The sequence below is a fragment of the Cetorhinus maximus genome, chromosome 29 (genome assembly GCF_964194155.1).
Source record: "Cetorhinus maximus chromosome 29, sCetMax3.hap1.1, whole genome shotgun sequence".
NCBI lineage: Eukaryota > Metazoa > Chordata > Chondrichthyes > Lamniformes > Cetorhinidae > Cetorhinus > Cetorhinus maximus.
In genome coordinates, this window is record NC_135907.1 from 18,688,919 (window position 1) to 18,760,238 (window position 71,320).

At 46.0% G+C, this 71,320-nt stretch overlaps 3 protein-coding genes across 4 annotated transcripts in view; 2 read left to right on the top strand and 1 right to left on the bottom strand.

Annotated features, from left to right (window-relative positions):
- Positions 1–10,380: 10,380 nt before the first annotated feature.
- Positions 10,381–20,799, top strand: LOC144669338 (Golgi-associated RAB2 interactor protein 6-like). The gene is made up of 4 exons (XM_078531700.1): positions 10,381–10,542; positions 12,662–12,849; positions 18,852–19,149; positions 20,740–20,799. Exons 1-4 carry the CDS (start codon positions 10,381–10,383, stop codon positions 20,797–20,799), a joined length of 708 nt encoding a protein of 235 aa, XP_078387826.1.
- A 489-nt stretch (positions 20,800–21,288) lies between these two features.
- Positions 21,289–31,160, top strand: LOC144669339 (uncharacterized). The gene is made up of 3 exons (XM_078531702.1): positions 21,289–21,524; positions 27,620–27,645; positions 30,491–31,160. The coding sequence occupies exons 1-3, from the start codon at positions 21,289–21,291 to the stop codon at positions 31,099–31,101; spliced, it is 873 nt and encodes a 290-aa protein (XP_078387828.1). The 3' UTR covers positions 31,102–31,160.
- Positions 31,161–57,699: 26,539 nt separating this feature from the next.
- The window catches only part of LOC144669369 (serine/arginine-rich splicing factor 3-like), a 388,848-nt gene continuing 375,227 nt past the window's right edge, over positions 57,700–71,320 (bottom strand). For both annotated transcript variants that reach the window (XM_078531750.1, XM_078531749.1), the window contains exons 4-5: positions 64,389–64,481; positions 57,700–61,572 (exon numbers count right to left, since the gene is read on the bottom strand). In XM_078531750.1, coding sequence (XP_078387876.1) covers positions 61,545–61,572; positions 64,389–64,481 — 121 coding nt within the window. In that variant the 3' untranslated portion in view covers positions 57,700–61,544. The remainder of the gene's footprint in view (positions 61,573–64,388; positions 64,482–71,320) is intronic.

The following is a 71,320-nucleotide window of genomic DNA, read 5'->3' on the forward strand; positions in this document are numbered from 1 at the left end:
AGAATGAGAGGGCACAGGTTTAAGGTAATTGGCGAAGGAAGCAATGGAGACACGAGGAGAGACTTTTTTCACGCAGCGAGTGGGGTTAGGATCTGGAATGCGCTGCCTGAGAATGCGGCGGAGGGAGGTTCAATCGAGGCATTCAAGAGGGAATTGGGTTATTATCTGGAAAGGAAGAATGTACCAGGCTATGGGGAGAAGACAGGGGATTGATACTCGGTGAATTATTCATTCAGAGAGTCAGTGCAGACATTGCCTCCTTCTGCACTGTAATAAATCTGTGATTCTACGATTCCATAGGGTCTTGAGTCCCATATTCTCACCACTGTCTAGTAAAGAAGTTTCTCCCTAGCTAATGACTTCACCTCTCTCCCTGGCAATGACCAGACTGTTTGCAACCTCAGTGTTGCATTTGACATTGAGCTGAGATTCCGACCACACACCTCCATGTTCCACCTCCGAAACATTGCCTGATCCCGGCCCTGCATCAGCTCAGCTTCTGCTGAAACCCTCATCCAGCCTTCTGGTACCTCTAGTCTTGACTATTGCCCCTGTCTAACCCCCTCCTCCCATATTCCACGTTCCATAAGCTTGAGCTCATCCAAAGCTTTGCTGCCCTTATCCTAACTCATTCCAAATTCCATTCACCTGTCACTCCCTGTGCTGGCTGACTCACACTGGCTCCCAGTCAACCAAGGCCAGCATTTATTGCCCATCCCTAACTGCCCTTGAGAAGGTGGTGGTGAGTGCCTTCTTGAACCGCTGCCGTCCACCTGGTGCAGGTACAGTGCAGAGGGGAAGGGAGCTATATAAATGCGATATAAGTGCAAGTTGTTATTCTTAAAAGTTACGATTGAATCTGTTTCCACCACCCTTCCAGGCAGCACCTTCCGGGTCATAACTGCTTAAAAAAAATCTCCTCATCTCCCCTGTTTCCTTTGCCTCTTACACCTGTGCCATAGAACCACCATAGAACCATAGAAAAGTTACAGCACGGAAGGAGGCCATTCGGCCCATCTTGTCCATGCTAGCCCGAGGACACCCAGGTGCCCTTTCTAATCCCACCTTCCTGCACCCGGCCCATAGCCCTGCAGCTTACAGCACTTAAGGTGCAGATCCAGGTACTTCTTAAAAGAGTTTAAAGTTTCTGCCTCTACCACCAACTTGGGCAGCGAATTCCAGACACCCACTACCCTCTGTGTAAAAAAAGTTCTTCCTCATGTCCCCCCTACACCTTCTGCCACTTATCTTGAATCTATGTCCCCTGGTTCTAGAATTCTCCACCAAGGGAAACAATTTTATCCTGTCCACTCTATCTATTCCCCTCATAATTTTGTACACCTCAATCAAGTCACCTCTCAGCCTTCTTTGTTCTAAGGAAAATAACCCCAACCTATCCAATCTTTCCTCATAGCTACACTTTTCTAACCCTGGCAATATTCTTGTAAACCTCCTCTGCACTCTCTCCCAGAGCTATTACATCCTTCCTGTAATGCCCTTGACCACTACCATCCAGAACGACAAGGGCAGCAAATGGATGGGAACACCCACCACCTGGAAGTTCCCCTCCAAGCCACTCACCATCCTGACTTGGAAATATATCCCCGTTCCTTCACTCTCACTGGGTCAAAATCCTGGAACTCCCTCCCTAACAGCACTGTGGGTGTACCTACACCACATGGGCTGCAGCGGTTCAAGAAGGCAGCTCACCACCACCTTCTCAATGGGCAATTAGGGATGGGCAATAAATGGTGGCCTGGCCAGCGAAGCCCACATCCCGTGAATGAATAGAAAAAGGATAATGAGCCAGCTGCTAACAGGAATAGCTTAATTATTCTATTAAATCCCATCCTGATTTCAGACACCTCTACTTTCTGTTTTATTCTTCCATGGGATCTGGGTATCACTGCCAAGGCCAGTATTTGCTGCCCATCCCATGAACTGAGTGGCCATCTCAGAGTCAACCACAGTCATACAGAGGCCAGGCCAGGTAAGGACAGCAGATTTCCTTCTCTAAAGGACATTAGTGAACCAGAAGGGTTTTAACGACCATTAATGGAAGCTTCATAGTCACCATTACCGGGACTTGCTTTCAGCTCCAGACTTCTATTAATTAATTGAATCGATTTGGCACCAGCCACTGTGGAAAGATTTGAAAACACATCCCTAGGGAATTAGTCAGGGCCTCTGGTTTACCAATGCAGTGACTTTAACATTATGCCACCACTTCCCCACACAGTTCCCCCGCCCAACCTATTAAATCCCTCCTAACTTTCTCTACCCTAAGGCGAACAATTCCATTTTCTCGGTTCTCTTCCCATAACCAGGAGCCCCCTCATTCCTGAATCTCTCGCTTAGAATCCAGCTTTGGCACAGCAGCCACAGGTGGGGCAACTGGAATCGGGAATGCACAAGAGGCCAGAGTTAGAGGAGCGCAGATATCTCCAGAGCTAGAATCTTGGCTGTCCGTTCTATATATAAATAACTTGTGTCAGTTCCAGCCCATCACAGGTTCAGTTGAGGCATTCCAAAGGGCGTTGGATGATTATTTGAATAGAAACAATGTGTAAGGGTACGGGGAGAATGGCACTGAGCCATAATGCTCATTTGGAGAGCCGGTGCAGATACGATGGGCCGAATGGCCTCCTTCTGCGCCATAACAGTTCTGTGATTCTGTAACTCACTTCCAGATACCTCTAATCTGTATTTAAACTATCCAAATCCCTCAATGAGTGTCCAACCTGGATAAGGTCTTATGATTTGTTGAGTGTTAGCTGATCAGCCCCGAATGCATGAGTTGGTGAACAGCGTCCTCTCCTGGAGAGTTTGGAAAGCACTCAATGTCACTTATATTAAAACACAGCGTGGCTGCTGCCCCGATACCCACAATCATATAGAGGTGAAGAGGAACAAGTCGAGGATTTTAACTAGTCTTGTGCCTTGGCCCCTGAACTGCAGAACCCAAGTTGGGGGATGTATATTGCAGATGTCCAAAGGAAAACTGGAAATTCATATGAAATTATGAAAACAGTGGAAGTGCATTTCTGTTCCTCGGGTGGAGTCTATTAACACCTAATGCAAACTGTTAACCAGCTCAACTTCTCCTGAGATTCAGTGGGTTTAATTTTCAAATTCGCCATTTGACTCCGTGATTGCCCATCAAGCAGTTTTAGTGACCTGCGTACAGGCATGCTCAATCCCTTTACTTTCTTTACAACTCCTGGTCTCTTACCATTAAGGACATTGTCAAATGCAAACTGGATATCTTCACATATAACCCCTTCTGCCAAAGTTTGGCTCACTCACTTAGTCTGTCTATGTCCCTCTATATACCCTTATTCATGCCTTCGTTACCTCTAAGCTCAACGACTTAAACGCACTCCTGGTCTCCCACATTCTACCCTCCGTAAACCTGAGGTCACCAAAAAACTCTGCTGCCTCTGTCCTAACTTACACCAAGTCCCATTCCCCTGTCCCTCCTGTGTGCTCACTGACCTACATTGGCTCCTGGTCAAGCAACTTCTTGATTTTAAAATTCTCATCCTTGTGTTCAAATCCCTGTATGGCCTCACCCCCTCCCCAGCTCTGTAATCTCCTCCAGCTCCACCACTCTGGAGATATCTGCGCTTCTCTAATTCTGGCCTCTTGTGCATTCCCGATTATAGTTGCTCCACCTTTGGCTGCTGTGCCTTCAGCTGCCAAGACCCAAAGCTCTGGAATTCCCTCCTGCCTCTCTACCCCACTTTCCTTATTTAAGACACTCTTTAAAACCTTCCTCTTTGGCCAAACCTTTGGTCATCTGTTTGTTTGGCTCAGTGCCATACTTCACTTTATAGGAAGAGGAGTAGGTCGTTCAGCCCTCCGAGCCTATTCCACCATGCAGTATGATCATGGCTGATCCTCTATCTCAACGCCACAATCCTGTTCTCACCCCATACCCCTTGACGCCTTTAGAATCTAGAAATCTATCTATTCCCTTCTTAAATATATTCAGTGACTTGGCCTCCATAGCTTTCTGTGGTAGAGAATTCCACAGGTTCACCATCCTCTGGGTGAAGATGTTTCTCCTCATCTCAGTCGTAAATGGCCTACCCTGCATCCTGACACTGTGAGACCTTGTGGCCCCTTTTATAATGTATCACAAAACATTTCATTGTGTTAAGGGCACTATATAAATACAAGCTGTTGCTGTTATTGTAACTTCCTCCTCTAATCCACACAATTTGCTGTTCCTCCAGACCTACAGTCATCTGCAAACTTGGATATATGACTTCCTAATTCTTCAACCAAGACGTTATCAGGTATGTGGAAACTGAGGTCCTTGTACAGGTCCCTGGAAAGCACCACTTGTCAGAACCTGCCAATCAGAGTATATCCCTCTTTCTCCTTACTTGCTGTCACCTATCTCCCAACCAATTAACCAGCCCATGCGTCAAGGTTACCTCCAATTCCAGGCCCTTTAATTTTTACTGAAGCTTATCCTTCTGGCTACAGGCTTGTAGAGTTTCATAGTTACTTTGATAGTGTCCACAACAAATAGGAATATCGGAACAGGAGGGGGCCATTCAGCCCTTCAAGCCTGTTCCACTGCCTTTCAATCAGAACATGGCTAATCTGTGACCTATCTCCATATGTCCATAAGACCTTAAGACATAGGAGTAGAAATTAGGCCATTCAGCTCATCGAGTCTGGAATCATGGCCGATAAGTTTCTCAACCCCATTCGCCTACCTTCTTCCCGTATGTCCCATATCACTTAACACCTTTTGGTAAACAGGAGATCAACCAATCTCTGATTTAAGATTAATGATCTCGCATCATTTGCCTCTTGCTGAATAGAGTTCCAAACTTCAACTGCCCCCTGAGTGAAGAAACGTTTCCTAATTGCTCTCTTGTGTTGTGATGGGAATGGGGGCGGGGGGGGGGTATTTGGAGGGTGGGGGTGGGGTGTGCAGGGGTTGATGTAGGGAGGAAAGGCAGAAGGCCATGGGGAGAGCCGGGTTATCCACTCACAGCCCAACAGCAACAGTTTGCATTTAGATAGGGCCTTTAACATAGCTGAAACGTCCAAAACCAGGACATGATCATACAAACATTTGCCTCCGAGCCACATTGGGAGGTAGCAGGGCAGGTCTCCGAACTCTTGGTCAAAGAGATAGGTTTTAAGTGGGGAGGGGGGTGGGGGGGTGGTGAGGTGGTGGAGAGGCAGTGACTCTCCCTGTCACAAGGGCCGCCTGGCCGAACATAGGAGAGAAACACAAGCGACGCCTTCCATAGCCAAATGGCCTGCTAATACTGGCGGCAGTGGGGGGAGGATGGGGAGTGGAGTGGTTGGGACTATTGCACACTCGGTACCATACCGCACTGAGGGAATGTACCCATCAGAGAAGAGAGATTGTGTGGGGAGGAGAAAGTGGGGGGGGGGCTTGGGGGGTGAAGAGAGAGAAAAATAACCAGCAAAACATCAGACACAAATTTCACTTTATGACTGTCCCTGATGACATCACCCCTTCCTAATTAGCATATCATTAAATATGCAGAAATTAGGTGCTTTGATGAGCCATTGTGCAGCTGAGTTTGGGAAAAGAATGGAGAAATTTTGAAAAAGAAATGGAATATACATAGATATTGGGGAATGCATGCCCCAAAGTAATGATACTGGTGGCCATATAAATGCAATCACCCCCCACCCCCCCTCCTCCTACTTTAAATGTCTCATATTTTTATTAATAATTAAACAAAAATGACTCAATAATGACTTAAGGGGACATGATGAGGGGGATGAGCTGAGCTCCTGGCTTAAGGAGGGGGTAAGGATAGGGGGAAGAGTTTGCAAAGAGTTAACTCCAACTCAGATAGAAAAAGTTGCTGATTTTGAATGTAACGAAAAGAAGGAGCTGGCTGACGTCACAACCCGATGACGACAGAGCGTTGGAATTACGTCACTGTGGGGGGGTTCCCCGTTGACGTTGAACTTGGGGCCAAACTTGGTGATTTAACTTGAATTGAACTTTTTTTTTTAACAACCCCCCACCCACCCCCTCGCCCAGCCCAGCCCAGCCCCCCTCCTGACTGCGTGTTCATGGTTCGCTACGGAGTTGTTAAAGGCACAGGCAAGGCAGCAATTGGCGCAACCTAACGCTTCATGTGCCAGCCGGAGCGGTTCCTTTAAGAGCGTGAGTGTCCCCCTCCTCCCCCCCCACCCCCACCACAACTCTGCCTTTCGCCCACGCCCCGAATTTGGTGTGGGGCCTGTCGGTGCATTTTGTGTTTGATTTGCATGTTCACTCTTTTTGGTTTTTGTCTTGTGCGTTCGTTTCTTTTCTCGACGCGCGTCCGGTGTTTTCCTGTGTTTGCGGCGGCCCCTTTAAGAAGGGGAATTCCCCCCTCCCCCCTCCCTCCCAGGCGGAACCTCCTGCGCTAAACGCTGAGTCTTCCGTCGAACTTACGCCCTGATTGCGCCGAATCCATTCCCTGCCTCCCCCCCTCCTCTCCCCTACCCCTCCTCTCCCCTACCCCAGCGGATTGCTTAATGAGCTTTTGGTGCTTTGTGTACACACTCAGGAAAATCCAGTTTAAAGGTGTCAAGAAACCAATACAACTGACGCCAGTACAACTGGAGTTCCATTTTCCAGGATACAAGACTGTTTGGACCTGTTATAATTCATTTCAGATTTTACTGCTTAGAGGGCATTGTGATTGGCCTTGGGCTCAGAGGGAGAGATACTTGGGGAGGGTGGTGTTACAAGGGAGGGCATCAATCAAGGTTACCCACCCCTGATTTGCCCTCTGGTGCTCCCTTGTTGCAAAGTGTGGCAGTGGAGCAGGCTGGTTGCGATGCCTTGTGTGGTGGAATAGCCCTCACCGAGCCTGCGCTGTCTTAAATTCAGACGCGGAGTAGGGCTGCTTGGCCAACCAGGGAGCGCTGGCGCCTGTTTCCTCCTGAGGCAAGAGTCCGCGCCGTCCGGGACGGGTAAGGGATGGGAAAATGTTGGCGAGGCTAAAATTTGGGCATCAAATCAGTGAGACAACCAAAAGGATCATACGAAATAGGGGCAGGAGTAGGCCATTCGGCCCCTCGAGCCTGCTCCGCCATTCAATAAGATCGTGGCTGATCTGGTTGTGTTTCGAGTTCCACATTCCCATCTACCCCAGGATAACCTTTGGTTCTCTTGCCAAATGAGAATCTATCTACCTCTGCCTTAAAAATATTCAGCGACCCCCACCTCCACTGCCTTCAGAGGCAGAGAGTTCCAAAGTCGCACAACCCTCCGAGAGGAAAAATTTCCCCTCATCGCTGTCCTATTAGGGCGACCCCTAATTTTAAATCGGTGCCCCCTAGTTCTGGACTCACCCACGAGAGGATCTGTATTGTCAGGTGTGTATCGAATCATGGACCAAATTTATTAATCATGTACAGGACGCCATTGGTCTGCAACCCACCACCTGCTGCCCTGTATGTACTGATCCCTGCTCGTCTCTGGGTCTGTGGGTGTTAGATATCCTCCAGTAACCTTGCCTATAAGACCCTGAGACGTCTTGACAGGGTGGATGTGGAGAAGGTGTTTCCTCTTGTGGGAGAATCTAGAACTAGTTTCAAAATAAGGGGTCGCCCATTTAAAACAGATGAGGCAGAATGTTTTCTCTCAGAGGGTCGTGAGTCTTTGGAACTCTCTTCCTGAAAAGGTGGTGGAAGCAGAGACTTTGAATATTTTTAAGGCAGAGGTGGATAGATTCTTGGTAAGCAAGGGGGTGAAAGGTTATCGGGGGGTAGGCGGGATGCAGATTTCAGGTTCCTATCAGATCAGCCATGATCTTATTAAATGGCAGAGCAGGCTCGAGGGGCCAAGTGCCCTACTCCTGCTCCTTGTTCATATCTTCATATGTACGTTCATATGTTCACACTCTTCTTCAATGTGCCTCGACAGACTATTCCACTTGGTAGGGCGTTGCAGTGCAATCCATCCCTCATGGGCCCTTGCCCTTGCCCACTTCCAAAATAGCCAGGGTGACTGTGGTCATTGGAGTGTGACCTAACCCTGGCTGTTTCTATATTTTTTTAAACGTTCCTCTGTTAGACATGAGGAGAAGCTTTTGCGGGGTTAAGATCCGGAATGCACTGCCTAATTGGGTGGTGGATTCAATAGTGGCTTTCAAAAGGGAATTGGATAAATACCGGAAGGAGAAAAAAAAAATTGCAGGAATATAGGAAGAAGGCAGGACGAACTGGTCTGCTCCTCGAGAGAGATGGGCCGAGTGGCCCCCAGTTCTGTACTTTCTATTGTGCCAATGCCCCACAGCAATTAAGAATCGACCACATTGCTGTGGGCCTGGAGTCACATGTAGACCAGACTAGGAAAGGATGGTGGATTTCCTTCCCTAAGGTAAGGGAACCAGGTGGGTTCCCTTATGATAGTTGATGATAGTTTTGTGGTCACCAAACTAGCTTTCAATTCCAGACTTTATTCATTCAATTTAAATTACACCAGCAACTATGGAGGATTTGAACTCTGAGGCCTTTGGATTACTAGTCCAGTGACATCGCCACTATGCCATGCCTCTCCTTTTTGCAGCAATTTTTGTTGTGGATCTGCTATTGCCATTTACACCTCCTCTTATGTTCCTTTCCTTTTCCCATTACCATCTCCTTTTGTGCCCGTACCCTTTTGTCATTTAATCTCTCCTGCCTTTCACCCCATCACAGACCTTCTCTTTCATTCTTCCCTCCCATCCCTCTTTTTTGCCTGCCTCTGTACTTGCTTAAAACCTGTTACATCTCTAACATTTTTCCAGTTCCTATGAAACATCATTGACCTGAAACATTAACTCTCTTCCTCTGCCCACAGACGCTGCCTTGGCCTGCCGAGAATTTCCAGCATTTTCTGTTTTTATTTCAGGTTTTCCAGCATCCGCAATAGTTTGCTTTAGTGTTTTGCCGTAGATTTTTTGACTAGATGGTATGTGCAACTCCTCCTGGATTTCCTTCATTCCCTATGGGAACATCCCTCTGTGTCCCAATGGAGAAACCATTGTCTCGGGGTGGTATTCCCTATCTGAAACAGAACAGTTGGGTTTAGACGATAGACTTGGTGCAGCCCACCTCGGAGAAAGCACTGTAAAGGTCAAATGTCAGTTGTGGCTCAGTAGCGCTCCTGACTCTGACTTGTAAGGTTCTGTGTTCAAGTCCCAGTCCCACTTTGACCATCAAAACAAAATTGTACACTCCAGCTCAATACAGAGGGAGTGCTGTACTGTCAGAGGTGCTGTTTTTCTAATGAGATGTTAAACTTTCGGGTGGATGTGAAAGATTCCATGGCACCATTTTGAAGAAGAACAGGAGAGTGTCTCCCCAGTGTCCTGGCCAATACTCGCCCTTCAATCAACATCAAGGGGAACAAATTATCTGGCCGTTATCACATTGCCGTTTGTGGGAGCTTGCTGTGTGCAAATTGGCTGCTGTGTTTCCAACATTATAATAGTGACTCCTCCTCCTCCAGATACCATGCTGTAAGAGGGCATTGGCGACCATGGACTTCCATTGGATTGGTCCATGATTGTACTTGGCAAAGTATTGCAAGGGGTTTGCCATTGCCTTCTGCAGTATGGCTGACCAGGGAACTCTCCCGCTCTTACCGCCTGCCATCAGGTATATTGGAAGGATTTACAGGTTGATAATCAACCTGTTTGGCCACATTATGAATGCACCTTCCTTGGCCATTAAGTTCTGGGGTGGGACTCGAACCCCAGAGCTACTGGCTCAGAGGCAGGGACACCACCCACTGCGCCACAAGACCTCCCTCCATAACACTGACTACACTTAAAAAAAAAATGTTCTTCATTGACTGTAAAGTGTTTTGAGAAGTCCAGTGGTTGTGAATGACGCTATAAAAAAAGCGAGTTTTTCTTTTTCTCCTTTTTTGCACAGAATCCTAAAGAAGACAATCCCCACATCCCTGAATAAGTGATTTAGGAATCTCATGTGTGAGGCTTCCCAGAGCAGAACGCAACAGTGGGTTGACATATGTCTTAAAGACCTGACTGTCCAAGTTACTCTGAGCCGTGCCAGAAGCAAAAGATGCCAGAGTTCTGGAATAAAGAGAATAAATGCTGGAAATACTCAATGGATCAGGCAGCAACTGTGGCGAGAGAAACACAGAATTGGTTTTTCAGTGAAGGCAAAAGGCCATCGACCCTAAACGTGAATTTGGTTTCACTCTCTCCACAGATGCTGCCAGACCTGCTGAGCGTTTCCAGCGGTTTCCACAGCTGTTTTCCTTTTCTTTTTTATTTTTGGTTTTGGTTTTGTTTCAAGTTATCATCTTATAGGGAAAATATTCAACCCTTTTCATTTTCGCCGTTTGTTTAGGGGTAGGGAAGCAAAATGGTCTCACCGGATACTGAAGCATCGAAACTGTGCAGCCCCACCTCCAAGCAGAACATCTGCACTGATGCTCCCTCGCCAGGGGCACTCCAGCAGCATCTCTTCTACGGTGAATACGATCCCTTCAAATACGCGCCCATCTTCGAGAGTGACTTCGTTCAGGTAAAAAGCAGTTAGACGCCAAACACTAGCCATGTAGAGGCGTTTACATAGGATTTACAGCACAGGAACAGGCCATTTGGCCCAACTGGTCCATGCTCCACCTTAACCTCTTTATCTTATCCTACCAACATGCCCTTCCGTTCCTTCCTCCCTCATGCGCTTATAACTTTGCTTAAACTATCTCTGTTTCCTAACAAGATATGTGTATGTGGGTGTGTTAAGAAAAAGGTATATATTTAATATTTGAGTTTGATTTGTATTTGTGTGTTAAGAAGTTGAGTTTTAGTTTCACTTTTAAAGGTGCCTGCATTTTAATGAGATTTTTACAACTCTTGAAGGGGAATTAAAGCAAACAAGAGTAGAAAGAAACTGTGCTATAACCTCTCAGTTCTGGTATCATCCTTGCAAATCCTTTTCTGTACCCTCCCCAGTGCCTGTATGTCCTCGACCAAGTTGCTTTGATTGAAGAGCACGCAAACAAGAGGAGGTTGTGTACTCCCTGAGCCAAGCTCTGTAACCCTTAATACTCCTAATACCTAACAAAAATCTATCAACCTCAGTTTTGAAATTTTCAGTTGACCCCGTGCCTCAATAGCTTTTTGGGGGCGGGGGGGAGGTGGCGAGAGTTCCAGATTTCCACTAGCCTTTGTGTGAAGAAGCGCTTACTGACATCACCCCTGAACGACCTGGCCCTAATTTTAATGTTAAGTCCACTTGTCCTGGTCTCCCTGCCCCAATCTCCCGGAGAAATGACTTCTCACACTCAAATCCTTTAATCACCTTTAAAACCTCAGTGAGTTCACTCCTTAATATCGCTGAAAAGAGAGACAGGCTATTGAAGCTTTTCATCTTCCACTCATCAGGACAAATGCGAGAATGCCAAATTTCAAACGATCACAACAATTTATACCACAGGAGAAAAAGATGCCGATTGGTTGGCAAGTTGACTGTGATTGGCCGAGGCGTTGCCATGGGGAAAGCAACGGGGAACTATAAGCTCCCCAGGCTGCCGGGTAATTCAAAAAAAAGGTGTAAGGCTTGATCAAATTCCTTTTGTTTGCAGAGAATGGGTCCCTGGGTATGAATGTGTTTTGCTTCTAGCAAGCATAAATAAGCCACATTACACACTTGACTGATTATCTTAAGTTGTTGATAGTGTAGCTACTAGCACACTCAGCCAACTGGCTGTTTGTACCAATCTGATCCACCCTGCCCCTTTGCCCATCACCCCCCTTTACATGCATGCTGTGGCCTGGAGCTATGGATAACGATGGAGGGGCTCCATTTTCTTCCCATCACATAACTGACCAGGAATCTCTCCCACTCTTACCACCTGCCATTGGCATGTGTTGGAAGGATTTGCAGGTTGAGGCTCAAACCTGTTAGGCCACATTATGAACGCACCTTCCTTGGCCATCGAGTGGTCCTGAAGTGGGACTTGAACCCGGAGCTTCTGGCCCAGAGGCAGTGACACGACCCCTTGTGCCACAAGAACTTCAAACATTCCATTAGCCTTCAAAATATTTTTTTGTGCCTACCCACTAGTATTTAGCAATCTCTGCACCTGAACCTTTAAATCCTTCTGCGTCTCCACTGTTCTTGCTTTCTCACCATTTAGAAAGTACTGAGTGACATCACACTTCCCTACACTGAACATCTGCCACAGTTTTGCCCATTGGCTTAAACTATCAAACATGCGTCATCTGTTGTGAAGCATTTTGGGATGTGCTGAGCTCATGAAAGGCTCGATATCCCCCCCGCCTTGCCCTAAACCTTGTCTTGTGGTGCAGGTTGCACAGCAACAACTTGCATTTATATAGCGCCTTTAACATAAAATGGCCCAAGGCGCCTCACATTATAAATCCAAACATAACACCGAGCCTCAGGGGGGGAGACATGAAGTCAGATGACCAAATGCTTGATCAAGGAGATAAATTTTTTAGGAGTTGCTTAAAGGAGGAAGGAGAGGTAGAGAAGGGGAGAGGTTTGGGGAGGGTATTCCAGAGCTGGTGGCTGAGGTGGCTGAAGGCGTGGCCACCAATGGTTAAAATTGGGGAGACCTACTCACTATAATACTGAGCTTTGAGTTCCCGGGTTCACTGGCCGCTCTTTCTTGCAGGTTACGAAGAAGGGGGAAGTCCTGAACATCCATAACCAGGTAACCGTGGTGACTGTGGGTGTGACCTCCACAAGCCCGAACTTTAACCTCCCTAATGTCATGCTGCTGGCTCGGCCCATCAACAGTTTGAGGGAGATGATGTGTAACTGCACGCTTTCAGATGACAAATGCCCGATGGAGCTCACCAGGTAAGAAAACTGGTTAGTATTTCCTGGCGGATGTCTTTGTTTGAGGAATTGCGGTGACGGGCACTGGCCAGCAGCTAAGGGCAGCGCCAAGGTTAGCGAAAATGGTAAATTAAAAGTGGTAAATTAAGAAATACTAATTAGAGCTGTATAAAATAATGAGGGGGCCTGGACAGAGTAAATTGGGACGACCAATTTATCTGAGCAGAGGGGTCAAAAAAACCAGGGGGCCATAGATTTCAAGGGCAAATAGTTGTTTGGTAGTACAGAACTTGAGAATTTCTGAAAAAAGACACTTTGTCGAAGTTTTTCATTTTGGACTCATCAGGACAATCGCAAGAGTACCAATGTCGGACAATGTTGCTTCCTCTGATATTGATATTCTTGCAATTATCCTGATGATCGCAAGATGAAAACTTCAACAAAGTGTCTTTTCTCAGCAATACTCAAGACTTAAAGTATTGGTAGAAGGATGAGAGAGGAGTTGAGGAAATACTTTATCATCCAAAAGGTGATAAGGACCTGGGACCCACTGCCTGAAAAGGCGGCTGGGGCAGTCACACTTAAAAAGTCGATTTTAAAGAGGAGTGGCCTACAGAACTACTGACCAATTGCAGCTAGATAGATAGTTCATTGAAAATTCATCATGGTGGCCGGTGCCGAATTGCGATGTTAATACAGATAAAACAAATCATCATCATTTATAACATTGGGCGGGATCTTCCTCTCCCGCCGAAGTGAACAGAGATTTGAAAAGCTCGCTGCATCCGCAATGGAGTGGGAGTCGGGGGGTGGGGTGTGGAAAACGCTGGCCGTTGTTATAGACCATCGTTAAAATTTAAATTAAGTATAAAGTAATAGGAGGATCACACAATTATCAACATTTCAGAATACAACTAATGCTGCAAAACGCAGGTCTCCTTAATTTATAAAATAAAAATGAAAGGCCTACTTCACTCTGCGTTTTGTATTAAAGTCCATAGATCACATGTTGTCAGATTGAGTTCATTAAATTCTCGATCTTTTGCATATTATTTATGAGTTTTATAAAGTAGGGGATTGGGCTGTCTCATAGTCTATTAATTCTATATCTTACGTACTGAATGGTGCCTTATCTCCTTGACTCCATCGCATATTGACTTTTGTGTGATTGTGGCAAGAGAGAGTGGCAATGATAGAATCATAGAATGGTTACAGCACAGGCCATTTGGCCCATCGTGCCTGTGCTGTTTCTCTGAAGGAGCAATTCACCAAGTACCGTGCCTTTGCCCTGTAACCCGGCAATTGCTTTTCTTTTCCGATAATGATCCCATTCCCTTTTGAATGCCTCAGTTGACCCTGCCTCCACCACACTATCAGGCAGTGTATTCCAGATCCTAACCACTTGCTATGTAAGAAGTTTTTTCTCATCTTGCGATTGCCTTTTTTGCCAATTAAGTTCAATCTATCCCCTCTGGTTTTTGATCCTTCCGCCAATGGGAACATTTTCTCTCTCTTTTCCCTGTCCAGACCCCCCCTCATGATTTTGAATACCTTTATCAAATCTCCTCTCAACCTTCTCCAAGAAGAACAGCCCCAACCTCTCCAACCTTTCTGCATAACTGAAGCTCCTCATCCCCAGGAATATTCTCATGAATCTTTTCGGCACTCGTTCTAAAGTCTTCACACCCTCCCTAAAGTGCGTTACCCAGAACTGGACACGGTACTCCAGCTGAGGCCAAGTTAGTGTTCGGAGGTGGGATTCAAGAGTTCTGAGGCCAAGTGCAAACAGAGCTTGTCTCACCTTTCAGCAAGGGAACACACATTCATTGTCTGGATTAGACGGAGTCGCTCTTCGGCAACTAGCCCAGACAAGATGGGCCAAATAGCCTCCTTCTGGGTCATAAAATTTCCTACGATTTCCACACACTGTCGCGAGAACATATGAAGAAAAACTAAGGTCCATCTAGTTTGCCTTTCCGCGGTGCAACAGTAATCGATAAAAGCAAAATACTGCGGATGCTGGAAATCTGAAATAGAAACAGAAAATGCTGGAAAAACTCAGCAGGTTTGGCGGCGTCTGTGGAGAGAGAAACAGAGTTAACGTTTCGAGTCCATATGACTCACACGGACTTGAAATGTTAACTCAAGTTTCCGGCTCCACAGATGCTGCCGGACCTGCTGAGTTTTTCCAGCATTTTCTGTTTTTATAACAGTAATAGAATCGCTGACTAATCGTTCACAGTTCTCAACATGGGGAAGTGGTGGCATAGTGGTATTGTCACTGGAGTGATGTTCCAGTGTAATGCTCTGGGGATCTGGGTTCGAATCCCACCAGGGCAGTTGGTGAAATATGAACTCCATAAAAATCTGGAATTAAAGGTCTGATGATGACCATGAAACCATTGCCTTTTGTTGTTAAAAACCCATCTGGTTCACTAATACCCTTTAGGGAAGGAAATCTGCTGTCCTCACCTGGTCTGGCCTACATGTGACTTCAGACCCACAGTGGTTGACTCTTAAATGCCCCCTGAACAAGGGCAATTAGGGATGGGCACTAAATGCTGGCCTAGCCAGCGAAGCCCACATCCCATGAATGAATGTCTTCAAAAAAAACCTCTATCTATTAATCCAGCCAATGAGGTGAGGAAATCCGAAAATTCACTGTTAAAATGGATGTACTGGTCATTCGTATTATTTGATGTTGGTGGGATCTTGCTGTGCACAGAGTGTCCGCTGTGTCTGCCCACAAGGCAAGTCACCCCTGAAGGTGCAAACATGAGCCTTTTCCGCCCAGCATAGAGACAGAAAGTGCTGGAAGTGCTCAGCTGGCCGGGCAGCATCTGTGGAGAGAGAGAGAGAAACAGAGTTAGCGTTTCAGGGTCGATGACCTTTCTGCAGGGCTGGAAAAAGTTAGAGATGTGACGGGGGTTTGAACAAGTCCGGAGGCAGGGGAAGGGGGTGGGAAAAGGGGGGAGATGACAAGTGGGAAGGTCTGATGGCCTGTGCTCGGATGAAAGGCAGGAGAGATGAAAGGGCTAATGGGCACGTTAGGTGTAAATGGGGAAAGCAGAATTGAAAACTTGGCACATCGCTAACTTTCTCCAGTTCTGGTGAAAGTTCATTGAGCAGAAACGGCTCTTCTTTGATTCGTTCGTGGGATCCGGGCGGTGCTGGCTAGAGCGGCATTTATTGCCCATCCCTAATTGCCCTCCTCTCTCCACAGATGCCGCCCGACTCGCTGAATATTTCTAGCTTTCAGGTTTCCAATACCCTCCGTATTTTTCGCTTTGCTGGACTCTGGCTGCACAGGGACCAGGAGCAACACACAAATTAGCCACTGGGTGGCAGTAACTGACTGCAGTCAGATCCATGGCTTCAGAAACTGTAAAATGTCCAGGGAGCTGGGGAGGGGGGACAGATAACAGCAGAACAGAATGGGACTCGGGGGGGGGTTACTTTTTCTTTGCGTTGCTAACTCAGCTTCCTGAATTTAACAACACAACTTCTTCAGCTCATCCAAAACTTTCCTGCCCTAACTCTCCACAAAGCCCCCCTGTTCACCCATCACCCCTGTGCTCGCTGACTTGATTTGGCTCCCAGACCAGCAACGCCTCAGTTTTAAAATCGCTGCCCTCGTGTTTACATCCCCTCCGTGTTCACGACCCCCCCCCTCTATCTCCGTCATCGCTTCCAGCCCTACAAACATTCGCAAACTTTGCGTTCCTTCCATTCCGGCCTCTAAATAAGATGACAAGGAGCTCGAGTAGGCCATTCGGCCCCTAGAGCCTGCTCTGCCAGGCAGTAGGATCCTGGCTGACCTGCTGGTGGCTTCAACTCCCCTTTCCTGTCTGCCTCTGCATAACCCAATCAAAAATCTGTCTAACTCGGCCTTGAATATATTCAGTGACCCAGCCTCCAGCGCTGTCTGTGAAAGAGAATTCCACAGACTAATGACCCTCTGAGAGAAGAAATACCTCCTTGTCTCCATCTTCAGCAGGACACCCCTTTATTTTTAAACTGCTCCCTGTAGTTCAGGATTCCCACTTCTTTCACTTCTCCGTTGGCGGCCGCGCCTTCAGCTGCCAAGGCCCCGGGCTCTGGGATCCCCTCCTTAAGCCTCTCCACCCCTTCACCTCCATCTTTTAAAGAGTCTCCTTGTAATCTATCTCTTTGGCCCAGCTTTTGGTCACCTGTCCTAATACCTCCTCACGTGGCTCCCCGTCAGATTTTGCCTGGTAACGATCCTGTGGAGCCCCTTGGGAGGCTTTTCTATATTACAGAGGATGTGTAAATGAAAATTATTGGTCGTAGCATCGCACACAGAGACAGGGCGGAGGAAGTGAGCGACTACTTTAAGGAACTGTGCTGAGGGGAGGGGGATTTTGTGGCGCAGTGAGTAGCATCTCTACCTCTAGACCAGAAACTCTGGGTTCAAGCCCCACTCCAGGACTCAATGACCATGGAAGGTGTGTTCATAATGTGGCCAGACAGGCTGATTATCAGCCTGTAAATCCTTCCAATACTCCTGATGGCAGGCAGTAAGAGTGGGAGAGTTTCCTGGTCAGCCATGGAGCAGAAGGCAATGGCAAACCACTGCAGTATTTTGCCAAGTGTAATCATGGACCAATCCAATGGAAGCCCATGGTCACCAATGCCCTCTTAGGGCATGGTACCTGGAGGAGGTTGAGGCTAGAAGATCTGTATAGTCAAATTACAGCCAATCCTTAACATGTCTGTATGACCCTCAACTTGCTTTATTTTTTAAACATTCTCATGATCTATGCTTAACTCTCAAGTTAGTGCATTTGTTGCCCATTCACTAACTTCCCTGGAGATTTGGTACAGATGCATTACTGCTAGGCTCCCTCAGAGGACAATTAAGAGAGAGCCACATTGCTCTATAGACCAGACTGGGTAAGGGCGGCAGATTTCCTTCCTTAAAGGTTGTGTTTTTATTACAATATAACAGCTCACTGCAAAGACTTGGGCCCAAGGTCCAGGCTGATACTCCAGTGGTGCAGTACTGTGGGATGTGCTGCACTGTTGGAGGTGCTGTTTTTTGGATGAGACATCAAACCAAGGCCTTGTTTGCCCTCTCGGATAGATCTACAAGATCCAGTGGTATGGCCTCGATGAAGAGCAGGGGAGTTCTCCCCGGTGTCCTGACCAATACTTATCCCTCAGTCAACATCACCAAAACAAACGTTTTTTAAAAAATGTATTCCCTCACGGGATGTGGGAGGTCACTGGCTTGGCTAGTATTCATTGCCCATCCTGAATTGCCCTTGAGGAGGTGACCTGCGTGAACCATTGCAGTCCACGTACACCCACAGCGCTGTTAGGAAGGGAGTTATCTGGTCATTGTGGCATTAGCATTTGTGGGATCTTGCTGTGCTCCCTACCAACAGTGACTTAGCATTTCATTGCTCCTAAAGGGCTTTAGGAAATCCTGAGGTTGTGAAAGGTGCTACGTAAATGCAAGTCTGCTTGCTTTCTCTCTCTCTCTCTCTCCCCCTCGACTCAGTTCCTCTTGCTCTCAGTGGTGTGAGTTTGAGTGTGTGCGCAGCTTGGCATCCAGTCCGCCTTTGTGTGAATTTTTTAATATATATTCTTGGCATGTGGGCGTTGTTGGCTAGGCCAGCATTTATTGCACTCCTCCTCCTCCTCCTCCTCCCTAATTACATTTTTAAGAGTCAACCACATGGCTGTGGGCCTGGAGTCACATGTAGGCCAGAGCCGGGTGAGGAGGGCAGATCTCCTTCCCTAAAGGGGCATTGGTGAACCGGATGGGTTTTTAACAACAATCGACAATGGTTTCGTCAGACTTTTAATTCTAGGTTTTTTTTTGTTGAATTCAAATGTCACCATCGGCCGTGGTGGGATTTGATCCTGGGTCCTCAGCGCGTTACCCTGGGGTCTCTGGGATACCAGTCAGTGAGAACACCGTCTCCCCTTTAATTGCTGACACTGACCCTATCTCCTTGCTTGGTTTTGTTTTCTTCCCTCTTTGGATTCTGGGACAGGCTCTTTCCCCTGAGTTTTGTCAACATCTCGATCCACGACGTGTACAACCGGCGCCTGCGGCTGAAGCTGGCCAACGGCCGGGCCTTCTACCTGCAGCTCTACGTGCACCCGGACTGCGAGAACGAGGTGTTTGAGCGCTGGATGAAGCTGGTGACTCTCCTGCACACCACCCCGGAGGACGTGTACGGCTACGAGGCTGTGACGCCCGAGATCGAGTGTATCCTGGAGCAGGGCAGCCTGGAGACCTCGGTCACCTCCCTCTCCGACTGGCAACTGGAGCCACCCGAGATGTCGCCGGTACGAGGGGCTCTGGCTGGGGCAAACCGGGCTGGTGGGGTGGGAGGGGGGGAGGTGGGTGGGTGGGTGGGTGGGTGGGGGGGAGGTGGGTGAGTTGGTGGGAGGGGGGGAGGTGGGTGGGTGGGGGGGTGGGTGGGTGGGAGGGGGGGAGGTGGGTGGGTGGGTGGGTGGGTGGGGGGGAGGTGGGTGAGTGGGTGGGAGGGGGGGAGGTGGGTGGGTGGGGGGGTGGGTGGGTGGGAGGGGGGGAGGTGGGTGGGTGGGTGGGTTGCCCATCAGTGCCTTGACCACAGAGGGTATCGGAAACAGAGACGGTTACCAGCGGGTGACCATTGAACAGGGAGTTCCGTTTCGATGCTCCCTTTCCCCATCTCAGTTGGAGGCACTCGCTTTTCCTGGGCCCCATTCCATCGGCCCCTTCCCATTGCTCATTCCCCTCATCTAATCCATTCCACATCCCTCGGGGCCAATCTGCTCCACCCCCACTCGAATCAACTCTTTCCGCCTCCTCTGCTCCCTACACTACTCCACACTTCCTCCCTTTCCCTCTCCTCCTTTTCCATTCCCTCCCCTCTCTTCCTCTTCTCTCCCTTTCCCTCCCCTCCCCTCCTACCCTCTCATTCTCCCCTCCCCTCCTACCCTCCCTCTCTCCCCTTCCCTCCTACCCTCCCTCTCTCCCCTCCCCCTACCTTCCCTCTCTCCCCTCCCCTCCTACCCTCCCTCTCTCCCCTCCCCTACCTTTCCTCTCTCCCATTCCCTCCTATCGTCCCTCTCTAACCTTCCTTCCTACCCTCCCTCTCTCTCTTCCCCTCCTACCTCCTGCTCTCTCTTCCCCTCCTACGCACCCCTTCTTCCCTCCCCTCCTACCTGCCCTCTCTCCCCTTGCTCCTACCCACCCTCTCTTCCCTACCCTCCTACCCTCTCTCTCTCCTCCCTCCACTCCTACCAACCTTCTCTCCCGTCCCGTCCTACCCACCTTTTTCCCCTCCACTCCTATCTTCCCTCCCCTTTCTCTCTCCCCTCCCCCAGCCTCCCTCTCTCCCCTTCCCTCCTATCATCCTTCTCTCCCCTTCCCTCCTATTGTCCCTCTCTACCCTTCCCTCCTCCCCTCCCTCTCTCTCTTCCCCCCACCACCCTGCTCTCTCTTCCCCCCTACCCTCTCTCTTCCCCCCTACCCTCTCTCTCCTCCCTCCCCTCCTACCCGCCTTCTCTCCCATCCCCTCCTACCCACCCTGTCTACCCTCTGCTCTTACCTTCCCTCTCTTCCCTCCCCTTCTTCCATCCCTCTCTTCCCTTCCCTCCTACCATCCCTCTCTCTTTTGTCCTCCTACCCATTCTCTCCCTACTGCTCCTACCTTCCCCCACTTCTACTCTCCCCCTCTCCCCTCCCCTTAAATAATCCCAAAGCCACAATGAGGGAGTGCTGCACTGTTGGAGGTGCTGCCCTTCAGATTAAACCAAGGCCCTGTCTGCTCATTGCGGTTTGTGGGAGCTTGCTGTGCGCCAATTGGCTGTTATGTTTCCGACAATACAATTTCAAAAATGTACTTCATTGGTGGTATTGTGACACCTCCCTTGAATTGCTCTTGAAAGACGCCCCTCTTTAATCCCCTTTCCTATCTGTCGGAGGACAATCCCAGCTTCTCCGGCTAACGGGAGCCCCTCATCCCTGTGAAAAATCGGGGAAATCCCCATTTGACGCCAAAGTTTTAGTTTTGGTTTTCCGTTTTTTGGGTGCACCTTTTTTTTCTTGAGTCATGTTGGGTGTGCACTGCCCGAAGGCAACTCTTTGGCTTATTGTCCACTGATGCCTCACCCTGGGCTATTTCCCTTGGCAGCTTTTTGGTTTGGTGGTGGTTTATCATCACCTTCAGGGAGGGGGCGGGGGGTGCAGGCTGAGGAGGCAGGTCCCTAGTCAACCTCGGCCGGAACGGGAATGGAACCTGCGCTCTTGGCGTTATTCTGACTCCCATGCCTAGCCGACTGAACGAGGTGGTAGACCCTTCCTCCCCCCCAGCCCAACTCTTCCTGTTGAGTAACACGGGAATATCTTTTGCTTTATGTCCCTTGATAGCCGAAGAATAATTGGCCCCTCTCTCCCTTTTCTCTTTTGCGTCCCTCTTCCCACCCCCGGTCCAGGGCATGAGGGAATATTATGAGGCCAGTCGAGCAAGCAGCAAGAAGAGCAAGGAGAGCAAGAAGAGCAAAAAGAGCGACAAGAGCAGCAAGACTGACAAGACTGACAAGACTGACAAGACTGACAAGACTGACAAGACCGACTGCAGCGAGAGGACCCAGAGCAAGAGGGACGATAGTGACGAGAGCAGGAGCATTCCCGACTTTGACCAAGACCAAGAGCCCTGGCCGCCTGTCGAACCGTGGGTATTCCTGACCAACATCCAGAGGGTTCGGGATGGCCCAGTGAGGCCGGCGGGGTGGGGGGAGGGGCGGGTAGAGGTGGGGGTGGGGGTGGGGCACCCTCGCTTCTGAGGGACGGGGTGGGGGTGGGTGTGGGGCACCCTCGTTTCTGAGGGACGGGGTGGGGGTGGGGCACCCTCGTTTCTGAGGGACGGGGTGGGGGTGGGGGTGGGGGTGGGGCACTCTCGTTTCTGAGGGACGGGGTGGGGGTGGGGGTGGGGGGCACTCTCGCTTCTGAGGGACGGAGGGTGGGGTTTGGGCACTCTTGCTTCTGAGGGATGGGGTGGGGGTGGGGCACTCTCGTTTCTGAGGGACGGGGTGGGGGTGGGGGGCACTCTCATTTGTGAGTCCAAAGGTCATTGGCTCAACTCCCACTCCAGAGACTTGAGCACAAAAATCCAGCCTGAGGCTCCTGTTGTGCTACTGAGGGGGTGCAGCACTGCCAATGGTGTTGTCTTTCTGATGAGACATTAAACCGAGTCCCCCCCGCCCTCAGGTGGATGTAAAAGGTCCACGGCCGCTAACTGGAAGAGGAGCTAAGGAGCTATCCTCGGTGACCGGGTCAATATTTATCCACAGCCCGACAGGCGATCTGGTTATGCCCCATGTCACTGTTGATGGAAGTTTCCTGTGCGCCATGTTTCCCTACATTACAACAGTGATCAAAGTTCAAAAAAGCACTTTGGGGACATCCTGAGGTTGTAGAAGGTGCTATCTAAATATAAACTTCATTTTTTCTTCCTTTCTGTTTAAACAGCAATTTGTTGGGGAAGGGGTGTGAGATGGGGAAGGGTCTTGGCAGAAAGGGGTGGGTGTTCTAAGGGTTCTAGTGTCCATTGAGTGCCCGTTCTTTGCTTTCTCTTTGCCAGAAAACACAGTTTGAACTATCGACGCTGATTCCCAGCGTCTGTGAAGCCCGTTAGAATCAGGAATAGACCATTCGGCCCATCGAGCTTGTTCGCAATTCACTTAGATCATGACTGATCTGTTTCTTAACTCCACCGACCAGGCCTGGTTCCATAACCCTTAATACCCTTGCCTAACAAACATCTAACCTTCTGAAAGATTTGAAATTAAGAACCCTTGTGGGCACTGTGAAGAGGTCACTTCTACCTATTCAGATGACCAGCCCAGTTACTGTTTGATCTGTGGAGCCTGTGATTGAGCCCTGTCCAGACAGTCCTGTATCTGACAGACATCCAAAAAGAAAATTGGTGTGAATCATGTGCAGGATGACAGATCTGAGGGCCAGGACATATTGCCAGATTCCAGTGTTGACTTTGATAAACAGAGATAGTGGATGTGTTGGCTATGATTTTCCAAAATTCATTAGATCCAGGAATGGTCCCATTAGATTGGAAGTTGGCAAATATAACACTTTAATCCAAGAAAGGACGGAGAGAGAAAACAGGGAACTACAGGCCAGTTAGCCTGTCATTGGGAAAGTGCTGAAACCTATAGTTAAGGAAGCCTTGCCAATGCATTTAGAAAAGCACATTTAGAACAAATCAGCAAGGTTTTACAAAAGGGAAATCCCATTTGACAAATTTATTAGAGTTTTTTGAGGGTAGATAAAGGGGAACCAGTAGATGTAATGTATTTGCATTTTCAGAAAGCACTTGATAAGGTGCTAGACAAAAGGTTAATGCACAAGTTCAGGGATTCATGGAGTTTGGGGTCATATTCTAAACATGGGTAGAGAATCAGTCAATGAACAGGAAGCAGAGAGTGGATATAAACGGGACATTTTCAAGCTGGCAGACAGTGAATCGCGGAGTGCTGCAGGGACCTCAGCTATTTACAACCTATATTAATGATTTAGGCAAAGAGACAGAGAGTAATGTATCCAAGTTTGCTGACAATACATAGCTGGGTGGGAATGGAAGATGCAGAGAGGCTGCAAAGAGAGATGGACAGGTTAATTGAGTGGGCAACAAGGCAGTATATGTGGGGAAGTCAGAAGTTCTGGTCCTATATCCCTACATTAGAGGCAGTACAGGAAAGGTTCACTAGATTGGTACCTGGGATGAGGGTCTGAACAATTTTTTTAATTCTGTCATGGTCAGGCTGCCCATCCCTAATTGCCCTTAAACTGCTAGGTCATTTCAGAGGGCAGACAAGAGTCAACCACATTGCTTTGAGTCTGGACTCACACATAGGGCCAGACTGGGTAAGGATACCCAGACTGGGTAAGGATACCCAGACTGGGTAAGGATACCCAGACTGGGTAAGGATACCCAGACTGGGTAAGGATACCCAGACTGGGTAAGGATACCCAGACTGGGTAAGGATACCCAGACTGGGTAAGGATACCCAGACTGGGTAAGGATACCCAGACTGGGTAAGGATACCCAGACTGGGTAAGGATACCCAGACTGGGTAAGGATACCCAGACTGGGTAAGGATACCCAGACTGGGTAAGGATACCCAGACTGGGTAAGGATACCCAGACTGGGTAAGGATACCCAGACTGGGTAAGGATACCCAGACTGGGTAAGGATACCCAGACTGGGTAAGGATACCCAGACTGGGTAAGCAGATTTTCCTTCCCTATTAGGGCATTAGTGAGCCAGATGGGTTTTTAATGACAATTATCATGGCCAACATTAGTGAGGCTAGCTTCATATTCCAGATTTATTAACTGAATTTGAATTCCACAAACTGCTGCCAAGGTGGGATTTGAACCCAGGTCCCCAGGACATTAGCTGGAGCCTCTGGATTACTAGTCTAGTGACATTACCACTAAACCACCATCTCCCCCCAGCTGCACCTACATTCTCTGGAGTTTAGAAGAATGAGCAGCGATCTCGTTCAAACATTCAAGATTCTGAAAGGGCTCAATATGGTAGATGTTGAGAGATTGTTTCTCCTCGTTGGGGGATATAAAACACGGGGGCAAAGTCTCAGGACAAGGGACTGATCATTTAGGGGCTGAGATGAGGAGAAATTACTTCACTCAAAGGGTTGTGAATCTTTGGAATTCTCTACCCCAGAGGGTTGTGGATGCTGCATTGTTGAATACATTTAAGGCTGCGATAGACAGATTTTTGGTCTGTCAGGGGATTAAGGGATATGGGGAGTGGGCAGGCAAATGGAGTTGAAGCCAAGATCAGCAATGATCGTATTGAATGGTGGAGCAGGTTCGACGGGACTTATGGTCTACTCTTGTTCTTATTTCTTATGCTCTTAAGCACAAAAGCAGAGAAATTATGCTGAACCTTTAGAAGGCTCTCGTTAGGCCACAGCTAACGTATTGCATACAGCTCTGGCCAACACACTTCAGGAAGGATGGGAATGTCCTTGAGAGGGTGCAGAGGAGATTTTTACCAGATTGGTTCCAGGAATGAGGGATTTCAGCTACCAGGTTAGGTTGGAAGAGCTGAGGATTGTTCCCCTTGGAGCAAAGGAGATTGAGGGGAGATTTCACAAAATCAAAGAATTGTTATGGTGTAGAAGGAGGCCAATCGGCCTATTGTGTCTGAACCAGCTGTCCGAGTGAACGTTATGACTTAGCTCCATTCTCCTGCCTTTTCCCCATAACCCTGCACATTGTTTCTATTTAAGTAATCATGTAATGCCCTCTCGAATGCCTCGATTGAATCTGCCTCCATCAAACTCCCAGGCAGTGCGTTCCAGACCCGAATCACTCGCTGTGCGAAGATGTTTTTTCTCACATCACATTTGCTTCTTTTGCAAATCACTTTAAATCTGTGCCCTTTCATTCTCAATCCTTTTACGAGCGGGAATAGTTTCTCCCTATCTACCCTGTCCAGTCCCTTCATCATTTTGAACACCTCTATCAAATCTCCTCTTAGCCTTCTCCTCTCGAAGGAGAACAGTCCCAACCTCTCCAATCTATCTTCATAACTGAAGTTTCTCACCCCTGGAACCATTCTTGTAAACCTCTTATGCACTCTCTTCAGTATGTTCACCTCTTTCCTGCAATGTGGTGCCCAGAACTGTACACAATATTCCAGCTGAGGTTGAACCTTATATATTATCCGCATAACCTCCTTGCTCTTGTACTTTGATTATTATTATTATTATTACTATTTGATCGAGGTGTGCAAGATTATGAGAGGTTTGGATAAGGTAGACAAAGAAAAGCTGTTCCTACTAGCTGATGGGACAAGGATGAGGGACACAGATTTAATGGTTTGGGCAAACTTACAGGGGAGGAAGAACATTATTACCCAGCGAGTGGTAATGACCTGGAACTCGCTGCCTGTGGGGGATCAGGGGGTGGTGGTGGAAGCAGAGATGATCAATGATTTCGAAAGGAAATCGGATGGGGACTTGATGAAAGTCAACTTAGAGCAGGGGAATGGGACTGACTGGATTGCTTTACGGAAAGATGGCATGGACTCAATGGACTAAATGGCCTCCATCTGTGCCGTGATGACTCTATGACTCTAAGTACATCCAAGGCACCTATATCTGGAGGTGCAGACTGAAGATACCCCTACAATATTCCAACAACGTACCTCTGTCCCAACCTCAGAAGAATACCCCTTACTGTTGTTGCAGAGGTACTTTTCCATGGACTTATTCACACTACAGCCTTTCCATGTGAGATTATCAGCTTAAAAGAAAGAATTACATTTATATAGCACCTCTCACAACTTGAGAATGTCCCAAAAGTGCTTTACTACTAATGCGGTACTATTTGAACAGTGTTGTGAGTAGGAAAGGCGGCAGCCAATTTGCACATAGCAAGCTTCTGCAAACAGCTGCATGATATTGAACAAATTATTTGTATTAGGGGTTGGTTGATTCACATGAATTGTCTTCTTCAGTTCAAGTCTAATCCACAGTGCCACAACCAGTAGGGCAAGGAGGCAGATCCCAAATCCACCCCTTGGGGAATCAAGCCACATGCTGTTGGCATAATCTGATCCAGACCAGCTGACCAAGGAGTCTGGGTTGCTGTGGCAATATGCACTTTGCATGTTGTAGTCTGGAACTTATGGATAGTGATGGTAGAGGCTCCAACATTCTTTCCATCACATGGCTGACCAGGAATCTGTCCCACTCTTACTGCCTGCCATTGGCACGTGTTGGAAGGATTTGCAGGTTGATAATCAACCTGTTTGGCCACATTATGAACACTCTGTTGGCCATCAAGTCCTGGGGTGGGTCAGAGGCAGGGACATTACCCACTGCACCACAAGACCTCCTACCATATGAAAATTGAGGGATAAATATTGGGTTGTGCCCAGTTAGGGGCTGTGGATCCAGGCCTGCGAGGAGTGAAATTGAGGCTGGCCAAATTGCCGTCACCCAGAAGCCCTACGGTTAGCAGATAGAGTTAATGCTCATCCCACTAGTCTGGGACGTTCCCGAGATTTAACTGAGTTGTTCAAAATTATGACCGGGGTTTTGATACATTAAATAAGGAGAAACTGCTTTCATTGGGGGGAGGGTCGGGAACCAAAGGACAGAGATTTAAAATAATTGGCAGAAGAACCAGAGGGGAAATGGGGGAGAAATTATTTCACACACACAGAGATGCTGTGATCTGGAATGCACTGCTTAAAGGGATGGTAGAAGCAGATCCAGTAATAACTTTCCAAAGAGAATTGGGTAAATATTTGAAAAGGAAAAAAAAAGTTGCAGGGCTGTGGGGAAAGAGCAGGGGGGAGGGGGGGAGCGGAACTACTGGATCGCTCTTCCAAAGGGCTAGTCCGGGCACAATGGGCCGAATGGCTCCTTCCGTGCTACAAGATTCTGTGAACACATTGCCAGTGAACATTTGAGCAGCAATCGTGCTATCGCCATGGAGAAGTCACATACCTGGCTGCTGGCTCCTCCCTTTAATCTCAATCATCACGTCCTCCCCTTCAACCTTGTCATAGAGTTATACAGCACAGCAACAGGCCCTTCGGCCTATTGTGTCCGTGCCGGCCATCAAGCACCTATCCATTCTAATCCCCATTTCCCTGCACTTGGCCCCATAGCCCCGCCCTTCAGCCATATAGTGATTCATATGGATCGATCGGTTAGAGTTTGTTGCAATGTTGCTGCTTTCTCTCAAATTTTATGGTTTCTCCCACAGGCCAAAGAAAGAGAAGAAAACTCGAGGTATGGCATTTGATTGACAGGTTCACAATGAGGTCGTCACAATGGGTAAAATAGAAATGGTTATCAGAGAGGACAGGAGGGATGTTGCGGGGGGTGGGGGGGCGGGGGGGCGGGGATCGGGGGGTAGGGGGTGTGCTGGTGTTTTGGTGGGGGAAAGGCCTGGATTCTCCCAGTGTTGCCCCTCCAGGTGTAAGGGGGCAGGATATTTCGGGTGGCAGGGTTTCCCTCCGAAGAGCTGGTGGGGTTCCGGCTGCCCCACAGCCATTTAAAGCTTGGCGGCCTGTTTATTGGCTAAGGGTGAGCCTTCCACCCCCAACCCCTTCTGGGGAGGAAGTCAGCCAATCGGGTGGCCTGTCAGCTCTCTAGCCCCATCGGCGCCAGGTGGCCGCTGCTGGGACTACAGCCATTCCCTAAGGAAGGGGAGCTCATGGAGGCCGGACCGGAGGTAGGTTTAGGGTATCGGCAGGGCCTGGCTGGCGGGGCTGCATCGAAGGGTTGGGGGCTGGGGGTTTCAGAGGTTAGTGGGAGGTTAAAGGGGGAGTATGACCTGGAGGAGGGGGAGGGGGGGTAGTGGAGTAGGGTGGGGGGATTCTCCAATGGGAATGGGCACAGGGGACCCCAGGGGAGGTGCGCTCCTTGCTCCCTGCACCACCCCCACCGCACATCCCCCCCCCCACCTCATTGCCTGGCACCAGCTCTTGCAGCTAAAGCTGCTCAACTACCCACGTGGCGCAGTCTACCCCTGCTGTGGGTAAAATATGGGAGTGGGGGGATGAGGCACTTAAGTGGCCATTAATTAGCCACCTAAGAGCCTCAATTGGCCCAAGTGCAGTTGGGCTGCTTGATGCTTACACCACCCCCTCCCACCATAAAATGGGAGTTAGGTCGGGGACAGGCAGGTAGACAGTAGGCTTCAAGCCCACTGGCGGGGGATTTTAAAATCCTGCCCTATACCTCAGAGCTGGCCACAGTGATTTACCAGCTAAAGGCATAGCTGGGAATAGAGTTAACCCCCAAAGAACCATGCACTGAGGTCCCATTTCACTCCCAGCTAGCTGAACTAAGCCAAGTGACTAGCGTTGCCCCCAAGAGTTCCTCATCCAGGGCAGAGGGGGGAGGAAAGAAGGTCCATCAGATTTCTGCTTGTGATCACACCAAAGACAACTTGCATTTATATAGCACTTTTACAGTTGTGAATTGTTCCAAGGAGTTCCAAGGGAGTGTTTTCAGATAACATCTGACACTGAGACACTTGAGGAAATATTAGAGCAGGTGACCAAACAGTTGGTCAAAGAGGTTGGTTTTGAGGGCCTAAAAGAGATGAGAGAGATGGAGAGGCTTCACATGGAATTCTCAGAGCTTAAAGCCCCGATGGTACAGCCTCCAATGGTGGAGCAGTGAAAACCGGGGACACTCAAGAGGCCAGAATTAGATGGGAGCAGATAGCTCAGAGAGTTGTGGAGCTGGAGGAGATTACAGAGATTGGGAGGGGCGAGGCCAAGGAGGGAGCTGAAAACAGGGATGAGAATTTCAAAGTCAAAGTGTTGCTGGGCTGGGAGCCAGTGGAGGCCGGCCAGCACAGGGGTGATGGGTGAACGGGACTTGGTGCGTAAAAACACAGGCAGCAGAGTTTTGTACAACCTCCTGTTTACGAAGGGTAGAATGTGGGAGGTCAGCCAAGGAGTGCGTTGGAATAGTCAAGTCCAGAGGTAACTAAGGCGTGAATGGGGCCTTTAGCAGCAGATCAGCTGAGGCAGGAGTGGAGTGGGCGATGTCACGGAGGTAAAAATGGGCGGTCTTGTTGATGGAGCAGATATGTGGGGTTTGAAGCTCAACATGGGGCCAAATATGAGACCAAGGTTGTGACCAGTCTGGTTCAGTTCAGGCAATTGCCAGAGAGAAAGGTGGAGTTGTTGATGAAGGAGTTAAGTTTGTAACAGTTTGTGATTCCGAACTTTCCAATATTTAGTTGGAGGAAATTTCTGCTCATTCAGCATTGGATGTCAGATAAGCAGGCTGACAAGTTATAGACTGTAGAGGGGTCTAGTGGAGCCTCAAGACTATGGGAATTTCCTGCCCAGTACTAATTTCCTCCTCCAATCTAGAGGCTACTGTTCCATCACTCACCTACCTTCCATTTTCTGCTTCATCAAATTGGATTATGATCTTGAACCTAGATTCCGTAATTATAAAAATAATCATGCAAAGGAGAGTCTTTCACCTTGTCAGTCTAAACTGAATTTGCTTCAAAGATTCAGAGCTGAAATAAGAGGTTGTTAACTAACTGTGCATCCACACCCACAACTCCCCACCCCCAGTCCCCATAGAATATAATTACTAATATTAGATTTGATTGAGGTATTCAAGATCATGAGGGGTCTGGACTGAGTAGATAGGGAGAAACTGTTCCCATTGGTGGAAGGATCGAGAACGAGAGGGCACAGATTTAAGGTAATTGGCAAAAGAAGCAACATGAGGAGAAACTTTTTCACGCAGTGAGTGGTTAGGATCTGGGATGCGCTGCCTGAGAGGGGGGTGGAGGCAGGTTCAATCGAGGTGTTCAAGAGGGAATTAGATTATTCCCTGAAAAGGAAGAATGTGCAGGGTTACAGGGAGAGGGCCGGGGAGTGGCACTAGGTGCATTGCTCATTCAGAGAGACAGTGCAAAAACGATGGGCCAAATAGCCTCCTTCTGTGCTGTAACCATTCTGTGATTATTAATTAGAATATAATTACTAAATAACCCCCATTAACGTCATCCATCTGAACAGAATGTGCAAAGACTGAGCTAAAGGTCTCCTAAGTTCGTTGGGTTGCTGAACGATATTTTTGCTTTTATTGGCAGGGAAGTCAATAGGTTTCAACTTCTTTAACAAGGGATCGAAAGAGAAACTGGCAGACAAGGAACAGGAACCTTCAAAAGCCAAGTCAGCACCTCCCCGTCCTCCTCCCCCAGTCCAAACCCAGGAGAAAGATTCAAAGATGAGGATTGAGAAAGAGGAAAAGGATGGCAAGAAGCAAAATGATGATGCAAAGCCAAAACCGAAAGACAAATCCAGGGGCAAGGAAGGCAAAGGGGATAAGGAGAAAAAGAAACAGAAGGAGAAGGAGGATAAGGAGAAGGAGAAAGTGGAGAGGCAACAGGAGAAAGAGAGGCAGCGGAAGGAGAAGGCGGAGAAGAAGCAGCAGCAGAAGGAAGGCAGGCAGAAGAAAGGGAAGGACGACAGTAGGGGGAAGGAGAAAGAGAAGCAGCAGCAGGATAAGGAGGCTAAGCAGCGGGAAAAAGAGGAGAAGAAACGACGAGATAGTGAGGACAGGAAGCAGAAGGGAAAGGACGACATTAGAGGAAAGGAGAAAGAAAAGAGGCAACGGGTCAATGAAGACAAGAAACAGAAAGATAAGAAGAAACAAACCAAACCATCTGCTTCCAGGTCCAAAGATAAAGTAGATGGATGAGATATGGATGGCACAGTTCGGGAGTTGAGAACAAGGATAGAGAAAAGACTGGAAGATGATAAGGGCTAACTAATGGAAGAGGGGAACCCACAACGCAGGAGCACGACAGGTGTCTAAATGTATTAGCATGGATCTAAGGTGCCCATGTGAACTGGGAATAAAATACTTCCTTGCAGTTTATTTTGGTTTTGACAAAGGCTAAAGGCCAAACTCCCCAAATGGTTCCTTGTGACTTAAGTTCAAAGTTCACCCATTCTGCGGGTACAAAGTTCTATATTAGTTCCCCCTGTGGGTTGACTGTATGACCTGAGGGTGTGTGAACAGTTTTCTCTGCAGCTTTCCAATATCTCTGCTCCTCTGACACGTTTTCCCCTCGTGTGGTCAAATTGTTTTGTTATGTCACTTCCTGTTTTGGGAGCAATTGGTCAAAAACTTTAGATTAAAAAATATCTTTCAAATCCTACTTTTTATTTCATTCTTATGTGCAATTTAATCAATCAACTATATTCAAGGAGAAACAGAGGCAATGTTTAGTAAAACAATCTGGACTCCTCATACCCTGCTGGGCAGTTAGGCAACTCTTTTCCAAAACATTTCAGAATCCTTCTAATATTCCACATGGCTTGTCTTCCCTTTTCCCACCCCCCACCCCCAAAATTCTCCCTTCGCTTTCTGGAAAGTATTGAGTCCCGCTGGAGTCCATGTGTACACCAGCACCTCTAGTGCTGTCTTGCAGATGAGATATCAAGCCGAGGCCTCCTCTGCCCTCTCAACTGGGCATGAAAGATCCCGCGGCCGCTATTTCGAAGAAGAGCAAGAGGGGCGTCCTCCCTGGTACCTTGGTCGTTGTTTTATACCCCAACCAGCATGGCCGAAGAAACAGATAACCTGGGTCATTATCATGTTGACGTTTGTGGGATCTTGCTCTGCGCAAGTTGGCTGCCACCTTCTCCTACATTACAGCAGTGACTACACTTCAAAGGAAAAAAGTACTTCGTTGGTTGTAAAGTGCTTGTAAAGGTTGTGAGAGGCGCTATATAAATGCAAGTCTTTCTTTGGCCACAGCTCAGTTGGCCCATGGTGATGTTGAGCTAACTGTCCATGGCCCAATAGTTAATGGGGGTTTGGTCACACTGGCACCAACGATGCATGGGTGAGGGAGTTCGGAGAGGAGCAGCAGGCTTTTTGACCACAGGGAGAGGGGGCATCACAGCTGAGATTAATGCCCTCCTCATTTTCCCTTTTCATACATGCTCACTCACTATTCATGAGGGGTATAGCGGGGGATGGGAGGGAAATCACCGGACTGCAATCAAGAGGTTTGATTTCTGCCATGGAAATCTGGAACACTCTCACCCACAAAAAGGTGTGTGGGCATTGGGGGCGCATCTGTTGGTGGTGCCAATTGAAACTTTCAGAACAGATTGACAGATTTGTATGGGGTAATGGTATAGAGGGATATGGATCAAAAATGGGTAAATGGAGTTGAGATGCAGTTCTTGTAACCAAATGGTGGAACTGGCTGGAGGGGCAGAATGGCCTCCTCCAGTTTCTATTGTTGCTTCGAACCAGTTAACTGTTACAGTCAGGAATTCCCCTCAAAAGTGACCATGAGGTTAGGGGAGGTGGTGATATTGTCACTGGACTGGTAATCCCAGGGTAATGCTCAGGGGCCCTGGGTTTAAATCCCACCATGGCAGATGGTGGAATTTGAATTCAATAAAAATCTGGAATATAATGACCATGAAACCTTTGTCAATTGTTGTAAAAACCCATCTGGTTCACTAACGTCCTTTAGGGAAGAAAATCTACCATCCTTACCTGGTCTGGCCTACATGTGACTCCAGACCCACAGCAATGTGGGTGATTCTTTAAAATAAATTGCCCTCTGAGCAAGGGCAATTAAGGATGGGCAATAAATGCTGGTCTCACCCGGACGAATAAAAGAGAAATGGTCATTAAAAACCCAACTGGTTCGTTGATGTCCTTTTGGGAAGGAAATTTGCCGCTCTCACCGGACCTGGGCCTAATATGTGACTCCAATCCCACAGTTGGGTCTCAACTGCCCTCTAAAAGGGCTGAGAAATCCATTTCGTTGGCTCGTCATTACGTTTTCAGGACAATTGGGGATAGATGATAAACGTTGGCCTTGTCAGCAAGGCCAACATCTCTGGGATGAATCAGTGCATTAAAATTGGGTACACATTGGATATTCAACCCGCAGCATGTGAGGAGCCCAGCTGGTTCTTCACCACCTTCGACTCACTATAGGATGGACACTGAATCATTTTGGGTTGTAAGGTTTGTCGTGGGCTGAGCAGCACATATTTCTGTGATGTCATGAAGGAAGCTCTTGTATTTTGTGGTAGTTCAAATTCTGCCATAGCAGGTTCTTCAGGTGTGGGCATTGCTATCCAGGCAGGTATTTATTGCCCATTACCCCTTGAGAAGGTGGTAGGCCGCCTTCTCGAACTACTGCAGTCTGTGTGGTGAAGTTGCCCCCACAGTGTTGTTAGGGAGGGAGCTCCAGGGTTTTGACCCAGCAGCGATGAAGGAACAGTGAAATGTGACCAAGTCGGGGTGGTATGTGATTCAGAGGGGGTTCTCCCAGGCACCTGCTGCCCTTGTCCAGCTAGGTGGTGGAGGCTGCAAGGAAGGAAATTGAACTCGATAAAATCTGGCCATCTGGGGAACGACTAAAGCACAAACATCCACGGTATACCACATGGGGTGGAGGTGGGTTCAAGCGAGGCTTTGAAGAGGGAATTGGAATAGTTTCTGGAGAGGAAGGATGTGCAGGGCTGCCGGGGAGTGGTACCCGGGAAATTGCTCCTTCGGAGAGCCGGCAGACACGATGGGCTGGATGGTCTTCTGTGCCAAACATTCTGTGATAAAAGCTCACTGTCCAATGGGCACCCACCTGATCTGGCCTACACGTGACTCCAGCCCATCATTACACGGACCACTCTTAATGCTCTCTGAAGCTGCCTAGCAACCAACTTGGGTGTAAAATAGAAGGCAGCCCACCATCACAATCTCAAAGAGACCTGAAAAATAAACGCACCCATATCCTGAAAGCCAATAAAAAAAAATTTGGTTAATTTTTCATGAAAAATCACCATACCTGAAAATAACTCGTGGTGAAAGTTTAAAAGAGTTACACTGTTCTTGTTCCCATTCATTGTTTCTCTTATATAAAAGAGTAATGCCAACACCATTCCTCGAACTCTTACAATTCACGTGGTTTTAAGCTCAGTTTCTGGGTTTTGTTCCACTGAGCTGTTGGTGTAGAAGTGTTGCCAGCATTGCTGGTGTGATCGTGCTCTGTCCATGGTGCTGAACTGAAGTCTAGCCTGGTGGGCACTGGCAAAGGCAACAGTCCATCTCCCGGACGTGAAGGATCACCTCCCGCCCTTTGAATGGTCCACTGTAATCCTTCCCCGCTTGAGATTTGCCTTCTCTCTCCTGCATCTGTGAGCGGCCTCATCTTTGTTGTGGTTTCAAAGAGCGCAGTCTTTGGATGAAGTTTGTCCAGCAGTGCCTGGATCCATTCTCTCCGCTGTCGGTCATGCATTAAACGAGACTGGTCATGCAAGAGCTGGTGTTCACTGACAGACCTTGCTCTGTGAGCAAATACAGTTTTAAAAACTTGCAGAATAACCCAAACTCCCAGACCTCACTCTCTAGATATTCTAGAGCAGGGCTTGTTCGAACCAATGCTCTTTTGTATTTTAATCACTCCACCATTGGCAGCCATGCATTCAGTCTGTCAAGGCCTTAAGCTCTAGAATTCCTTCCCTAAATTTTTCCATCCCTCTCTCTTCCTTTAGGATGCTCCTCAAAACTTAACCCTTTGACCTGTCCTAATATCTCCTTATGTGGCTCAGTGTTATGTTTTGTTTGTTAACACTCTTACTGAGTGCCTTGGATGCTATATAAATGCAAGGTATTGTTGTCATCCTAGGGAAATACAGGCATCCCTCAAGTGCTGGCCAGAATCCAACAACTCAATCCTATTGACTGTAAAGATAGATTATTAAATAGGATAAGCTAGTTGGCATTTTCTAGAATGAGGCCCTATTGACCCAATCACCCCAACCCACTAGGGCTATCTGTACCTTGCTTGTCCTGCTTTCTACCCTTAATTAGCACATTTCTTAGATAATATCACCACCTTCAACACCTCTTTGTCCTTTTGTCTATGACATCTTTTGGTTATCTCCACTGGCCCTCTATCCAGCTCTACTTGTCCCACCCCCCTTAAACCATCTTATATTTCACCTCTCTTCTATTTTTACTTAGTTCTGTTGAAGAGTCATATGGACTCGAAACGTTAACTGTGTTCCTCTCTGCAGATGCTGCCAGACCTGCTGAGTTTTTCCAGGTATTTTTATTTTTATCAGTAGGGTTGTTAAGTTAAAACTCACTTCAGACAGACACACTTGTGCAGCAGGAGAGAGTGTTGGAGAGGAAGGTCAATCAGTGATTAGGCGCGAGCATAGATTGGGAATAAGTTCCTTTTGCAATAAGGGTCAGAGGAGATAAGAACATAATAAATAGGAACAGGAGTAGACCATTTGGCCCCTTGAGCTTGCTCCAGCAGCCAATAAGATGATGGCTGATCTGATGTGGCCTCACAGACTTTCCTGCCTGTCCCCCATAACCCTTAACTCTCTTGTCAATCAAAAATCTGTCTAACTCAGCCTTGAACGTATTCAATGACCCAGCCTCCAGTGCCCTCTGGGGAAGAGGATCCCAAGTTCTAATGACCCTTTGAGAGTCCCAGTCTTAAATGGGAAATTCCTTATTTTGAAACTGTGCCCCCTAGCTCTAGATTCCCTCACATGGGGAAACATCCTCTCAGCATCCACCCTGTCAAGCCCCCTCAGGATCTATTGTTTCAATAAGATCACCTCTCATTCTTCTAAACTCCAATGAGTATGAGTATATAAGGGATTAAAGAACACAGAGAATTCTAATGGGCCCTGGGTACATGAGGAACATACGGAGTGTAGTCAATCTAAAAGACCATGGGCGGGATTTTCCGCACCCACCCACCGCCGCGGTCCTCCAGTCCCACCGCAAGTCAATGGAGTTCTGGCTTGGGCACTGCCTCGCCCGTGGCGGGTCCCACCCGTGAGGGGGCTGGAAAATCCTGGCCCATAAGTGAGGTGACCTGAATGATAGCAGCTTGACTTAACCACTACTGAAGCGCAGTTATCTACAAAAGGTAACATAGTGGTTAAAAGTATGGGCTGTATTACCTGTATACTCATATAGTCCGTCCTAGGATTACTGTAGCTAACACAATGAGTTCTAAGCCTGTGAGTTTTTGATGTCAATCTAATGGACATTGAAATTAATGAGTTGCACTTGTTTATCAATAAAAGTTAACAATCAGCCATCTCAATACTTCCTGGTCCATGAACCAAAGACCCTGATATTAGTGTTTATGTTTCTCAATTGTGTCTGAAAAGCATAGCTTGGCACAATGCTGAGCCATGTCAATCCAGAGAGTCCCAGGTCCAATTCCTATTCTGAGATAGCTGACCTCAGCCTAACCAATGGGTGAGATGCCACAACTGGCGTCCTGATCTCTACGCTTTATCTCCACGGTTGACAGCGAATTTATCTATGACATGTCAGTGGCTGTGCTGGAGGAATAGTGAGCTAAGTATCCAGATCTGTGATGACACTATGTTGGTGGCCCAGTACACAGTGTAGCCGGGTGCAAAGAGACTTTGGAGGATCGAGTGGACAAAATGGTGGCAGTCTGATCGTGGGGTGGAGTGGCAGGGAGTCCAGAACAAGGGCTGTATCCTTAAAATTAGAGCTTAGCGGTTCGGTGGGTGGTGTCAGGAAGCAAGTAAAAGTCAAGAACCCTTTCCCCCAGTGTGCTGTTAAGGCCTGGGATCAATCGAAAATTTCGAAGCCGAGATTGATAGATTTTTGTTAAGCAAGGACAATAAAGATTATGAAATCAAGGTGGGTAATTCAAGTTGGAATACAGATCATCCATGAATGGTGGACGAGGCTCCAGGGGCTTAATGGCCTCCCCCTGTTCCCATGTTCCTATCTATTGAGCTATTGAACAATCCTTGAGTAAGCTTTTGATCAAACGGTACAGAGCATCGTCAGCAAGTGTTACACAGTTTCTCCCCCACTCTGATATTGCCCTTTAGTATAATGGGGGCAAATGTGAAATTGTCCATTTTGGCAGGAAGAATGAAAAAGAAGCTTATTATCTAAATGGTGAATGGTTGTAGAGCTCTGAGATTCAGAGGGATCTGGGTGTCCTAGTGCATGAATCACAAAAGGTTAGTATGCAGGTACAGGTAATAATTAGGGAAGCTAATAGAATGTTATCATTTATTGTGAGGGGAATTGATTACAAAATTGAGGAGGTTATGCTTCAGTTATACAGGGCACTGGTGTGACCACATCTGGAGTATTGTGTACAGTATTAGTCTCCTTATTTAAAGAAAGATGTAAATGCATTAGAAGCAGTTCAGAGAAGGTTTACTAGACTAATACCAGGAATGGATGAATTGTCTTATGAGGAAAGGTTGGACAGGTTAGGCTTGTATCCACTTGAGCTTAGAAGAGTAAGAAAAGAGGTGACTTGATTGAAGTCTATAAAATCCTGAGGGGTCTTGACAGGGTGGATGTGGAGAGGATGTTTCCTCTTGTAGAGAATCTTGAACTAGGGATCACTGTTGAAAAATAAGGGGTCGCCCATTTAAGACAGAAATGAGGAGAAATCTTCTCTCTGAGGGCTGAGTGTCTTTGGAACTCTCTTCCTCCAAAGGCAGTGGAAAAAAGTGTTTGAATATTTTTAAGGCAGAGCTAGATAGATTCCTGATTAACAAGGGGGAGGTTATCAAGGGTAGGCAGGAATGTGGGGTTGAAGTTACAATCAGATCAGCCATGATCTCATTGAATGGCAGAGCAGGTTCGAGGGGCCAAGTGGCCGACTCCTGCTCCTAATTCATATGCTGATATGTTTGTATGTTCGTATGTTTGTATGTTTACCTGGATCAATAGGGCTTTTCTAGTGAAACCTGACCATCCCAGTACAAGAAAAGACTGATACTTACACCATAGATCTTGTCTGGTTTGGGATTGGTAGCAGAGTGACGGCCATCAGGGTTACAACAGCCAATGACAGCCCACTCTGCGTCGCGGGCATTGCCTAAATCTAAAGAGAGGGGAGGGAAAGGAAGACAAAAGTAGGCATTAAACGTAATAAATCTGCAGATTTTGGTCTAGAAATTCTTGTTTGTGTCTTTAGTGTATTGTGCCTCATTGTGCCTGTCCAACTGAGGCCTTGCTGCAAAATATTAACAGCACAGAAAGAGGCCATTTGGCCCCACAGATCCATGCCGGTGTTTACGTTCCAAACAAGCGTCCTCCCACCCTTCTTCGTCTCATCCCATCAACATACCCTCCTATTCCTCTCTCCCTTGTGTACTTCCCCTTAAATGCATCTCCACTATTTGCCTCAGCTATTCCTTGTGGGTTGGGAATTTTGGTCTGTCCTGTAAGTGGAAACATCCTCTGTACATCTGCTCTATCAAACCCTTTAATAACCTTAAAGACTTCTATCAGGTAACACCTCAGTCTTCCCTTTTGTAGAAATAAATAGCCGCAGCCTGTTCAATCTTTCTTGTTAGATATAACCTCTCACTTCTGGTATCATTCTAGTAAATACCTTTTGCACGTTCTCTATTGTCTCTAAATCCTTTTTTTATAATATGAAGACAGTGGTTCACTAATGCCCTTTAGGGAAGGAAATCTGCCAAACTCACCTGGCCTGGCCTGCATGTGACTCCAGACCCACAGCAACATGGTTGACTCTGAACTGCCCTCTGAAATGGCCGAGCAAATCACTCAGTTCAAGGGCAATTAGGGATGGGCAACAAATGCTGACCTTGCCAGCGATGCCCACATCCCATGAAAGAATTTTTAAAAGCCAAGAACTGTTCACAGTACTCCACGTGCGGTCTAGGCAAAGTTCAATACAAATTTAATCTAACTTCTCTGCTCTTAATTCCTGCCACTCTAGAAATGAAGGCCAGTGCTTTGTTTTTTTCAAATGGCCATATTAACCTGTGTCGCTACTCTGTCCGTTATCTTAATGGCGATACTAACCTGTTCATTTTAAATTGGGTTAATATTTAGCAGGTAAAAGAATACCGATGAGAAAAGAGGCATGTTGCCAAAGCTTTTTGTCTTGTACTCATCCGGACAAATACAAGAATGCCAAATTTCAGATGATCACAACAATTTATATTAAAGGAGAAAAGAGTTCTGATTGTTTGGCAAGTAATCAGAGTCGACTTGCCAACCAATCAACACCCTTTCCTCCTGCAGTATAAATAGTTGTGATCATCTGAAATTTGGCATTCTTGCGTTTGTCCGGATGACTGCGAGATAAAAAACTTTGATGACATCTCTCTTTCTGCAATATAAGAGAATATCTCACCATTACAATATAAATGTTTGTGCGTTAATATTGAAAGCAATCTCAAGCCTTATGTTTCATTCAGAATGAACAGAGGAATGTCATTATCAATTGAGATATCTTGTTGATATAGGAGTCAGAATACCTGGAATCTTTCACTGACCTTAGCAATTATACTTGCTGGCAAAAAGGGTTTAAAAAACATACTTTCACCCTGTTTCTGACCTGCAGTAGAGATCACTTAATCTCTAACTGGCCTCATCCAGCTCCTTACTTATGGCTGTTAGACTTGGTGGCTTTAAAGGAACATGGGTCACCTCAGGAGCAGATTAATAGTGTTCATTAAAAAGAAAGAATTGCATTGATATATCACCTTTCACAACCTCAGGATGTCCCAAAGTGCTTTGCAGCCAATGGAGCACTTCTGAAGTGTAGTCGCTGTTGTAATGCAGGGAGCGTGGCTGCCAATTTCCACACAGCAAGCTCCCAAAAGCAATAATGGCATAACGACCAGATAATCTATTTCAGTGATGTTGGTTGATGGATGAACGTTGACCAGGACATTGCGGGGGCGAACTCCCCTGCTCTTCTTTGAAATAGTGGCCATGAGATCTTTAGAGGGCAGACGGAGTCTCAGTTTAACGCCCTGTCCAAAAGATGGCACCTTCAACAGTGTAGCACTCCCTCAGTACTGCATGGAATATATTGTATAACACTCCCGTCCTTCTAAAACAGCAGGTCATACATCTCTAATTATCAGCTATACATCTTACATAAAGAAGTCCAGGAGTAGCCAATGCCCTTGAGTTTGTTCCAGCATTCAATAAGATGGTGGTTCATTTTCTACTTTAACTCCACTTTCCTGCCCTATCCTCATATCCCTTGGTGTCCCAAAACCTATTGATCTCAGTTTTGAACATGCTCAATGACTGAGCATCCACAGCTCTCATGGGTAGAGAATTCCAAAGATTCACAGCCTTCTGAGTGAAAAAGAATTCTCCTCATCTCAGTCCAAAATGGCCGACCCCTTTTCCTGAGGCTGTGTTCTCTGGTTCCAGACTCTCCAGCCCGGGGGAAAGCATTATCCCATAATCTACCTGGTCAAAGCCTCTAAGAACTTTAAACATTTCAATGGGATCACCTCTTTAGTATTCTGAACTCCACAGAACATCGGCCCATTCCACTCAATATACTCACCAGAATCCAGATGTCACATTTCAACTCGGGCAAATTTTATTAAAAATAAATGAAGCCAGATGTTTCTCGTTGGTGTCTCTGACCGGGCTAACACTGAGTCCTCTCGGGCTGGACCCCACAATCTACCAGCATTCGTCTAACTGCTAAAATTCTCTCAGTAATAGCTGTTAACTGATCTCAGGATGTGCCCATTCAGACCACTTCCCTGCAGGGAGTACTGAAGTAATGGCTTGAAAGGGTCAGCCCAGGTTAAAGATAGACCCAATTTTGTTGCTAACATATCTCTAACCCTTTGTCAGCTGTGGCGGAGTGTCATGGAGTCATGACAGCAGAGAAGGAGGCCATTCGGCCCATTGAGCCTGTGCCGCCTCTCTATAGAGCAATCCCAACACCTGCTCTATCCCCATAGCCCTGCAAGTGTCCAATTTCCTTTTGAAATCATTGATCGCCTCTACTTCCGCCATCCTCCTAGACAGCGAGTTCCAGCTCATTACCACTCGCCATGTAGAAAAGTTCTTCTTCAGATTGCCCCCTGCCTCTCTTGCCCAAAACCCTAAATCCGTATCCCCTCTCATCCTTGTGCCACCAGCTAATGAGAACAGCTTTTCTTTGTCTACCTTATCTAAATCTTTCATAATCTTGTACACCTCGATCAAATCAAATCTCCCCTCAATCTCCTTTGCCCCAAGGAGAACAACCCCAGCTTCTCTGACCTAACCTCGTATTGATAATATGGCAGCACTCTTGCCTTTAAAGGCAAAAGTTTGTGTGTGCACCTTCCCAACAATTTAGCTAGTTGTAGACGATCCCATGGTATTATTTAAAGGTGAGCTTTGGAGGTTGTCCAATGTCATGACCACCACTTCCCTCAATGGTCATTTGGCTTAATGCTGTCTTGTTGGATTTTGCTGTTTGCAAATTGGTACCTGCATTTGCTTATAAGGCGGCAAACATTCTTCAAAGGAATTCACTGGATGTGAAGCACTTTGTCACAGCTTGACCTCACGACAGGAGTAGCACAAAAGCAAGTTAATTTCCTTTATCTTTTCACAGTCAGTTTTCCTTTGAACTTAATGAAAACAGCAACGTACTGCAGATGCTCGAAGTCTGAAATAAAAATAGAAAAGGCTGCAAATGTAGTACCAGGCCCTTTATCCAGCGTCCCAAAATCTGGAAGGACCCGAAAATCGGGTGCTGCCCTAAAATCTACGATCCCCAGCAGGTATTGCTGCCCGTCATATCCAGGTCACGGCACACAATGCCCCCTGCTCTTTGGGCCCAGGATTGATGGCGAAAGCTGGCCTAGTCTGCCCCTCATCCCTTCCTTTTCTCATCCCGGATGGGTCCAGCTCAGCGGAGAAATCAGCCCAGCTTCAGTTATCCTATTTCCCACCCCCCCACCCCGCCCCTAACCCCAGGACCCAAAATCCAGAAAACCCCTGTACCCGGTACACGTCCAGTCCCGAGCTTCCTGGATACGGGGTCTGGTACCTGTACTGAGTGGGTTTTGGCAGCAACTGTGTGAGCAAAGCAGAGTAACATTTCAGGGCTGTGACCTTTCATCAATTGCTTTGGTCTTTCAGCTTCTATTTAAGTGACAAGTCCACTTCCCCACATATATCTCCTGCTCGCTGCTTCCTAACTGTGGGGGAGTCAAGTCTCATCACGCACGCTCCAATCACTTTCAGAGAAACGCAAAACTTACCTCTTTTGGTCTATCCAAACCTTGACGTGCTCATTGAGCCCTATAAGTTTACTGGCCCTGCACTGATGCCCAGTGTAGCATAAGGTTGACCTGAAACAGGCAGATCTGCGGAATTCCCAGACACTGGTTAATAGTCGAGTCATTAGCCTGGCTCAAACATGCAATCTAGAGGGGGAGGGGACCTGCTGGTGGGTGGGTGAGGGAGAGGCAAGGTTCTCCTCACTTGAGAACCTTAAAAACCACATAGCCCTGACTGGGCAAGCAGCATCAGGCTGAGTAGCACTCTGCGCTGGTAAGAAGCATGGCACTAATTGATTTAACGCCAGGAGCGCCCCTGTGTACAAGTGAGGGTCTTGGCTCTGCATATCTGCACCTCACTCTGAGAGACCACGTGCACTCCAGAATAAAGAAATGCAAAGACTTTCACAATAAAAGCAGAAAATGCTGGAAATACTCAGTCGGTCAGACCCGAGTCCGTGGACAGAGAAACCGAGTTAGTTTTCAGGTCGATGACCTGCTGTCAAAACAGGAAAAAGTTAGAGATGTAACGGGTTCTAAGCAAGTCCAGAGGCAAGGAAAGGAGTGAGGGGAGGTAAGAAAGGCTCACTGTGGGGCAATAAATGCTAGCAATGCCCCTATCCCAAAAAACGAATGTAACATTTTAGAAATGTTAACTTTCGCTGTGCATCGAGACAGCTGGCTGACATAGTAATGGACCTTTCTCCCGTGTTGGAGGAATGAATTGCTTACTCCATCCCAAGTCTCTCACTACAAACAAGTCCTATTACAAAGTGGAATTGCCAACGAACAAGAGGCCACCCATTGACCAGGCTATAGAGCTAAAGCTAGGGGCACTGAGGTTTGGCAGCTTCTGCCGAGAGTAACACAGGGCAAGAAGGTTTGGGCACAGGGTTCTGGGGAAGGAGATAATAGAAGGTCTTACCCACTGGTAGTGAAAAGCAGGACAATTCTCTAGTCTCGCATTGCCTGATTGGAGCCAGTTGCTTTGTCTGAACACTCTTGTGGACGATAGGAGTATTAGAGGAACCGTAGAATGTTTTGATGTGAACTTATAGTCAAGGAGCTGCACTAAATCAGCCCCATGCCACAGTGCGCATTCCTACTGAAAATTAACAACAAAAAATCTTCAGATCTCCAGCATTGCAATGCTTGACATTCCATGGAAGCTTCCAAGGTAACTAACGGTTGCTGTGTGTGGCTCCATGTTGCCTCCCCAGACATTAACCACATCAGTTGTAAACATTTATTTCAAGTACAAGAATTCGCCAATTCCACGTGCCATTTTATTGGGCTGTAGAGTTATTTATGTGTCTTCAGAGAGTTGATAAACAAAGCCCTTTCATTCCCCTGGTAGTCTCCCTACTCACTGTCACCCAAAAACATTCTGCCAAACTGCTGTGGTTGTTAGCTCCTGTCTCGTAAAGCATGCACCGTCTGAGTGTGTGTTTGACCTTCCAACCTAGAGGTGATCCCTCACGCCAATTCTTTTACATATGGTGTATGACAAGAAAATTATTATTTTGGGCTCAATCGAGTTAATCATTGGATTCTGTCATAACACATTTATGATTGGTTTTTCCTTGACTGTTTCTGCAGGTTGCAAAGAATACATAACTCAGGATGACTGATGCACACACCTCAGGACAAAGCAAAGCCCTATGTATATATATATATCTATATGAGGCAACTGCTGAAAAACCCTGCTTCTGACACCATGAAGTAGGCTTTGTAGTCTTGAGTATATTAACAGTAAGTCTTTATTAACAACTCATAACCATGTACATATATACAGTAAAGGATACAGGTATGGACCTGACTCCATCCTAAGTCTTTACACATCTCTGTCCATCTCCAGTCTGGCCCTGGCTCTGGGTCATGTGCCTTCTTACATCACTGTGTGGGTGGCACTGTACTCAGTCCCACATTAACCCTGCGTGTACCGGGCCCTACTGCTACAACTGCTGCCATTGCCCTCGGATGCAGTCCCATCTAACAAGCCTTCCAAACCACTGGGAACAGGTCAAGCCACTCCATTTAAATACAAACATCCAATGGGATTGCTTGCAGAACACATTTCTTTAGTCACTGCATTTGAATGGATAAATGCAATTTTGAATGCTGCAAGTGCCTAACCACTGAATCTGGGTAACAAATGCAAATGCCGTAAATTTTCTTAGCAGTGGTGGGGGGAGGTGGTAGGTGTGGGAGGGATGATGGTGCAGTGTCCTCCTGGTTATTCAGCGTACCTTTAGAGAAGATTGGCAGACACCCTAAATAAATCATATCAGTGGGGTTTTTGTTGGTGTTACAGCAGTTGCTTGGGAGGGGTCACTCCCACCACCGCCCCCACGCCTGGATATTAGAATTGCCAAGTCTGATTGGACGTATTCCTGGAGGTTTCATTGCTGGTTTCCAACATCCAATAGCTGAGCTCCCACCATTAATCAGCAGGTTCATCCATCCTTACAACCCGCCACCTTCTCACGCCAATTGGAAAGTGAATAGATTGTTAATTACAATCGGATGATATTTGACTGTCAAGCAGCCTTTTTATTCCATCTCCAATATTTTTATAACTAATAAATGTTCAACGAAAATGGGAAAAGTTCAATTTTTACATAAGTACCTCAAACAGCATCTTTCTGTTAACCATGGTAACTCAGCCAACCAAATTATTAGAGTTTTACAGCATTCATCCCACCACAAAGAGCTATCCATTTAGTCCCTTTCTCAATGTCCTTTAATTGTCCTTGCCACTTTGCTTTTCGAATCTATTGTAGATCATTCTTCCCTGTTTTTTCAGGTAGGCCATTCCAAAATCCTAACAACTCTCTGTGTAAATTACAATCTAACCGTTCCCTTCATTCTTTTGATAAGCTGAAACTGATGTCCTCCAGTTAGAGTCAGTCATAGAGGTCTAAAGCACAGAAAAAGGCCCTTTGGCCCATCGAGTCTGTGCTAGTCAAACAAGTATCTAACTATTCTAATTCCATCTTCCAGCACTAGGCCCATAGCCTTGTATGCCATGGCATCGCAAATACACATCCAAATACTTCTTAAATGTTTTGAGGGTATCTGCCTCTAGCACCCTTTCAGGCAGAGAGTTCCCTCTGGGTGAAAAAATTCTTCCTCACATCCCCTCTAAACCTTCTGCCCCTTACCTTAAATCTATGTTCCCTGGTTATTGATCCCTCCACCAAGGGGAAAAGTTCCTTCCTGTCTACCCTAGCTATGCCCCTCATAATTTTATACACCTCAATCATGTCCCCCCTCAATCTCCTCTGCTCCAAGGAAAATAACCCCAGTCTATCCAATCTTTCTTCATAACTAAAACTCTTCAGCCCAGGCAACATCCTGGTAAATCTCCTCTGCACTCTCTCTAGTGCAATCACATCCTTCCTATAATGTGGATTCCAGAGCTGCACGCAATACTCTAGCTGTGGCCTAACCAGTGTTTTATACAGTTCCAGCATAACCTCCCTGCTCTTATATTCTATTACTCAGCTAGTAAAGGCAAGTATCCCATATGCCTTCTACCCACTACCCTAAGGGACCGGTGGACAAGTACACCAAGTTCCCTCTGATCCTCGGTACTTCCCAGGGTCCTACCATTCATCGTGTTCCCGTACCTTGTTTGTCCTGTCCCAGTGCATCACCTCACACTTATCCGGATTAAATTCCATTTGCCACTGATCAGCCCATCTGACCAGCCCGTCTATATCCTCCTCACTATTTACCACACCACCAATTTTCGTGTCGTCCATGAACTTACTGATCAGCCCTCCTACATCAAATCTAAATCGTTTATATATACCACAAACAGCAAGGGACCCAACACCGATCCCTGTGGAACCCCACTGGACACAGGCATCCAGTCACAAAAACACCCCTCGACCATCACCCTCTGCTTCCTGCCACTCAGCCAATTCTGGATCCAATTTGCCAAATTGCCTTGGATCCCATGGGCTCTTACCTTTGTTATCAGTCTCCCATGTGGGACCTTATCAAAAGCCTCGCTGAAGTCCAAGTAGACTACGTCAAATGCATTGCCCTCATCTACACACATGGTCACCTCTTCGAAAAATTCAATCAAATTGGTCAGACATGACCTTCCCTTAACAAAACCATGTTGACTGTCCTTGATTAATCGCTGCCTCTCCAAGTATAGGTTAATTCTGTCCCTCAGAATTGCTTCCAATAGTTTCCCCACCACTGAGGTTAGAGTGACTGGCCTGTAGTTCCCTGGTTTATCCCTTCCTCCCTTCTTGAATAATTTTAAATTACTAACTCAATGATCAGTGAAAGTATTTACCACATCAAAGCCCCTCATAATTTCCTCTTACAGCTCATCTTAATCTTCTCTGTTTTAGAGAGAGCTGAGGTCGATTTTCACTAGTCTCATAACTAAGGCTCCTATTATAATTCTTAACAACTTTCTCCTATACATTCTCCACGACTTTGAAGTCCTTTGTGGTGGTTGTGTGTTACAGTTTACTTAGGGAGTCCGAGTTGCTGTGGCAACATGCACTTTTACCTGCATATTGTAGTCTGGAGCTATGGATAATGATGGTAGAGGCTTCAACTTTCTTTCCATCACATGGCTGACCAGGAATCTCTCCTGCTCTTACCACCTGCCATTGGAGTATGTTGGAAACATTTACAAGTTGATACTCAACCTGTTTGGCCATAATGTGAACGCACCTTCCTCAACCATCAAGTCCTGGAGTGGGAATTGAATCCAGAGCACCCGGCTCAGAGGCAGGGACACTACCCAAAGCACCACCAGACCTCCTAGATAGGTTACATAAGCATGGAAATACTGCTTGTGTCAGATTCAACACAATGTGTGCTATGGACAAGCACAACAGGGTTAAGCCCAAGAATCCAGGCAGATACCTCAAGCAAATAAGTCTGCATTCTTTTGAACAGAAAATGTTTGGCAGTGAGATTCAATGCTCATGGCAGCTGCTGTAGAAACAGTTTCTAGTCTCCAACAATTCCTCTCCCTCCAGGTTCCTGGAAATGTGATCAGAGTAAAGATTTACTACCATTTACTTACCAGTTTCTCCAAGATCCTTGAAGACTTACAAACAACATCTAAAGCCACCTAAAGGCTTATATTCTCCCTTTAACTTTCTTCTCAAAAACAATGTTTTATGCCTTACCATTCTATAATTGCTGGCAGTATTGCAGTACCTCACCTATGTGGACTAACAGTTTGGAGACTGTTCAATCACAGGTTATTTCAGTTGATCGCTTCCCTGACCTATATCCACACACACACACACACACACACACACAGTCATTAGATGACAGTCAGGAGTGGGAAACCTGTCTGGTTATGTTTTTGTCTCATTCTGGCCCAGTATATCAACTCACTGAGCCTCTTCTGACAGTACCTTCCAAACCTCTGCCACTTAGAAGGACAAGGGCAGCAGTCGCATGGGAACACTGCCGCCTGCGAGATCCCCCCTAAGCCACACGCCAACCCGATTTGAAACTATATCGCCGTTCCTTCAGTCACTGGGTCAAAATTCTGGAACTCCATCCCTAACAGCACTGTGGGTGTACCTACACCACGGGGACTGCAGCGGTTCAAGGCAGCGGCTCTCCAGCACCTACTCAAGGGAAAATAGACCATAAGACATAGGAGCAGAAATTAGGCCAATCGGCCCATCGAGTCTGCTCTGCCATTCAATCATGGCTGATAAGTTTCTCAACCCCATTCTCCCGCCTTCTCCCCGTAACCTTTGATCCCCTTACCAATCAAGAACCTATCTATCTCAGTCTTAAATACATTCAATGACCTGGCCTCCACAGCCTTCTGTGGCAATTAATTCCATAGATTCACCACTCTCTGGCTAAAGAAGTTTCTCCTCATCTCTGTTCTAAAAGGTCTTCCCTTTACTCTCAGGCTCTGCCCTCGGGTCCTAGTCTCTCCTACTAATGGAAACATCTTCCCCACGTCCACTCTATCCAGGCCTCTCAGTATTCTGTAAGTTTCAATCAGATCCCCCCTCATCCTTCTAAACTCCATCGAGTATAGACCCAGAGTCCTCAAACGTTCCTCATATGTTAAGCCTTTCATTCCTGGGATCTTTCTCGTGAACCTCCTCTGGACCCTCTCCAGGGCCAGCACATCCTTCCTGAGATACAGGGCCCAAAATTGCTCACAATATTCTAAATGTGGTCTGACCAGAGCCTTATAAAGCCTCAGCAGCACATCCCTGCTTTTATATTCTAGTCCTTTCGAAATAAAGGCCAACATTGCATTTGCCTTCCTAACTACCGACTCAACCTGCAAGTTAACATTAAGAGAATCCTGGACTAGGACTCCCAAGTCCCTTTGCACTCCAGATTTCTGAATTCTCTCCCCATTTAGAAAATAGTCTATGCCTCTATTCTTCCTACCAAAGTGCATGACCTCACACTTCCCCACGTTGTATTCCATCTGCCACTTCTTTGCCCATTCTCCTAACCTGTCCAAATCCTTCTGCAGCCTCCCCGCCTCCTCAATACTACTTGTCCCTCCACCTATCTTTGTATCATCTGAAAACTTAGCCAGGATGCCCTCAGCTCCTTCATCTAGATCATTAATGTATGAAGTGAAAAGTTGTGGTCCTAACACTGACCCCTGCGGAACTCCACTAGTCACCGGCTGCCATCCTGAGTAGGACCCCCTTATCCCCACTCTCTGCCTCCTGCCAGACAGCCAATCTTCTATCCATGCTAGTACCTTGCCTCTAACACCATGGGCTCTTCTCTTACTGAGCAGCCTCCTGTGTGGCACCTTGTCAAAGGCCTTCTGGAAGTCCAAGTAGATAACATCCATTGGCTCTCCTTTGTCTAACCTACTCGTTACCTCCTCAAAGAATTCTAACAGATTTGTCAGGCATGACCTCCCCTTGATGAAACCATGCTGACTTTGTCCGATTTTACCGTGCACTTCCAAGTATTCTGAAATCTCATCCTTAATAATGGACTCTAAAATCTTACCAACGACCGAGGTCAGGCTAATCGGCCTGTAATTTCCCATCTTTTGCCTCACTCCCTTCTTAAACAGGGGGGTTACATTAGCGATTTTCCAGTCCTCTGGGACTCTCCCTGACTCCAGTGATTCCTGAAAGATCACCACTAATGCCTCCACTATCTCTTCAGCTATCTCCTTCAGAACTCTGGGGTGTAATCCATCTGGTCCAGGTGATTTATCCACCTTCTCCTTGGTAATGGCCACCATACTCACCTCTGCCCCCCGACTCTCTTGAACTTTAGGGATGTCACTCATGTCTTCCACTGTGAAGACTGACGCAAAGTACCTATTCAGTTCCTCCGCCATTTCTTTGTTCCCCACTACTACTTCTCCAGCTTCCCAATGTCCACTTTTGCCTCTCTCTTACCCTTTATATATCTAAAAAAACTCTTGCAATCTTCTTTTATATTACTGGCTAGTTTACTCTCATATTTAATCTTCTCCCTCCTTATTTCTTTTTTAGTTGTCCTCTGTTGGTCTTTGTAGGCTTCCCAATCCCCTGGTTTCCCACTGCTCTTCACCGCATTGTATGCTTTCTCTTTATCTTTTATGCTGTCCCTGACTTCCCTTGTCAGCCATGGTTGCTTCGTCCTCCCTTTTGTATGCTTCTTCTTCCTAGGGATGAATTTTTGCTGTGTCTCCCAAATTACTCCCAGAAACTCCTGCCATTGCTATTCCACTGTCTTTCCTGCTAGGCTCATCTCCCAGTCAATTCTGGCCAGCTCCTCCCTCATGCCTCTGTAGTTGCCTTTATTCAGCTGTAATACCGTTACATCTGATTCCAGCTTTTTCCTCTCAAATTGCAGGGTAAATTCTATCATATTATGGTCACTTCCTCCTAAGGGTTCCTTTATCTTAAGCTCCCTTATCAAATCTGCCTCATTACACATCACTAAATCTAGAATTGCCTGTTCCCTCGTGGGCTCCACCACAAGCAGCTCCAAAAAGTCATCTCGTAGACATTCCACAAATTCCTTTTCTTGGGATCCACTACCAACCTGATTTTCCCAGTCTGCCTGCATATTGAAATCCCCCATGATCACTGTAACCTTGCCTTTCTTACACACCTTTTCTATCTCCTGGTGTATCTTGTGCCCCACATCCTGACTACTGTTCGGAGGCCTGTACATAACTCCCATTATGTTTTTTTTTACCTTTGCGGTTCAAGTGGTGGGTAATAAATGCTGGCCTAGCCAGCGACGCCCCCATTCTATGAAGGAATTTTTTTTAAATTGCAGGTGAGCTCAGCTAACTCAACACATGCCAGGGATTAAGCTTTCCTGGTCTAGATTAATTAATAACACACTGATGCAATCACAGAATGGTACACCTCAGAAACAGGCCATTCGCCTGCTATTTGAAAGACCTATTCAATTCGCCCTGCTTCCAGGAGGTGTCAGTTGTGGCTCAGTTCATAGCACCCTCGCCTTTGAACCAGAGGGTTGTGGGCTCATGTCCCACTCCCGGAAACCAAGAACTTTTTTTTTTTTTTTTGCAAAAATATACTTTATTCATAAAATATCGTCAATCACATTCCAAACCATTTCAAAAACACCATTACAAGGGTACAATCCAGGTTAAACTTTTACAAAATGTATCACCAGGTGCCTCAGTACAAACAATATTACAATCATTTACAGCCTTTCATTTTGAGCTGTACAGCCCGAGGGGCTCTAAACAGTTCCCAGTCTCTCGGTGCGCTGTGGCAGAAAGGTCTTAGACAGCGACCCTTCCCCATTGCGCCTTTGCGGCAGCTGCCCCAAGCTTTAGTGCGTCCCTCAGCACGTAGTCCTGGACTTTGGATTGTGCCAGTCCGCAACAATCGGTCGGGGACAACTCTTTGTGCTGGAAGACCAACAAGTTTCGGGCAGACCAAAGAGCGTCTTTCACCGAGTTGATGATCCTCCAGCTGCAGTTGATGTTTGTCTCGGTGTGTGTCCCTGGGAACAGCCCGTAGAGCACAGAGTCCTGTGTCACAGAACTGCTCGGGATGAACCTCGACAGCAACCACTGCATCTCTCTCCAGACTTTCTTTGCAAAGGCACAATCCACAAGGAGGTGAACAACGGTCTCTTCCCCACCACAGCCACCTCGAGGGCAACGTGCAGAGGGGGTGAGACTCCTGGCGTGTAGGAAGGATATGACGGGGAGGGCCTTTCTCACCACCAGCCAAGCTACGTCTTGGTGCTTGTTGGAAAGTTCTGGCGATGAGGCGTTCTGCCAAATGACTTTGACAGTCTGCTCGGGGAACCATCCCACAGGGTCCACCCTCTCCTTTTCCCTCAGGGCCTCTAGGACGTTACGTGCTGACCACTGCCTGATGGACTTGTGGTCAAAGGTGTTTTTCTGCATAAATTTTTCCACCAGGGACAGGTGGTACGGCACGGTCCAACTACTTGGAGCGTTCCGCGGCAGCGTGGCCAGACCCATCCTTCGCAACACCGGGGACAGGTAGAACCTCAGCACGTAGTGACACTTGGTGTTTGCGTACTGAGGGTCTACGCACCGCTTGATGCAGCCACACACAAAGGTGGCCATCAGTATGAGGGCGATGTTGGGCACGTTTTTTCCCCCTTTATCTAGAGGCTTGTACATCGCGTCCCTGCGGACATGATCCATTTTCGACCTCCAGATAAAGCGGAAGATGGCTCGAGTGATCGCCATCGCGCAGGAGTCTGGAATGGGCCAGACCTGCGCCACGTACAGCAACAGCGAGAGTGCCTCACACCTGATGACCAGGTTCTTACCTGCAATGGAGAGGGAGCGTTGCTCCCACATGCCCAGTTTCCTTTTCACCATAGCCACTCGCTCCTTCCAGTTTCTAACGCATGCCCCGGTCCCTCCGAACCATATCCCCAGCACCTTCAGGCCGTCAGCCCTGACAGTGAAGGGGACAAAGGATCGGTCAGCCCAGTTCCCAAAGAACATGGCCTCGCTCTTCCCCCGATTTACCTTGGCTCCCGAGGCCAGTTCGAACTGGTCGCAGATGTGCATCAGTCTGCGCACCGACAGCGGATCCGAGCAGAAGACGGCGACGTCGTCCATGTACAGGGAGGCTTTTACCTGAGTGCCTCCACTGCCTGGGATCGTCACTCCTCTTATGCCCGGATCCTTCCTGATGGACTCGGCAAAGGGTTCTATGCAACACACGAAAAGGACAGGCGAGAGAGGACAGCCCTGCCTGACTCCAGATTTAATCGGAAAGCTATCTGTTTCCCACCCATTGATTGAGACTGCGCTACTGATGTTAGTGTAGAGCAGTTGGATCCAATTTCGAATTCCCTCCCCAAACCCCATTTTGGAGAGCACATCCCCCATGTAGGTGTGCGATATTCTGTCAAAGGCCTTCTCCTGATCCAAGCTGATGAGGCAGGTATCCACACCCCTGTCCTGTACATAGGCAATCGTATCCCTGAGCAGCGCCAGGCTGTCAGAGATCTTCCTGCCTGGCACAGAGCAGGTCTGGTCAGGGTGAATCACCAATTCCAGAGCGGATTTGACCCGATTGGCGATGACCTTGGACAGAATCTTATAGTCCACATTCAACAGTGAAATGGGTCGCCAATTTCTAATTTCCTCCCTTTCCCCCTTGTGCTTGTAGATGAGGGTGATGATGCCTTTCCTCATGGATTCTGACATACTACCGGCCAGGAGCATACTCTCGTACACTCCTAGCAGGTCGCCTGAAGGAAGAAGACGGCTCAGTAAAGTCATCACGGTCCGACATTTTGAGGATCAGCAAATCCTTTTATGCCGGATTGTATGACGTGAAGCCCACGGACAGCACGGCCTCCCAGTCCGTCCTGTCCTCTATCACGGAGGTCTTAGACGACAGTACGCGGGAGAGCCTGGACAAACCGCTAACTCCTGACGAACTGACTAAGGCCCTTGAGTCCTTCGAGAAGAGTAAAACTCCCGGAAGCGACGGCTTGCCGGCGGAGTTGTATTCGGCTCTGTGGGACTTGATCGGCCCGGAAACCAAGAACTGTGATTGTACTCGAAAGAGTTGCAATCTGTGACTGTTGATAACTCGAAAGAGTTTCCAGCACTTCTTTTCCCTGCACCTCATTTTACTACTAGGGACATTTAAAATAGCACCATTTTGATCAACCTGTAACCTTTAAGAAGTTGAAGCCGCCTTAAAGTCTACAGTAGTATTTGAGTAACAGGCAGCAGGATGTATGAGAATTTAGATTAGGTTAGAAACAATATATACAAAAATGTTACTCAGACAAACCAGGCTCTCTTTTTCATTCCCAGTCTATCCTGGGGACAGCAACTGGCTGGAGTGCACTTGGCTATGGAAGGAAGTTACATTTCCTGTATTCAGCACTTATCACAACCCGAGGCTGTCACAAAATGTTTTATAACCAATTTAAATACTTTTGATGTGTAGTCGCTGTTGTAGGAAACACCACAGCCAATTTGCACACAGCAACTCCCACAAACAGCCACGAGGTAATCAGATAACAAAAAACAAAAATTGCTGGAAAAACTCAGCAGCTCTGACAGCATCTGTGGAGAGAAAGAGTTTAACGTTTTGAGTCCAGGTGATTCTTCTTCAGAGTTAAAAAGTAAAAGTGCGGTGAAATATGTACTTTTTAAGCGGGGTGGGACAAGTGAAGCTGGATAGAAGGCCAGTGATAGGTGGAGGCAAAGGAGAGATTGCAAAAGATGTCATAAACAAAAGGTGTTGATAGTGGTGATACTGGCTAAAGGAGGTGCTAAATAAGAGTAGAACACAGGATGAGCCAGTGACAGATGGCCCTAGTGGGAGCAAGGATCAAAATATATCAAAATAGGTAATCAGATAATCTTGTTTTAAATTACAGTTGAGGGGTAAATATTGGATGGGACACAAGGAAGAAATTCCCTGCTCTTCCTTATGGGGACTGGACTGATCATTAGTTCTGATGAAAGGCCACAGACCTGAAATGTTAACTCTATTTCTCTTCTCAGATGCGGTCATAACCTGCTGAATATTTCCAGAATTGTGTTGTCTTATTTCAGATTTGCAAGATCTGCAGTGTGCTGCTTTCAGATTTAAAATTTTCTGCCGAAGTTTCTGGAGTGGGATTTTAATCCGCTTACACTGAAGTGACTTGCCTAAACTTCATCGTACGAGTTTGGTTAGGATGTAAATTATGCAGAGATAATGCAACACGTAACGTGCCACAAAACCCACATGGACACCAAAAGAGTTAAACCTCACTCCGTCTGCCAGCTGCTAATGGCAACACTGCTATTTGCTCAGATCTAAGCATAGGCCTTTTGTTTCACCTATACATAGAAAATCAAACGCATTGTTTCATTGTCGCCTGGTTACCAAGAGTTTTGAAAAACTATCCAGCATTCAAATAGCCCCAACATAGTGTGGTGTCAGACATCACCTAGTCTGTAACTCTGAAGGGAGTGAAGATTGAAGCCTCTCAACCACTCATCCTTCAGCCGTATCCAGCACTCAAATTTGCTGTTTGTGGTATCCACATCCATTTTCTTTCAGCCAGCATAAGCTGGTGCAGGGGACATTTCTCCAAGTCTGCATGATTTTTTTGCAGAGTTGCAAATGTATGTCTGTGTTCATTTGGCTCAGTTAATGGTGCTGTTGCCTCTGGGCCAGATGGATGTGGATTCAAGCCCCACTCCAGGACATGAGTGTGTAATCTAAGGCATCCTTTCACTGCAGTACTGAGTGTGCAGTGTATTTACAAAGGGGCTGACACCTGAATGACAAGTTAGCCCATCTGACAATTGCAGTGGTGGACATTAAAGATCCCATTGCACTGAAGAGTGTCTTAGCCAATAAACACCAACTATTGATCATTCATCTCATTTACTGCCTAATGGACCTCGTGTGCAAACTGGTTGCCACTTTTATCCACTTAGGTGCTTGTACTTCAAAAGCAATTTATTAGATGCGATAGGGCGTTAATTAAATCCAAATCATATGGTTTATTTCAAAGTTTATCAAAATTGTGCAAAGGCACAGCCTAGACATCCTTCCTTACGTTATGATTTTGTCCGCTGGAATGAGAAATCCCAATCTCAGTATACCCACCAGCAACAACCTTTAATCCAGGTCAAGCTGCTGGCCACTTAAAATCAGAATAAAAATGCCACGGGTTGTTAATTCAGTTGTGAGCGCAAAATAACTAGTAAGCAATGGTTCAACGCCCAAGTACAAAAGTAGAATTGGCTACAAGGAACAGCTGAGGTGAATAGCATAGATGCATTTAAAAGGGGAAGGTTGGGTGAATACATGAGGATGGAGTTACGAGAGGGATGGGATGAAGCACATGTGGAGCCTGTACTGTATATTTTATACAGCAGCGATTATTTTAGTGATCAGGCCGTGGGGAACATCACTGCTGTAATGGGAGACATGAGAGCAAAACTTTGAAGGGGGATAAACTGCTCCACTTCCCCAACAAAGCAAAAAACATTCAGAAAGTCAGGGAAAATGTAAAGTCAGCGTCAACAGCCCTTAAAAACTTGCCCTAGGAAGGATAGAAGAGTTGGAAGTAATTGACAATGAGATGTTTGTAAGGTTGCAGAAAACAAAGATAGTAGTGAACTAGCAGGGTTATGCAATTTATATATACTAGCTCACAGATAAGGCCGCCAGAATTTGCAGGTGTTAAATCATCCTGTTTCAATTTGCACTGTTCTTGAGGTTACAAATTAATCTGGCAAATATCCAGAAGCATGAAAAGGACAGTGGAGTCGCAAAATTACCCCATCCTTCTATTAGACAGGTACAAAGGGCAATCAAGGAGGAGACTGAAATACAAAGAGAAGTCATGCTTTAGTCATAGAGATTCTGATCTCAGTTTTGGGCAGAGAGCTCAGGAAGAATATATTGGCCTTGGAGGAGCTGCAGTGCAGATTCATCAGTTACCAGTTCACAGTTAAATTGGGAGGACAGGTTGCATAAAAATGACCTGCATTCCTTTGAGATTAGAACCTTGAGGATGATCTCATTGAAGTGTTCAAAATGTAGCGTAGCTAGGAAGAAACCTCTGGTTTCCTGCATTTCCCCTGGTGAGGGAATCAAGAACAAGGGAGCATAGCCGTAAAATTAGAGCCAGGCTATTCAGGAGTGAAATCAGGAAATCATAGAGCAGTTAGAAATCTAGGTTAGAAATCATGGGGCTGTGGCCTCAAGGCGAACATTAACAGATGTTTGCCTGGGTAAGGTTATTGTGCCAAGGCAGACAAATATAGTTGAAGCATGGATCATCTCTTCACTAGCACCCCCGACAGAGCACCAAATCTACAGGATTAAACACATTTCTAAACGTGATCGCTTTCTGGTGTGGCTTTAGTCCTCAAGTTTTCACTTTCGCAGCTCCTCTACGCATGAATAAAGCTGGTGCATCTTTTCTTTCAAATTTGTATTAAATGATTTTTCTTAGTGCTGTTTCAAATATCTTTGAAGCTTCACCTCCAGAAGTTAATTTTAAAAAGGAACAAAACTATTTAGATTCTACTAATTAAAACCATGATCTATTGGTTCTGATGTCAGTATTGCTGGAAAAAAGGTGATTAGATTTGTGCTGCTTGCTGGGAGACACTTATCTGCCAGATCCTCTGGGCTCCAAGGCACATTGTCATCTTCTCCAGATTGTGCTTTCCCCTCATACACTTACCTAGCCTCCACTTAAATGCATTATCTGAACTGCCTCAACTTTTGTTCTAGCGAGCTCCAGGTTCTCAACAATCTCTGGGTAAAGAAGCTTCTTCTGAATTCCCTATTAGGTTTCTTGGTGCCTGTCTTATATTGATGTTTCTGGTTTTGATCCCTCACTTCGAAACACTTTGGGCCTACTCTAACAAAATCTTTCAGAATTTTGAAGATTTCTGATTCAGCCACTCCTCAGCCTTCTCTTTTCAAGAGAAAAGAGTCTGAGGCTGTTCATCCTTTCCATGTAGGTATAATCTCAGTTGATTATTCTACCTGTGCAACCCCGGCACTGAATGCTGCTACTGGGTTACTTAACAGTGAAGGGTACCATAGATTGGTGAAATCCTGTACGCATACACCCTTCACAGCAGAAATTCAGAGGATTGGAGGCCATGAGCAGCACTAAAAAGCTACTGTATCTTCTCTTGGCTCTAGGTGTAACTTTTGAATAAAAACATTTTAACAGGCTTGTTCATAAACAACTGCAAACAATGCACTAAAAGACAGCTGGGATTTTAATAACTTTTATGATGAAATCTGACAAACAGAACAAAAAAAAAGGATATCAAAACATCAATCCAGCTCACATCAATAGTCCTTTCAAAAAAAAAACAACAGTTTGGCTGTAGATGTCCAGTGATATCCGGAGAGCTCTGCTGTGCTTTGCTGATGCCACAGGATAATCTCAACCGTACAATCAAAAACCATTTTATTAGCATGTGTCACATATATGGGTCCATCAACTTTGTATTCTAATACTTATGCAACTTAACCTGGCACTGGGTCCATAAAAAAGCAAGAATCTGATTAACTGAACAGCTTGTACAACAGCAAGAAAAGAAACACTTGCAAATGTGCACCTGGACATTTTGACTCCCATAAAGCTTTACACAGAGTGAGGTTAAGTTGTCTTGGGGTAGGGTTTGTAAATACGTAAAACAGTTCTAGGTACTTCTCTTTATCCAGGGTTATCACAGCAAGTATACCATAATATAGCTAAACTCCCAAGTACCAATGCAGAAGTTTTTTTTAAAAAAATCCATTACTGCGATAAACATAATGATGAGGTAAACATGGTGCTTAATAAGCAAACTCCGGAAACAAAAGGGAGCAAAGCTGTGAGCATAACTGCTCCCATTTAATTATGTTTTTAATCTAAAATTGGCCCACAGTAGTAAGCACATTGCAACATTTTCCACAGCGCCTAGCTGCAGAAATTCTATCCTTCCAAATGTGTCATCCCTAGTCCAATAATAAAATAGCATTGATGGTTTAGATGATGGTTTAGAGACAATTCTTTTGCACTCCATTATCAAGATATTGCCTATTTAATGGCAAGCCAGAGCGCCAATTTTTGGAATGGCACTCAATGACTAGCTGAGTCAGGGATGGGTTTTGGTGGCTTTTCCTCTAGCAATAAGCTATACATGCTGTGGGCTGGGGAATGTTAGAGTATGTTACAGCTAAAACATTCTATACAGGTTCCCTAACAAAGTGACAGGTTTTGTGTACATCTTTAGAACTGCCACTTAAAAATAGGCTATTCATCATACTCCTAACATAGCGAAACATGGAAATACGTATCTCAAAAACAATGGATTCATTTGATGACATCAATAGATGCAATCCACGATCGTGCATGACTTCAGAGTTGGGGAGAGAAGACGTTCGGAAAACAGAATTAAAACTCTTAACAGAACTGTTGGAGTGGCCTGGTTTGATTGCTGAGAAAAGAGCTGCTTTAAGTCAAGGCTAGACTGATCTGCCAGTCAAGCTGTACTTAATTGGGTTGGCCTAGTAATCCCTGGGCCAGCTTTTCCTTCATCAACTGTTCTTGTTTAGCAGATGGAGAAGTCAAGTGAGTTTACTGATCCTATGACCACATGCAAGTCACTGCTGACACGAATGGACCCAATACTTTGGCACTTGCTGTTATTCTGAAATTCTATCAACTTGAGTTAAGACTACAGGGGGGGGGGGGCGGGGGGGGGTAGCAGCTTACTGTGGACTTGCAATGTTCGTGGGGCTGGGAATCGTGCAAAGAATACTGGTACAGCTGCCATTCCAATGTCCAAAGCCTTTTAACTAACTGCAATGCAGATTCCCAACATGAAAGAACAGGCATTATTGGGGAGAGGTGACAGTACATTCTCCTCTTCCTACATCACCAGGTTTTGCATGAGCATTTTCACATGAAGCATTAAGTATTTGCATACATTTGCTGGAGCGAATAGGGATTTGTTGAAATTTTCATTCTTCTGGAGAATTAACTGATAATTTAAATGCGATATCCAAGACAGCAGAACAATCACCAATAAATTAGTTGCTGCAGCAAAATTTTAAGTCCATGTGCCTTCATCCCTACCACCCCCTTTTATGCAGGCATGTTGCTGAATAATAGTAACAAGTGCTAAATTCAATTTAGAACTCTAATGTTAAACAGAAGAACATTGATAGCGAGCATGTTGCGTCATTCAATGTAACACCAACTGGCTGCTGTATATTCATTAACAGGTTCTCATCAGACAGCAGCATAAAGGCATGAGGACTCAGGCAGTGAGGTGATATTAGCTTGTACTTTGATTAGGAGTAATGTACCTCTACTCAGAGAATTGGCCAAGGAAAGAGCGAGCTGGCCTGCTGAAAACAATAGAGTACACTAAGCTGATCAAAGCAAAACAATGGTTGTGCTGTGATTTTGGCACCACTGGATTTTTCTTTCTGTGTCAGCTTTTAATCGTCTCTTCTGTCCAAGCATCAACTCAAGCAGAAAGATAACATCAAGTAGCCAGCAGTGAGGTGTAACATGGGCAAAGAATCAAACGTAGACTGAAGGTTTGCAGTCAAATGGTCACTACAAGCAACTGTTATTGAAATAAAATTCTACTACAGGCTATGGTACAGTTGTTCAGTGAAGACTTTTGCACTACAGTATTAGCAACAGTTTGAAAGGAAGATGAAGGTTTTGAGCAGAGCTTCTGTAGATTTGGAAGCCACTAGAAAAATGAACACTGGTGTGTCAGCAACATCTGTTTCAGCTGTATGACAGGCTGCGGCGGTCAACGTGAAGTATCTCTGCCAGAGGGCTGCCTTCAGCACCCAATCTGTTCCACACCCAAATCATGAATTATCTTTCAAAAGAAATCCTTTGGTGGAATGCCAGGGGAAGGCTTCAAATGAAGAGAAGCTGAAGCAGACAGAACCTACTGCTAGGCATTGGGCAGGAGGGCCCTCAGAGTGCCTCAGTGGGCTGTCATTAATTTCACTGTAGTTGGTTACTTTACAGGATGGGAATTTTACCTCAAGGGTTTGGAATCAGCAGCATTTACCCTGGTTCTCCTGCTGCTGCCAGTGCCTAATGGAAAAAGAGGAAATCTCCATCTTGTAAAAGCCCTGAATGTGGACTTTGCCAGAGGCGGTGTGACTAACAGCGGCTAGCAGCATGCTGCACACCCCTGGTACCATACATAAAAACAGCAATAATGTGGCCCATTAGGTTTTGCCCACGAGCACTGTAACAAACGCTGACCAGTTCTACATCGGCCAGTAAAGATCTCTGCATCCTTCCTCCAAGAATTCTGGAAATCATCCTAAATTTTTGCATCAAAATCAACTATTAGATAATGAATGTTCTCTAATCTCCCCTTCTCCCTACCCCAATCTTATCATCTGCCTCTCTACCCCAAACACAACGTTCTCTCCTTACTGAGCTCAACGCAGACAGATCTGACAATGGCATACTCTTTATTTCCTCTCAGTTGAAAGCTGCCTCCCCCTCTTCCAAACTCAGGCCTAAAGGGTTATAGGCAAAGAAATAAGGTCGTTCAAAAGTGTGAATTTAGTACATTAAGTGGCTACTACATCTTACTGAAAACACCTTATTTCCAGTTACAATGGCCTTTTGTTGCACTCTAATATGTAAAATACCAAAAGCACTGAAAGGGAGTCTTTGAAAACCTAGGGATATCATTGGGTATGTAAAAGAAACAAGTTATTAATAGCTGACTAACAACAAATAGAAGTTTTGTTACTGTTCAAACACTGGTCAAGAACCCTTCTCTGGGGAGTAGTATCATTTTTCATAGCTTTTGTGTCAAGTTTTTTTTTGTCTTTGTTTTTTAAAAAAAATTGTCTCAAAAATTGTGGAGCTGCTAACTAAAGCTCATACTTCCAACCAGAATAATACAAACTACAGCCCCCTCCCCCCACAAAGAAACCCATTCTCCTCTCTCTGCTGTTTTTCAATCTTCACCAGTGGTAGAATTGCAGGAGAACCACAGGCATTCTTCGTTGCCAAGAGGTGTGGAGAAGAGAGGAGAGGAGGCTGTCTCCACCGCTGATACTACTTCCTCTCTATGGAGCGGGAGCGACTGCAAAGAGGGGAAAAGAAAATCAATCACAAGGTTGAAAACATAGACAAAATGGGGTTCAAGAGTTTTCTTTAAACACCACCATCCTGACTCAATAACAGGGTTTCTCGAACTTCGAAAGCATTACTGGAGTTCTAAGTATTATCATTGTCTAGTTTTGGGGTGCTAGAGGACTCCAAGTTAGTTTGCAGATGAGTGTATATGAAGACTCTGATACATTGGAAGACTGTGCACATTGCAAATTGGCCTCCTGGCTTATAATTATTGACCGGTACACTAATGGGATTGTGGTGGGTCGAGTGTTGTAAATAGTTTAGAATGTTAGTGATAATTCTCATTGGTGGCAACCACGCTGACCTCTCAGCACTTGTCAAGTTCACGATAGCATTCAGGAGCTCAACTTTCAAGGCCATGCTGCAAGAACTCAGGGACTACAACTCGCATTTATAGAACACTTTTAACACAGTAAAATTTCCAACTTCACAGGCATATCAGACAAAATTTGACACTGTGCCACAGAAGGTATTAAGTAACCAAAAGCTTGGCCAGACAGGTAGGTTTTGAGGAATGTCTTAAGGCAGGAGATAACTGAGGGGCATATGGAGGAATTTTGGAGCTTAGGCACCAGACAGCTACAGACAAGGCTGCCAATAGCACAGCAAAGAAAGCCAGGGTTGGACAAAAGACCAAAGGAACAGTCACTCCTCCTCCTGGGGTCCTACCTAACATGATGGCTAACTAACTAACAGGTTCTCAGAATATAATGAGTAAACAGTCAAACCAATTTTCAGGCAACAGTGCCACTAATCTGTGCTTAAAAACCAAGATTGGTACCCTCCTGCTTCTGCTACATTCCACCTCTACAGTTGGAAGGTGCCCAAGGTTGCTGGCACATGAGACTGGTTGGCAGAAACTGTTCTTTGTAAACATAACTGTATAATTTTCACACTGCAGCAGAACCAAACTCTTAATTTCCCTCGCCTTCCCCACCATTCATCAATTGTTTTTAATTACAGGGTTCTGTTATCATTTGTTCATCGGTATGCACTTAGCTGCTTGTTGTGACAGCCCCTCTGCAAGCTCATCAGCAGCAAATTGCTCAACAATTACAGCAAACAAGTGGTCAGGGGCAATCTTAAGATGAGCTCAGTCTTCCACTGGATCAAACGCTGCACAAACATCCACAGAATCTCACATAATTTAGTCCTCTGTCTCGCCTTTCCGTGTGAGTTTTGAGAAATATAATGTTACTCACTCTTTTTTTCAAATTACTGGGTGTGAAAAGTATCAGGGTGGCATGGGATTATACTTCACATAGCAGCAAAATCTTTCAAGACTGACATGGTCACCTAAGTTGACAAACACCACTTAGAATACATTCACATGGATATTCTGACATGGACTTAAACAGGGTGTTGTTATAAGCCTGTGCACTATAACAGCCATTTTCCCATTTGGTGCAAGTTGGTGTGCAGGTTTGAAACAGAGATGAGAGTAGTAAGGTCACCCCTGAATATTCAATAGTTGTCAGTCTGACAGGGACCTAGTAGAGGCCCGAGAACAAATTACCTGACTTTTCTCTGACAATAGGGTGGTGATGGAGACAATAGAAGTGGTAGGAGCAGAAATAGGATTTTCTTTAAATATCAGAAACACAGTAAAGAGAGCATTTTAAAATATTTCATTCCAAGGTGTTTAGATCTTTCAAATAAATTTAAATTCCAAAGGGATTGAACTGGATTAAATTCTATGCACACGTGAGCTTGAATTGGTGAAGTATTTTAACTCCCTCCACTGGGTTTTTTGTCAGCTGCGTCTGCTGCCAACGCCGTGTATATGTAGTTGTAAGCGTGGCCACTATCTTTACAGGGGCAACATGCAGCAGGGTGTGCGTGCACTCATCACAAACTGGAATTGCAAATATTACAATGCTGGCAGCATCAAGTTAATATCGTTTACTAACAGGAAGTTATCTCTTTATAAAGTTCGCAATTGCAGCCTCCCAAGTTTCTGAATCTCTCGCTCCACAGACTCTTCCTATTAACCCGGGTCTGCCACTGAGAACAAGCAGCAGAGCTGCAAACACAACTGCAGCCATCACCAGGTAGATCAGACGTCTCCCCGCCCTCCTGATCCCTGGAAACTGCAGGGAGACCACACTCTGACTGCCTGCTCGCTGCAGGGCTTAGAAACTGGGTGAAGGATCCAAATAAGATCCAATTGGCACTGTGTATCTCCTACAAATGGCATCACTGGCTTCTGCGCAAGCGCAGAAAGGTAACGGTGGCCATCTTGTACAGCCGCCTTGAGCTAGCAGGAGACACAAGTGTTTTTTCCTCTGTCTTTGCCTCTCCTCACCTGAAGGGCCTGATGATAGGGTCCACTTCTGCGTATTCTGGCATTGCAGCCAAGCTGCCTAGGCGGTGAGGGCTTTAGTCACAGCTGATGCTCAAACATGTGTGCATGTTCCAGCTACTGGATAATGATAAAGCAGAAGGCCTGACTGATATTTTTTATTCTCCATCAATCCAAAAAGATGCTGAGGTCAATTGTAGGATGGTATTAATTACAGTTTAGGAGGAAAGTTCAGGGGGATATGTGATCATTGTGTTGGCAATAAAATAGCAACAAGGGACCAGGTTGCAGGCTTTCCTTTGTTGCTAGCCCTTATGTATCTAGACCAATTCCTTTCCCAACACAGAACAAACCAGGAATCAAACCAAAGGAACCTTGTTGAACTGTATACACCACATTGCACTAGAGTATTTCTCTCTGGGGAAGAAATCTGCATCAAGATATTTAGCAACGCTACTAACCTGTGAGACCTGGAAAAAGATCTTGATGGCTCTCGCCTTTCTCTGTCCCGAGAAATAGACCGCTCGCGACGCCGGTTCTCTCTCGATCGAGACCTGTTGTGGAGCATACAGTATAGGATTAAACAAAAGCACAAGGCCTACCGTTGCCAAGTGCCAGAAATCCTGTTACTCGGGGACGATAACATGAAGGGAGCTTATAAAACATGGAGGAAAACCCGTCAAGAGTGAAAACTATCATGAGTGTTTAAGGTACAACCCATACCAGAGTTACACAGCACCCCATTTTACTACCACTAAATGTTGTCAGTGCACTCTCTGAATAAATCTGCAAACACATGCAGAGATGAGCAATTTGAAAACATACGTTTGGTTGGACTCATCCATATACAGGGGCGCAATACAGCTTTTAAAAACAGTGGCGGGGAGTGGGGGGGGTTTTAGAAACAAATTCACTAGCAATATTGGTGGTAGCATTTCAGCTCCAGTCAAAATTACCCCTTTAGCTAACCATGATCAGGCAACCATTTTGAAAACTGAGTTGAAAAAAAATGTAGTTTTTATTCCAGATAAGAGCACTACCACCATTTAGTGGTATTTCATTAACATTGTACAAGATTCCACTTATATTAAAAAAATTCTGGGGTAACTGTTCTCTTGGATGAGATAAATTAATCCCAATTGCCCTCCCGTTATCTCTACAACAGTGCCCAGTGTAGTCAATGGGAGCCCTGAATAGGCCAGTAACCACTTGAGGAGCCAATACATTATTTCAAAAAAAAAATTATCCCTAAATCTACTCATTTCTGCTGTCCTTCTTCCTTAGAACAGCAAACCATGGGCCCCTCACTGGCAATTGAGATAGCCAGGTATGTAAGGGCCAGCAACAAAGAGTCCTGCAACCTGTTCCCCTCCTTGTTGCTATCTTATTGCTAACAGAATGCTCTTACCCACTGAACTTCCCTCCTAACTATAACTAATGTTATCATGCACACTGTTCCTCCTTGCTATATCCTCAACACTACTGCCTACTCTAACTCATTCATTGCCAGGAACTCAATGGGGGAGCTCCTGAAACCTTTCCTTTCTCACGCAATCTTCTGGGTTTAAAAAGCCAAGTTGAGCATCACCTATCTGGGAATTTATGGTGAAAATTAGATAAAAGGAATGATCATTACTCATATTTCAAGCTTTTGCCTTATTTGAGCACAGAACACTGGATGTTTTACTATCACAAGTGCTATTATTACAGCTCCATTTAATGTATGAAAAATTCTGCCTGACTGTGCCGATGAAATGGTAAATCTTTGACCTTGAACCAATGAAAGGTTCAGCATTCTTTCCTCTGCCCCTCATTAGTTTTAAAAGAAGGTATTAGGATCTGAGTGGTCAACTGGCCATTTCTAATCAAAGTGACTTCTTTCACCATGACTACAAGCATCTGGGAGCAGTGTTCATACCACACACACTCAACATATTTGGTTTGGCAGTCGGGACCCCTTCCCACAAGGATCATCTCCAGGACCAGTGTTTAAATGGTCTTTATGGAGAGTTGGGCATCTCCAAACGTAGATTCATGCCCATCTATTTAATCAATTACTGGGACCTTAAGTTATCTTCACCATGACAAAATATCAAGCAACTTTAAATAAATCAACTTGTTTGAATTAAGTCAGCCCAGTGACCACTGTGCTACCAGTGTGCTGTAAGCTCAGTAATAATCAACACTGGCAGAAGTCACAAAAACATCCATGATTTGGGCCACACTGCCCTCCTAGCTAAAGGACTCATTTTAAAATAAAGCCCATCGTAGCCTGCAAGCTCTGGAATGTGAAGCAGGGCTGTGCTGACTAATTTGGTTTAGAATGGAGTGTCTCATTACTAAAAATATCCATTGAAAAGCAGCTTGTCTGTCGCAAGTGCATCCTGAGGCTATTGACATCCCAGCTTAACAACTGCCAAACACATCTCAGGATTTCGCAGGTTATTGGGATAAGTTTCATGGAGGTTGGGATGTAATCATGCAGATCAGAAAGGTGGGGGGAAAAGCAGACATTGCCGATGGGAATCAACTTTTGATACCAGCTAGGACTATGGGTTCAAATGCCAGCCTCAGTGGCATTTACACTCTCCGCTTATCCAGAAGAGTGTTAATCAACTCTAGACCAGATACAATTCCCAAGGAATTCTTCAGAATGCTGCAACACACAGCTCAAACAAATGATGAGATACATGGGCAGCCCCTCAAATACGTAATTCCTCACTTCATGCCACTTCAGGTAGCTGGCTTATGAAGGCCAGGTACCTTCTCCAAAAGGGAGAGGAAAGCAAAAATTACAGGATGTTAAGTAACAGGAGTCTTCCAACTGGTATATGGAAATTGGGATAATCTAATCGTCAGGCTATTTTCTTTTTGTTGGAAGGAAGAGGAAAGAGAAGGCACGGAATCCCAGCTGAAGAATATTTCACAGCTGGACAGGTGGTAGGTTCAGAGTTAGATCTACAACAGGCCTGCTGCCTGGGGCCACAGGCGATGGGAAGATAGGCAGCAAACGGTCTCCAGATAACACGGAGCTGTTAGGTCGCCTCGCAGGGCTACTCTCTAGGGTGGGTTTTGCAGCATTTTAGCTGTTTCTAAACTGGTGTCAGAACACAAATCAGACTAACCGGAGAAGTTGAAAGTCGAGTAAAAACAAAATGGAAACACACAGCAGGTGCTTCAGCACCCAAGAAGAGACGTTAAATCTTTGGGTGCTCAGCCTACATGGAAACTGTGTTTCTCCAGCATTTTATATTTTTAGGGAACAGCACTGAAGAAGTTATTTCGCATTCCAGAAATTGCAGGCATGAGTCCATGGCCACCACACTTGGATGGAAGTGTGAAAGATCTCGGAGGGTAAAGGGTTTGAAAAATTGCTAAGAATGGAAAAGTGGTGACGGGAAGAATACAGATTGAATTCTCTAATGAAAACATAAAAAGCAGATAAAACTTACTAGAGCAGTCAACATTATAGCAAATCAACAGCCGTCTGCGGGGCTTGGCATTTGGCGATGTGGGGAGGAAAAAAAAAAAGGGCCCTGACAAGCTGGATTCATGCACGATGTATAGTGTAGAATTATAAAAAAAAAGGTATTAATTTATCTGCTGTGTATTGGCACGGAGACCAATCGAAGCAGCCCCTGTTAGAGTGCGTTGATACCAGATTACTGCCGATGCAGGCCTTGGGTTTGCAAAGGCTGACGGACAACCACACCCCACTGATGGATCGAGAGGATTTCGGATGGTTATTTTTTTTCCCCCGTTGGCTGTTTGGTCGTTATGGCTGCCAGCAGAAACAGTAGAGAAGGGATGGTTGTTTTAAACAGCGTGCTGGGGTACGCAGGAAAGGACCCAAACTTGCCGGTCGAGCGGTTGGTCATTCGGTTGCACACACTCACAGACACACGTGAATGCTGGATATTTGAAGTGTGAGCCGTTGTTTAGATTGGGGCGCGCTGATCCCCCTGATGTAGACACAACCAGTTGATTGGCTAATGCAGACTCGGAGAAGTGGACGCTCTCAGAAAAGGGGGTAGGGGGTGAGTGCGTGGGTTTCAACTGCACATTTCATCAAAAGAAAAAAAAATGCATAGAAACACCAGTTACTATCTAACCAAGTACGGCCGAACTTCATTTAATTTAACTTTAAATACATATATCAGTATTAGATATAATCATCCAACACTGATTTAAAACCAGAAAAAGAAATTCTAATGGATAGGTTTTGTCATAGTATCAAGTGTTGAGTCGAAACATTTGGTCTTTTCTGACTCTTTCAAAGATGCTTCAAACTTTTCCCCTCCACACCTCCCCAACCTTTAAGAATTTCCTATGTTTACAAGACACTGCATTCATTCTTCTGTTATTTGAGGCAGTCACAAAGCTCTAGTAGGATGACATGCACGTATTGGCAAGTAGATCATTTTAACATTTATTTTCAAGTCACCACAAAACAAGTTTAGAAGCAACAACATGAAGTCTGCCAGAGACTGGTTCGACTCAGCACTGATTTAAAACCGATATACAAACACAATAAACATCAGGGCCAACTCCTTTGTGATTCTCAAAGACCACTTTAGAACCTACTAGAAACCATGAGGCCAGCTGTCAACCCAGGGTGGAACAAAAAAAAAATCTTTGAAAGCTAACATGTTCCATATTAAAACCCGAGTGAGCCAGATTGTCCCAAGTTTGATCCTTGGTCTGTGATGACTTAACTGGTCTCAGCTGCGGAAACTAAGTCCTCTACTGACCTTGATACCTCTGGGTAAAGGAGGAGTGAAAACAAATCGGCCAAGTTTTCTGCCCTTAATCGTTATCCAGCAGCCTTTGCCAATTGTGGCCTGATCAGTTGCAACTGTGGTGCATGTCATGGTTAAGTTGACAAGAGTGTTGAGCAAGCAAACACTGGCATATAGTCAGCATTCCGAGAGTGGCCACTGAGAAATACATTGTGAGGGATGTAGCCTCTGATAAAAAATTAGCAACATTGTCTTAAATGAATCCAAACTTCACAAAGGATTTGTTCATAGAAAACATCAAAAACCCCTGAAATATTTTTGTATGCGAAACAGTACAATAAGTTACACAATTGTAGATGAACTTGCACAGCTTTCTGCTTTAGATAATGTAGGATCCTTTTAGCCAAATGTACAGAAATGTAAACTTAGCTGAAAGGTTGCACATAGAATGCATCAGCTTCACACTTGTGTAACATTTCAGCCTGTAACATCTTAACAGTAAACCACATTACTAAAACTCTAGAATCATCCTTAAATAAAAGATCAAACCATTAGATCTAAGATATTGTAAAGAAAATACAATTGTTATCTTAGTAACATATTGAAGAATGCAGCTGCTTGACCTTCACTTCACTCGCTGTCCTGTTGCAAGCAGAGACAAATGAGAAAAATTAAAGAGAAAACTGGTGTAACTTGGCAGAGGTAACAGGCAGTATTGTACAGCTGTATCTTTTTTTAAGGTTTGGCTTAAGAAGTGGGTTGATCAAGGTTCAAATGAATGATTCTAGCTTCCTGAATATATTTTAAAGCTGTAGTTTGATTGGGATCAGGTGTCCTCTTAAAATTCCCCATTTCTCACATAGTTCTTTCGCTACTTATTACTGAAAAGAAAGCCCCAAGGGTAGAATAAGGGCAGTAACAGGGTGAATCTGAAATGCACCTTACTAGGTAGTATTAAAGAACAAGATTTCCATGACAGATGCTCCAGTCTTACTTACACCTACTGTAATTAAGGGAGCCAAGAAGTTATTTCCACAGGAATTCTTTCCAAAATAGAGCACAATTCCATAACCTCGCTATAGCCTACTGCACAACACTGTCAGAAACCTGGCAGGGTGTCTCAGGATAACATTGGCTACAAGAGCAAACAAGCCCAAGGGAAAAAGTCACCATGAACAGAAATTGAAATAAGGTAAAAAGCCAGGTTTTTAAGTGCAACTATCTCAAGTGGAAGCTGCGTATCTCTCATTTACCTGGGGCATTCATAGCAAGGTGGGTAATTTACTCTCAAGTCTGTGCCAGTGTTGCTCTAAATCAACTCCTTGCGGATTTAATTCTGCAGAATAAAACTGACAACTTGGGGAAGGCTAAACCAATTCTCACCACTGCACAACCTCTTTTCTGAGTCAATTTTCTCCCTAAAAGGCATTCTGAGTCTTGCTGGCACACAGTTCCATGGCTGGCGGCAGTCCTCTTGTACATCTTCATGTGTGAACCGAGATTGTTGAGTGTTTTAGAAAGTTTGACTGTGGAGTATGTCTGCAGTTTAGTTGGTAATAGGTAAGGCAAATGGAATGTTGGCCTTTATTTCAAAGGGAATGGAGTATGAAAAAAGGGAAGTCTTGCTAAAACTATACAAGGCACTAGTTAGACCAAACCCAGAATACCGTGAACAGTTTTGGTCCCCTTATCTAAGGTAAGATATACTGGCACTGGAGGCAGTCTGGAGAAGGTTCACTAGGTTGAGCCCGGGTATAGAGGGATTTTCTTATGAGGAGAGGTTGAGTAGGTTGGAGTTTAGAAGAATGAGAGGCGACCTTCTTGAAACATATAAAATTCTTAGGGGTCTTGACAGGGTAGATGCTGAGAGGTTGTTGCCCCTTGTGGGAGAGCCTAGGACCAGAGGGCATAATCTCAGAGTAAGGGGTCGCCGATTTAAGACAGAGATGAGGAGGAATTTCTTCTCTCAGAGGGTAGTGAGTCTGTGGAATTCTTTACCGCAGAGGGCTGTAGAGGCGGGGTCGTTAAGTATATTCAGGGATGAGATAAGATTTTTAATCAGTAAGGGAATCAAGGGTTATGGGGAAAGGTCAGGAAAGTGGAGTTGAGGATTATCAGATCAGCCATGATCTCGTTGAATTGCGGAGCAGACTCGATGGGCCGAATGGCCTACTTCTGCTCCTACGTCTTATGATCTTGACCCCACCTGATGCCTGCACATACTTTCCAGCAGAAATAGCAATCAGGAAGGGAGGGGAACCCTAGTTGATCCTCCCTTTCACTTTTAATCTCATGGGCACAAGCCTTTTGCTCAAATTGAAATTGCTTTCCAAATGTACAACATCCTGAAAAAGCAGAAATCACTCAAGGTATATTCAATGCAGACACAGTATTGCCTGATAACCAAACCATTTGTTCTGGACTAGAAGCGGGGCATCAATGACTCATCATCTTGTACAAACATCATTATGTCAATAACGCTAAGTGCGACAACAGTAAATGCTGCCATAAGAGAATATCACTACTATACAGCCTACATTATAAAATACAAGAGAGCAACTTCCAGCCAATAATCTCATCTCAAGGCTCTGATGTCAAATAGGTAACTGGCTTTCACTGTAATTTATGAATCTGAACACTTTTTGCCTTGAAAT

What these genes read in the sequence shown, in the direction of transcription:
- LOC144669338 (XM_078531700.1), top strand. Translation starts at nt 10,381, where the DNA reads ATGGTCTCACCGGATACTGAAGCATCGAAACTGTGCAGCCCCACCTCC. An exon ending in TGCCCGATGGAGCTCACCAG is followed by an intron (nt 12,850 to 18,851) that starts GTAAGAAAACTG and finishes ATTCTGGGACAG; the next exon opens with GCTCTTTCCCCTGAGTTTTG. An exon ending in AGCCACCCGAGATGTCGCCG is followed by an intron (nt 19,150 to 20,739) that starts GTACGAGGGGCT and finishes TGCTCTTGAAAG; the next exon opens with ACGCCCCTCTTTAATCCCCT.
- LOC144669339 (XM_078531702.1), top strand. Translation starts at nt 21,289, where the DNA reads ATGAGGGAATATTATGAGGCCAGTCGAGCAAGCAGCAAGAAGAGCAAG. An exon ending in CCCTGGCCGCCTGTCGAACC is followed by an intron (nt 21,525 to 27,619) that starts GTGGGTATTCCT and finishes TTTCTCCCACAG; the next exon opens with GCCAAAGAAAGAGAAGAAAA. An exon ending in GAAAGAGAAGAAAACTCGAG is followed by an intron (nt 27,646 to 30,490) that starts GTATGGCATTTG and finishes TTTTATTGGCAG; the next exon opens with GGAAGTCAATAGGTTTCAAC.